This window comes from Melanostigma gelatinosum (genome assembly GCF_949748355.1).
Source record: "Melanostigma gelatinosum genome assembly, chromosome: 16".
Taxonomy (NCBI): Eukaryota; Metazoa; Chordata; class Actinopteri; order Perciformes; family Zoarcidae; genus Melanostigma; species Melanostigma gelatinosum.
The window spans coordinates 24,615,626-24,685,891 of record NC_136649.1 but is presented as its reverse complement, the minus strand read 5'-3'; the positions used below and the strand labels follow the sequence as shown (position 1 = coordinate 24,685,891).

At 45.5% G+C, this 70,266-nt stretch overlaps 6 protein-coding genes across 11 annotated transcripts in view; 1 reads left to right on the top strand and 5 right to left on the bottom strand.

Moving 5' to 3' along the window:
- timm9 (translocase of inner mitochondrial membrane 9 homolog) overlaps window positions 1–544 on the top strand; it is a 2,655-nt gene extending 2,111 nt beyond the window's left edge. The window contains exon 4 of the mRNA XM_079286059.1: window positions 203–544. Within this exon, the coding sequence (XP_079142185.1) occupies window positions 203–337 (135 nt within the window). The 3' untranslated portion in view covers window positions 338–544. The remainder of the gene's footprint in view (window positions 1–202) is intronic.
- A 6,334-nt stretch (window positions 545–6,878) lies between these two features.
- arid4a (AT-rich interactive domain 4A) lies at window positions 6,879–30,200 on the bottom strand. 3 transcript variants are annotated; one of them, XM_079286455.1, is made up of 25 exons: window positions 30,134–30,200; window positions 29,212–29,258; window positions 25,411–25,521; window positions 25,051–25,116; window positions 24,874–24,964; window positions 24,349–24,428; window positions 24,062–24,159; window positions 22,061–22,190; window positions 20,214–20,293; window positions 20,054–20,130; window positions 19,751–19,932; window positions 19,580–19,655; window positions 19,333–19,427; window positions 19,138–19,235; window positions 18,754–18,988; window positions 18,354–18,589; window positions 17,608–17,766; window positions 17,360–17,435; window positions 15,900–16,104; window positions 15,765–15,827; window positions 14,063–15,682; window positions 11,658–11,762; window positions 11,301–11,432; window positions 8,145–8,291; window positions 6,879–8,063 (listed from the first exon to the last, which is right to left on the bottom strand). In XM_079286455.1, the coding sequence occupies exons 2-25, from the start codon at window positions 29,215–29,217 to the stop codon at window positions 7,960–7,962; spliced, it is 4,272 nt and encodes a 1,423-aa protein (XP_079142581.1). In that variant the 5' UTR covers window positions 29,218–29,258; window positions 30,134–30,200; the 3' UTR covers window positions 6,879–7,959. The 3 variants fall into 3 exon arrangements, with proteins under 3 accessions (XP_079142581.1, XP_079142580.1, XP_079142582.1); XM_079286454.1 differs by having other exon boundaries at window positions 15,765–16,104; XM_079286456.1 differs by lacking the exon at window positions 15,765–15,827.
- A 4,122-nt stretch (window positions 30,201–34,322) lies between these two features.
- LOC306790521 (proteasome subunit alpha type-3-like) lies at window positions 34,323–41,037 on the bottom strand (the record flags this gene model as incomplete). The annotated part of the gene is made up of 8 exons (XM_079286844.1): window positions 34,323–34,460; window positions 38,612–38,676; window positions 38,952–38,977; window positions 39,091–39,137; window positions 39,235–39,300; window positions 39,528–39,651; window positions 39,769–39,851; window positions 40,843–41,037. 8 exons carry the CDS (start codon window positions 41,035–41,037, stop codon window positions 34,416–34,418), a joined length of 651 nt encoding a protein of 216 aa, XP_079142970.1. The 3' UTR covers window positions 34,323–34,415.
- A 1,101-nt stretch (window positions 41,038–42,138) lies between these two features.
- LOC306790604 (proteasome subunit alpha type-3) lies at window positions 42,139–48,012 on the bottom strand. Of its 3 annotated transcripts, none has more exons than XM_079286992.1 (11): window positions 47,879–48,012; window positions 46,258–46,340; window positions 46,027–46,150; window positions 45,717–45,818; window positions 45,562–45,635; window positions 45,408–45,480; window positions 44,859–44,924; window positions 44,715–44,761; window positions 44,459–44,526; window positions 44,126–44,190; window positions 42,139–42,274 (listed from the first exon to the last, which is right to left on the bottom strand). In XM_079286992.1, exons 2-11 carry the CDS (start codon window positions 46,278–46,280, stop codon window positions 42,230–42,232), a joined length of 687 nt encoding a protein of 228 aa, XP_079143118.1. In that variant the 5' UTR covers window positions 46,281–46,340; window positions 47,879–48,012; the 3' UTR covers window positions 42,139–42,229. The 3 variants fall into 3 exon arrangements, with proteins under 3 accessions (XP_079143118.1, XP_079143117.1, XP_079143119.1); XM_079286991.1 differs by lacking the exon at window positions 47,879–48,012 and adding an exon at window positions 47,072–47,177; XM_079286993.1 differs by lacking the exons at window positions 44,459–44,526; window positions 47,879–48,012 and adding an exon at window positions 47,072–47,177.
- Window positions 48,013–50,801: 2,789 nt separating this feature from the next.
- Window positions 50,802–67,459, bottom strand: snx6 (sorting nexin 6). 2 transcript variants are annotated; one of them, XM_079286668.1, is made up of 14 exons: window positions 67,145–67,459; window positions 66,409–66,452; window positions 65,357–65,461; window positions 65,139–65,249; window positions 62,017–62,138; window positions 55,958–56,081; window positions 55,634–55,729; window positions 55,438–55,543; window positions 55,273–55,348; window positions 55,132–55,171; window positions 54,964–55,050; window positions 52,153–52,312; window positions 51,720–51,805; window positions 50,802–51,591 (listed from the first exon to the last, which is right to left on the bottom strand). In XM_079286668.1, the coding sequence occupies exons 1-14, from the start codon at window positions 67,170–67,172 to the stop codon at window positions 51,538–51,540; spliced, it is 1,239 nt and encodes a 412-aa protein (XP_079142794.1). In that variant the 5' UTR covers window positions 67,173–67,459; the 3' UTR covers window positions 50,802–51,537. The 2 variants fall into 2 exon arrangements, with proteins under 2 accessions (XP_079142794.1, XP_079142795.1); XM_079286669.1 differs by lacking the exon at window positions 67,145–67,459 and adding an exon at window positions 66,595–66,786 and having other exon boundaries at window positions 66,409–66,459.
- A 1,297-nt stretch (window positions 67,460–68,756) lies between these two features.
- Window positions 68,757–70,266, bottom strand: part of cfl2 (cofilin 2 (muscle)) — an 8,679-nt gene continuing 7,169 nt past the window's right edge. The window contains exons 3-4 of the mRNA XM_079287223.1: window positions 69,840–69,916; window positions 68,757–69,594 (exon numbers count right to left, since the gene is read on the bottom strand). Coding sequence (XP_079143349.1) covers window positions 69,482–69,594; window positions 69,840–69,916 — 190 coding nt within the window. The 3' untranslated portion in view covers window positions 68,757–69,481. The remainder of the gene's footprint in view (window positions 69,595–69,839; window positions 69,917–70,266) is intronic.

Here is a 70,266-nt window from a genome sequence, read left to right as displayed (position 1 = left end):
CTCCCTCCTCACTCCTCAGAGCTACATTAGAGCTTTGGGACGGCCGTCAATATGGCGGCGCAGAACAACTTCCGGTTCAAGCGAGGAGCGAGGAAATGACAATTAAGAGACTTGAGAAGTACCCAGCGTTGTTTTTACGGAGCTCTGTGATTGGCTGTGTGTCGATGCTTTGAATGAACTTTATTGACGTGTGTGTTTACAGACCAGCTGCTCTGAGTCGTGTCTCCAGAAGTACCTGAAGATGACTCAGCGGATCTCCATGAGGTTCCAGGAGTACCACATCCAGCAGAACGAGGCTCTGGCTGCTAAAGCCGGACTCATGGGACCGCCTCACTGACCCGGTCTGGACCAGGTCCGTGTGTTGGAGGGATGACGTTCCACCTCTTTAAAGCTGGAGTGAAGCTGTGCCTCCTACAAGGATCCCAATGCATCATGGGAGATGTGGAACACATACAGACTTTAATATTTAATGTTGAATCATATTTTTATTCAACATCACATTTTTCTTTTTTCTGGAAATAAAACTGATTTGTTCATAAAAAAATGTTTCAGGAGTTTTGAACTTGAACATTTCACATCGTAATGAAACCTGGTCCACTGAAGTACCCCCAGCCAGCCCCCCAAGAACACCAGGGTCTGATTAACTCAGCACTGAAGCTTGTTCAGTGTACCCCGGGGGACTGTCGCGACTCAAAAGTGGCGTAACTTCACAAAATAAAAACATGAATTATAAAAATTCCCTTTGTAAGATTTAAATATGATAAACTGGCTGAAATTGGGGAAGCTGTCAGTCATAAAAGGAGAGAGAGCGCAAGCGAGAGAGAGACAGCGAGAGCGAGGGAGAGAGAGCAAGAGAGAGAGCGAGAGACAGCGAGGGAGAGAGCGAGAGACAGCGAGGGAGAGAGAGCGCGAGAGAGCGAGCGAGCGAGAGAGAGACAGCAAGGGAGAGAGAGAGAGAGAGAGCGAGAGCGAGCGAGACAGCAAGAAAGAGAGAGCGAGAGACAGCAAGAAAGAGAGAGCGAGAGACAGCAAGAAAGAGAGAGAGCGAAAGAGAGAGAGAGACAGCAAGAGAGAGCGAGGGAGAGCGAGAGAGAGAGAGAGCGAGCGAGAGAGCGAGAGAGAGAGCGAGGGAGAGAGCGAGAGAGAGAGAGAGCGAGCGAGAGAGAGCGAGGGAGAGAGAGAGAGAGCGCGAGAGATAGAGCGAGAGAGAGACAGCAAGAGAGCGAGGAGAGAGCGAGAGAGAGACAGCAAGAGAGCGAGGGAGAGAGCGAGAGAGAGAGCGCGAGAGAGAGAGAGCGCGACAGAGAGAGAGCGAGAGAGAGACAGAGAGAGACAGAGCGAGAGAGAGAGCGAGAGAGAGAGCGAAGAGCGCGACAGAGAGAGAGCGAGAGAGAGACAGAGAGAGACAGAGCGAGAGACAGAGCGAGAGCGAGCGAGAGAGAGACAGAGCGAGAGAGAGAGCGAGAGAGAGAGAGAGCGAGAGAGAGAGAGAGAGCGAGAGAGAGAGCGAGAGAGAGAGAGAGCGAGAGAGAGAGAGAGAGAGAGAGAGAGAGAGAGAGAGAGAGCGAGAGAGAGAGAGAGAGAGAGAGAGGAGAGAGAGAGAGAGAGAGAGAGCGAGAGAGAGAGAGAGAGAGAGAGAGAGAGAGCGAGAGAGAGAGAGAGCGAGAGAGCGAGAGAGAGAGAGAGAGAGAGCGAGAGAGAGAGCGAGAGAGAGAGAGAGAGAGAGAGAGAGAGAGAGAGAGAGAGAGAGAGAGAGAGCGAGAGAGAGAGAGAGAGCGAGAGAGAGAGAGAGAGCGAGAGAGAGAGAGAGAGAGAGAGGAACGGAGAGGTGCGTTGGGGAGAGACCGGGAGAAGAAATCGAACGGGAGTCAGTGATGAGACGAAGGGTTTGCACAGACAAATGGGGAGCACATCGGCCCATCGCGGAGTCGAGGTGAAAGAAGAGGAAATATGATGAGAATGATGTGTGTCTGGGCTTCACTTGGATTGCCAACGCAGATTCCCCAAAGCCACAGCGCGTGATGTGCAGTGAGGTTCTGGCTAACAGTCTGAAGCTCTCTGACTTACGTCGCCACCTGAACACCAAGCAGCCAGTGCAAGTCAGAAGCCCCTTACATTCCAAAACAACTGCAGTCTCATTCATGTGTTGGATCTATAGAACACGCACTGCGGGCTTCATGTCTGGTCACAGAACAGCGAGAAGGGGATATAGACACCGCACACCATCACTGCAGACGTGAGCTCACCAGCTGCCACAGAGATGGTGGAATGTATGATTGGAGAGAGAGAAGCAAACAAGTTGGACGTGATCCCGCGTCCAACAACACTGTCTCCGCATCGATGCTTTAAAGGCCTAAAACGTTTGGGAACCGCTGCTCTAGAGGGTCCTATAGAGGGTCCTGGTCCTAGAGGGTCCTATAGAGCAGTGATTCTCAGCTGGTGGGTCGCGGACCCGTTTCCAGTGGGTCGCGGGCCTTTCCCTGACAAAAAAAAAAAAAAAAGTTGTGATTTTATTTTGAAGGGCATTTTTTATGCAGCGGAATTATTCCAGCATTTACGGCACTTGTTCAGTGCAGGAAAAACACCGACCAGTGCGTTGTGATTCACATCACATGATGAAGCTCAGCCAATCAAATATGAGTATTCTGACAAGTTTCCTGACTCAGTGAGATGTTCACACACCGTGACACACGGGGAGAGACCCTCTAGGACCAGGACCCTCTATAGGACCCTCTATACTAGAGCAGCGGTTCCCAAACTTTTTAGGCCGCGCACCCCCTTCTACATCCCGACCGGGTTCGCGCACCCCCACCCCCCCTTAATAATAAAAAAAAAAAAAGAAGCAACAGAGCCTTTTAAGCCTTCATAGCCGCATAAGAATCGGACCAATGAGAGAACAGTTTGCTCGCGCGTGGCATTTGTTTACAAGATTTAGTCCGCTGTTAAATGTTGCAGTGTGAACACAAACCGAACAAAGGAGCAACTGCAACAAAGCAAACGAACTGAAGGTGTGAAAACGCCCTGAAACACTGCAACAAAGTTTCAATAACTTTCAGTGACACAAGGAGTCACTTTTAAAGAGCAATACGGATGCGAGCACACACGCACAGGCTCAGAGGCAGATTATCACATTTCATTTACAATTAATGAGCGACTAATGCAGCCAGGATGTCTTCGGACAAAGCATCGATGCGGCGCGACACAGTGTTGTTGGACACCGGGATCATGTCCAACTTTTTTGCTTCTTTCTCCCCAATCATACATTCCACCATCTCTCTGGCAGCTGGCGAGCTCACGTCTTCAGTGATTGTGTGCGGTAGCCCCTTTCTCGCTATTCTGTAACCAGATATGAAGCCCGTAGTGCGTCATTTATAGACCAACACATGAATGAGACTGCAGTTGTTTTGGGCTGTTTCGTAACTCCTCCAATTTGGATATAAAGAATGTAAGGGGCTTTTGACTTGCACTGGCATGCTTGGTGTTCAGGTGGCGACGTAAATAAGAGCTTCAGACTGTTAGCCAGAACCTCACTGCACACCACGCACTGTGGCTTTGGGGAATCTGCGTTGCCAATCCAAGTGAAGCCCAGACACACATACTTTTCATCATATTTCCTCTTGTTTTCCCAGTCTGATGCTCACTCTCGTTTCCTCTTTTTTCACCTTGACTCCGCGATGGGCCGATGTGCTCCCGATGTGTCTGTGCTATCCCTTCCTCCTTTCCGGTCTCCTCCGTCTCATCTTCCTCTGACTCTGGCTCGATTTCTTCTCCCGGTCTCTCCCAACGCACCTCTCCGTTCCCCTCGCCTCCGATTCCTCTCTCTCTCTCTCTGTCCCTCTCCTCTTTTACGACCAATAGCTTCAGATGTCCCACCTGACAGTTTTTAAATTAAAATTACATTTTTTTTTTATATTTAATATTATTACACCATCAGACCGCCATTACACTTTTCCTCTCGTGCACCCCCTAGAGGCAGCTCGCGCACCCCCAGGATGCCTGGGGTCCATCACTCCTGATGCTGATTTCTGGAACCAAATCTGCAATAACTTCTACTTCATGACTAAAAATTCCAATTTACAACGAATACAGTATAAAATACTTCACAGAATTCATTACACCGGGCAAAACATGGGATTCACGTCAGATATCTGTCCACATTGCACTCAGAGCAGCCCGGATAGCTTTGTTCACGCCACCTGGCACTGCACACCAGTTCATCACTTCTGAAGGAAACAAGTGAGTCACTGTCTGTCCTCCTGCTGCCTCGTCCCATTGTCCCCTTCACTGTGCTGACTAGGAGACATCTCACCAATACATCGGAGTAAAACAAACCGCTGATTACCAACTATCGCCAAGAACACTATCCTCATGACCTGGAAATCAAGGAATAACACACACACTGGAGAAACTTCATGATCGAGTATATTTCAATGGACAATGGAACTTCGTCATCATATCCAACAGAACACCATTCCACCTGCTCATCCCTCACTATGTTTCTGCAAACGTGACTCCACCCATTCTATTAATATTGAAATATGTATTGTATATATACACACCGGTATATATATAGTTTGTGTATTTATTACTATTGTTGATTTCTGCTTTGTTGTTTTTCTTGCCTGACAACCAATTGAAACCCACATACATGAACATCCATATGCACACATACTTACCTGGGTTTTTTCCTTCCATCTCAAAAGGCTCAAGCACACACACACACACAGTTTGCTGCCTTTTATCCCACTGTTCTAGTCTTCCTGTTATGTATTGTCTCTTGTCTTTCAATAACAAATAAATACAATTTAAATAGAAGCGCTACGTCCTGCAGAGGGTCCCTGGTCTTCTAGGGTCAAGAGGACTAACTGTCCTCTGTGATGTTGCTGCTAGATTTAAATCAAAACAATCAAGTTCTGGTTCAGAAGAAATGTTTGAACTGGTTCCTGACTCTAGAACTGGATCAGGTTTAGGATGTGGAACAGGATCGGGTTTAGGATGTGGAACAGGATCGGGTTTAGGATGTGGAACAGGATCGGGTTTAGGATGTGGAACAGGATCGGGTTTAGGATGTGGAACAGGATCGGGTTTAGGATGTGGAACAGGATCGGGTTTAGGATGTGGAACAGGATCGTGTTTAGGATGTGGAACAGGATCGGGTTTAGGATGAGGAACAGGATCAGGTTTAGGATGTGGAACAGGATCAGGTTTAGGATGTGGAACAGGATCAGGTTTAGGATGAGGAACAGGATCAGGTTTAGGATGTGGAACAGGATCAGGATGTGGAACAGGATCAGGTTCAGGATGTGGAACAGGATCGGGTTTAGGATGTGGAACAGGATCGGGTTTAGGATGAGGAACAGGATGAGGAACAGGATCAGGTTCAGGATGAGGAACAGGATCAGGTTTAGGATGTGGAACAGGATCAGGTTTAGGATGAGGAACAGGATCGGGTTTAGGATGTGGACCAGGATCGGGTTTAGGATGTGGAACAGGATCGGGTTTAGGATGAGGAACAGGATCGGGTTTAGGATGAGGAACAGGATCAGGTTCAGGATGAGGAACAGGATCAGGTTTAGGATGTGGAACAGGATCAGGTTTAGGATGAGGAACAGGATCAGGTTTAGGATGTGGAACAGGATCAGGATGTGGAACAGGATCAGGTTCAGGATGAGGAACAGGATCGGGTTTAGGATGTGGAACAGGATCGGGTTCAGGATGAGGAACAGGATCAGGTTCAGGATGAGGAACAGGATCAGGTTCAGGATGAGGAACAGGATCAGGTTTAGGATGAGGAACAGGATCGGGTTTAGGATGTGGAACAGGATCAGGTTTAGGATGTGGAACAGGATCAGATTTAGGATGTGGAACAGGATCAGGTTTAGGATGTGGAACAGGATCAGGTTTAGGATGAGGAACAGGATCGGGTTTAGGATGTGGAACAGGATCGGGTTTAGGATGTGGAACAGGATCAGGTTTAGGATGTGGAACAGGATCAGGTTTAGGATGTGGAACAGGATCAGGTTTAGGATGTGGAACAGGATCAGGTTTAGGATGTGGAACAGGATCGGGTTTAGGATGTGGAACAGGATCGGGTTTAGGATGTGGAACAGGATCAGGTTCAGGATGAGGAACAGGATCAGGTTCAGGATGAGGAACAGGATCAGGTTCAGGATGAGGATCAGGTTCAGGATGAGGAACAGGATCAGGTTCAGGATGAGGAACAGGATCAGGTTTAGGATGTGGAACAGGATCGGGTTTAGGATGAGGAACAGGATCAGGTTTAGGATGAGGAACAGGATCGGGTTTAGGATGTGGAACAGGATCAGGTTTAGGATGTGGAACAGGATCAGGTTTAGGATGTGGAACAGGATCAGGTTTAGGATGTGGAACAGGATCGGGTTTAGGATGTGGAACAGGATCGGGTTTAGGATGTGGAACAGGATCGGGTTTAGGATGTGGAACAGGATCGGGTTTAGGATGTGGAACAGGATCAGGTTTAGGATGTGGAACAGGATCGGGTTTAGGATGTGGAACAGGATCAGGTTTAGGATGTGGAACAGGATCAGGTTTAGGATGTGGAACAGGATCAGGTTTAGGATGTGGAACAGGATCAGGTTTAGGATGTGGAACAGGATCAGGTTTAGGATGTGGAACAGGATCAGGTTTAGGATGTGGAACAGGATCAGGTTTAGGATGTGGAACAGGATCAGGTTTAGGATGTGGAACAGGATCAGGTTTAGGATGTGGAACAGGATCAGGTTTAGGATGTGGAACAGGATCGGGTTTAGGATGTGGAACAGGATCAGGTTTAGGATGTGGAACAGGATCAGGTTTAGGATTTGGAACAGGATCGGGTTTAGGATGAGGACTCGAGGAAACATATTTAAAAACTTTATTAGAAACAAAGAGCTGTTTATTGACACAGTTCATGACGTGTTTTAGTTTATTTACATAAAAAAGTTCATTAACGACGATACAAACAGTCAGCTCTTAAAAATATTAGAAACATTCTTTACACGATGAAAAAGTGAGTCTTTGAACGCACCGCGGCTTCATTCTCTACTCAGCTGCTATTTACAGAACAGAGGGGGGTCCATGAAGCAGCCGTGTGTCTGAGGCACCACAGAAGAAGGAGGAGTCAAGGAGGAGGAAGAAGGAGGAAGAGGAGTGAGGTCAGTACTGAACAAGAAGATCAAATGAGACAGAGGAAGAAACATTCTGACTTTAACATAAATATTTTTGTGGTGAAAAATTTAACTCTTAACTCTTAAAATATTAAATGTAATATTTAAGTTTAAATGAGTTTCAGATAAACTAAATTAAAATATTCAGATTAAATCTTTAGATCTTTATGAGGTCAAATCATATTTCACCACTTTTTTATTTTGTAAAATGTTTTGTTCTCATTTCAGATTAAATCATAAATTAAATTTACTACAAAATAACATACGGAGGCCAAAAGTTTAAAATAAAATGTTTTAATTATAACGACTGAATCAAAACGTTGATTTATTTTTGTCTTCCATATTAATCAATAACTGAATAAATAAAAATCATTTAAATTATTTTAAGCAAAAAAGTTCATCTCTCTTGTTTTACCAAAATAAAAGCTCTGATTTTATATGAAACAGGAAGTCAAGAAACTTTAGGTAAAAAAAAAAGTTCATAAAAGAGAAAAAACTAATTTGCATTATGACCTCTGACTCCCCTGAGTCACCTTATTTTGAAATTAGGAGACACTGAGGACGCAGCAAGGAAGGAAGGAAGGAAGGAGTTGTGTGGTGGCTGAACAGACGGCTGAAGTTTCTCCTCAAAACAGGAAGTCAGTCTCACGTGAAGGGGCGGGGCCAGGTGGTAGCCCCTCCCCCCTCTGACAGTTTATTTCCCATCATGCCCTCAGAGCTGGCTCAGTGGGCGTAGTCTGTGACTGCGAAGGGGCGGGGCTTAGTGGGCGTGTCATCACCTGCACTCCACGGCGACGGTGTTCTGATTGGGCGAGGCCGAGGACGGACTCATACCTGTGTCTGAGGAGCCCGAGGACGTGGACGCCGTCGTGTTGGACACTGAGAGACAGAACTACACATTAGGGACAGGACACAGGGTTCTGATGGACTACACCTCCCAGCATGCCCTGCAACTCCTACCTTCTCTCTCCTTCTTCTTTAGTCTCTTCCTCCGGCGGTCGATGGACGCCACCTCAGACTTCAGGCTCATGTAGTACTTCCTGATCTCCTGAAGCTTCTCCTGCAGGAAGGAGATCCGGTCCGTGCTCGACATGCTGTCCAGCTCGTCTGGGGGGGGGGGGGGGGGGAAAGAGTATTATATATACACAGTGGAGTACAGTAACGAAGTAGAAATACTTTGTTACTGTACTCAAGTCGTTTTTTTTGATATCTGTACTTTACTACCGTACTTTCTGGACTATAGAGCGCACCTGTATATCGGCCGCACCTGCTGATTGTTAAAAGAAAAAAGAATTTGTCCATCGATAAGCCGCAGGTGTCCCCGTTGAACGGCAAGATGCTTTTAACAGTACTAAAGTTGTCTTCTTCTCTGAACATCATGTAACAGATCCGACTAGCTAGCTTCTAAGCTAATTTTAACAGTACCGCCAATGGGGAAATGCTAACCCGATTAGCATTAGCGAATATAATATATCTTCGTACATCTTTTCATGCTTCATGCAGACATACTTACAGACTAAGGTCTCTCAAGGCTACCAAACGGAAGAAGTAAAATGCAGCAGCGTGTCTTCTCATTAGAATCTAAAAGCAACGAGGCAATAACTGTTGCTGTTGTAACTCATAGCTCTGAATAGCATTTACGGCTAACTGGCTTGGCCGCTTAATAGGGCTGATCATAGCTGATCAATAGCGTTGGTCACGGCGCTCGCTAATCGCTCCAATAACAGCTGATTCCTCCACAGAAATGCAGACTTTTGCTGCTAGCTGTTGTGCTAGCAGCAACGCTTGAAATTAATTATCCATGTTGAAATGAATCGCTGGTCGCCCTGCCTGTTTGTTTTTTCCCGGGTACGGGTCACGTGATAGTGAGTGTGACGAATCAGGGACAGAGACGTCATGGCTGGTAATGACCAATCCAGTAGCGAACACGGGTGTGGGCTCATGTTTTCTAACACACATCCGTATCAGACTTTGGCGGCGCAAAGCTACGGAAAAAAATCCATAAATTAGCCGCATCGTTGTAAAAGCCGCAGTCTCAAAGTGTGTGAAAAAAAGTAGCAGCTTATATGCCGGAAAGTACGGTATTTATAATTCTGTTAAGTTGTACTCCGATACATTTCCACTGAAACCTTCGTTACTCGCTACAAAATCAAATCTTCAGAAACAAAATGAATCGTGAGAGCAGCGTCGGGGACTGTGGTGGAACACAGACTGCAAGCAGGTTTGGTGAATCAGTGGTCCTAGCAGCAAGTTAAATCATTGGTTAATCACGTTAATGCACAATTGCAAACAAGTGCTCTCAAAGCCGCGGTGTTTTGATTCCCAGGATGCTACATGCTATAAGCTAGCGGGCGACTACCTGAGTAGCATTCCACTCTACGATGACTGATTTCATGATGGAAGCAGAACTGGAAGCACCTGCTGCTCCCGCAACAAACGACGGTGGTGACGAAGACCAACACCCGTGGATCGCTAGCGAGTTAGTGAGCTGAGGAAGTGTTGACAGTTGTGCTGCACTAGTTGGCTAATGTGAGCTATAGCTAGCCACCACACCATAGGATTGACAGGAGCCGCGAGAGCGCAGCGTTAGCATTAGCATTAGCGTTAGCATTAGTGTTAGCGTTAGCATTAGGGAAATCCTTCGCAGCTGTGTGCAAGCTGTGTGTGACGCTGAACACACCTCTACCTGCCTCAGCGGCCTGTGAAAGGATATTTAGCATCGCAGGACGAGTCTTCAGCCCAAGAAGAGCGAGACGGAATTCTCGCAATTTTGAAAACCAACTTCTTCTGAAGATGAACAGGACATGTTTCAGTTTCCAGTAATGACTGTGTTGCTGCTTTAGTATTGATCATGTTTTGATATTTGAGTCATGTTGTGGATGATCAGATGGAGTTATGATGGGAGCAGTCGCCCAATTGCAGATTCAGCTTGAGCAAAACCTTTGTGTTCAAATCAGCCCACAGGAGTTTACAAGGCAGGCGTCCTTTCTCTAAACACTGACCTGATGCATCAAGTGGATATGTTTTGCTGAACATAATATGATGCATTGGTCCTCTACATCCTCTAGTCTAATGAGCAGACTTATAAACTTACTGTTACAACTCCTTCATAGTGTCATATTGCTTTTTGGAGAATTATGATGATAAGTTCATAGTAGATGCAAAAGTATACTTATGTACAATATGTTATGTTGAACATTGTTGCTCCTGAATGGATCACAGCCGACCCAATTATGTTCAACACAGCTCCATGTCCTTGGTCATGATGCCACAGCACTTAAAAGAATAAACTTCATCATTCTCAAAATTCTGACCCTTTGCTTTTTTATTAACAGCATTTACTTGTACTTTTACTTTCAATGAACAGGTTATGATGTTCATTTAATGTTCAGGTTATGATGTACATTTAATATCAGAAAATTACTTTTGATACTTACTAAGTACAATAAATATCAGATACTTTAAGACTTTTACTCAAGTAGTATTCTAATAGGTGACTTTTGGGTACTTTATACACCACTGCCCTTTACACAGCAGCAGTTATAACACAGTTATAATGATTCTGATCATAGATATTCAGGTGTTCACAACTTCATCTTCATGTGTAAGAAATGATATTTAAATATACTTCTTGAAAACTTTAAACCCATCTCGTCATGTTTTTATGTTTGTTAGAGTCTCAGTAGTGACACTAAATGATGCTTATTATACATATTACAAACAACACACTTTAAAAGCTCTAAAACAATAATTTAAATGAATCATTTATTTTTTGCTTTTCTTGGTATTTTGATCAGACACAAAATAACGCTGATTACCGTAATATGTGTGGTATTTGTTATAAATGTACGTTGGTACATAGAGGGTGATAAGCAGCTGTACAAGGAGGGACTTAGGACCCAGGGGAATGCAGGTGAAGGAAACAGGAAGAGACGCCACACAAATAGCTGTTCACCAAAAAAGTCCGCTTAGTAATAAAAAATAAACTGCGTTAACGCGCGATCAAATTATTGTCTGCGTTAATTAATGAATGCGCTAACTTGCCCAGCACTAAAATATATATTATGTGTATATGTAGGTGAGTAAAGTATGTCGAAGAAGAAGAAGAAGAAGTACCGAGCTGGAAGGTCCACTTGTACGTCCTCTGAGGAGAGAAGCTGTGCTTGTCTTTACTGAGAGACAAAGGAGACGAGAGACAAACAGACTTCTGAGACTTCAGAGACAGGTCCTCACTGTCACTGCTGTTACCTGGGAGACGGTGGAGAGGAGACAAGGAGACAGTTGTTGAGATAAAACTAGAAAAGTTGACTGTAGCAGATTAGCTGATGATGACAATGAGAGGAAGTAAGTGGTCCTTTAGATCTGACGGAGCTTTCAGCTGCATCTGCTCTTCTTAAATTGTTGCTAGGCAACACCTGAATGTGTGCTAATACAGGTCACCTGTTCAGATCACGTGACATCATCACAGCTCACCTGCTCCGTTCTTCTCCACCTTCCCAGGTGTGCCGAGTCGTTTCTGGTTGCGTCTCTGCTTCTTGGCCGTTGGGCTGGAGTTACAGTCCATCACCCTCTTCTGACCTGAGGGGGGTGGGGGGGGGGGGGGTCACACAGGTGACAACGAACCAATCAGAAGGCAGGACAGAGGAGTCTCTTAGGAAGCTCAATGCCTCCTCACACCTTTAGCATAGGGAACACACAACCATTCTTTCCCAAAGGAGAGGAGAGCAGCGGCCACATTTAGTTGTTCATAATAATAATTAAAGCTGCGAGCGATGAACGCTTCCTCGCATCCTCCAGCACGTCGGGGGTGCCGGCGGGACTCCGGCCTGCGTGGCCGAGAGCATCTTCGACTGTTGGACAACGCGGCCAAGAGTGACGGTTTTTTCCTGCGTGGACCGCGTGACGCAGGAAATGATGCTTTGCAAATAGTGCACCGCTTCCTGTATCCGCTGCCTGGCGCTACAGAACACGCACGAACATGCATCATGTTGCTCTGTGTCAAGTGTAAACCACATCGTGTAAAAGTCATGTAAATCAGATGCCGTTTGTCTGAAAATGCAGATTTTCTTTGGCCAGCAGGGGGCGCTGTGAGTATTAGTGGACATCAGCTCGTAGACATCCTCAGGCCGTGAGTGTTATCAAGCATGTGAAGTTTGGGACAAGTCCAGCTGAGTTACATCAGCTTTGTTGATGGGGAATCACGTAAAGTAGCCGCCCGCTACGGCTAAACCATTCCGTCAAACGTAAAGCTTTTGATGACTTTCTTGACATGGTCCTGACAAAACTTAAAGTGGATCAGACAAAGTCCCGAGGAGGAGTTCGTTAAAGTATAGAGACTAGAAATAGGCCAAAATCTATGGCGAAATGACACAAAAATGGAAATGGCCGACTTCCGGTAGGGTTTAGAGCATGGTCCCAAGAGACTTAATTTAGGTCTCCATAGGATACATGTGCGTACCAAGTTTCATACATTTAGCCAAAACGTAGCGCTGGGGCTGCTCTTTTGAAATATTGTAGGGGGCGCTACAGAGACAATTCAACGACCAAGCCAAAAACCTTTATAAAAATGTCTTCCCATCACCTATGACACATGAACAAAGTTTCATGAGTTTTTGAGCATCCCAACCCACTGAACCATCAGCCCACTTTTTCATGGCAAATGATGCGTTGCCGAGGCAACAGCATTCAGTGAAAATTCACAATATTCACTAAGCAGCATCATCAATGTGTTCACACCATCCTTCCACCGTCTCAAACTCCTCTCCGGGCCACATCAGCATCACGGTCGCCTCAAAGGGCGGTTGTAACGGTAACTACTCCTGACATATTGGTGAATAACTGTCTCTGCATTTGATTATTGTTTATTCAAGTGTAAAAATATATTTAAGCACATTTCTGTGATTATAACTTAAATCCTTTTAATTGAGGGTCAATAAACCCACATCACTCTATCAAAGATCAAACTATTAAAGAAAATATCAAACAAGTTATTGCAATAACTTTGTTCAAAGCTTAAAATCCTTTCAAGGGTGCGTTTGCACAATCCCACGTGAAGTATTTCATGTGTTTTAAAGCCACGTTTATTAAAGTAGTCTTCAATGTACTCACAATACATTTACATGTCAAGTGTACAGTAACCAGCCGAAGAGCTGCTTCTGTGTTTAAGTATCTCATAACTTCAACTTTCTATCTCATAACTTCAACTTTCTATCTCATAACTTCAACTTTCTATCTCATAACTTCAACTTTCTATCTCATAACTTCGACTTTCTATCTCATAATTCTGACTGTGGGGATATTTTTATTATCAAGTCCAACTTTAAATAATTATAATTTTTTTTAATTTTTTATCTGACTGATTCGCGGGCCACATAAAATGATGTGGCCGGCCGGATTCGGCCCGCGGGCCTCGAGTTTGAGACCCCTGGTCTAGGAGGAGTAAATAAAAGTACAAAATGTGACATTTCCTTCTGCCAGTAGGCGGCGCTATGAGTTATTGAACATGTTGGCGTTGAAGTATGTTCAGGCTTGAAGTAGCATCGTGCGGATTGGATAATGTACCTCGGCGTGACAACAACTTTGTTTTTCATGCAGAATGAGGCAAAATGGCCGCCACGCCACGTCATGGTTCTTCCATGAAAACTCACGATTTTGATAACTTTTCATCACAAAGGTCTTAAGAGCATCCTGAGCCAATCTGAAGTTGATCTCTTAAATTCGGTCGTGGAGTTCGTTAAAGTACGAAGGCTGAAAAATGCAAAAAGCGAGGGGGGGGTCGGGACAAGAGACAACGTCGGGACAAGAGGGGTTCGGACAGTTGAGACAAGAGGTCGGGACATGAGACACCAGAACATACGGACACTGTTCACACATCTCACCTCTTTCCTTGGTCTCCTGTAGAGACAGCAGGGAGGTCGAGGAGGAGGCGCTGCCATCAAACCCGGGGCTGGAGTCTCCCTGCTGTCCTCCCCCGACTGCTCCTCTCTCCTCCTCGCCGGCGCTCCTGGCTGGGTGGTGCTCCTCGGAGCAGGAGGCAGAGCCGGGAGCGGCGGTCGGTAGGAAGGGCCTGAGCTGAGGCTGGGGGAGGTGAAGGGTGTGGGGGGAGGGCAGAGAGGAGTGGAGGAGGTTAGGAAGCGGGGCAGGTTGCTGCTCCCTCATCATTAGGAGGAGGTGCTCCGGGGGGGTGGGCTTCTCCTTCTCGTCCGGGTCGTCCAGGTCCACCTCGTGGCAGACCAGCGCCTCAGGGCCAATCTGCGGCTCCAGCTCCTCAGTGGGGGAGGGGCCCGGGGCAGGGGGAGGCGTCCCAGCATGCACCTCTGACTCTTTTGTGGCTCCGCCCATCAGCAGCTCTCCTGACACCTCCCTCGGGTTGTTCTGTGGGCAGGGCCAGTCCTCTGCCTTCATCGCTCCCTCGCTCCTCCTCTCTGACTCCGCCCTGCGGAGAGGTGGGGAGAGTCCTTTGGGTGAGGCTCCGGAGGCCATCTTGGAAGGGGCGGGGGGCGTTTGGGGGGAGGCAGCCTCCTCTTGCCTCCTTTCAGGGCGGAGCTTCTTGTCTGCTGCTCGCTGCTCTGCTGCTTTCCGTTTCAATGTGGAGCTGCTCCTCTTCTCAGGGATCTCCTCCTCCTCCTCCTCTGTGGCAGAGTCAGTGTCGGAGTCTGCGGTGGGAGACTCAGGGGGGAGGCGCTGGGTGGGGAGGCAGTGGAGAACCACCATGGGCTCGTCCTGTCTCTTCAGGACGCTGCGAGGAGGAGACGCTATGTGGGCGAGGCTGGTGGTGGGAGACGCGCAGAGGAGCATTCTGGGAGGAGTTTCATGACCTGTCGCCCTGAGGAGGGACCTGCGACCTTTGACACTGGGGGAGGGCAGAGGAGTGGACCGGATGTCCTCATCCTTTGCAGGGGCGGGCTGAGAAGAGGACACCTGCTCCTCAGGAGGCGTCCTGTCGGAGGGCGGAGGAGGCGTCCTGTCGGAGGGCGGAGGAGGCGTCCTGTCGGAGGGCGGAGGAGGCGTCCTGTCGCCGGGCGGAGGAGGCGTCCTGTCGCCGGGCGGAGGAGGCGTCCTGTCGCCGGGCGGAGGAGGCGTCCTGTCGCCGGGCGGAGGAGGTGTTTTGGCGAGCACTTCAGGTCCAGGAAACAAGTTGTCCGTGTCTTGGACAGACGTCATCTCCTTGTCCAGGTGTACTAGCAACATGGCGGCTTCTACTGTTGGCTCCTCCCCTTGCCCCGCCTCCTCCTTCTCCAATTGGCTCAATAGATTGTCAGTTTTCTCCTGAGGCATGCTGGGATGCTGCTGTTCAGTGGAGACAGGCAGCTGACCAGCTGTTGCCCCACCGACAGCGTCGTTAATGGCCATTGTGACATCAGCGACCTCACTTGTCTCCTCCTCTTTCACCTCCTCCTCCTGACAGGGCAGGCCTTCACTCCTCCCTCGCCATGGCGACGGCTTTTTGTCAGACGGGTCTTCTGATTCGCTGTCCTCTGATGAGTTCCCAGAATCCTCTGCAGGGAGACAGAGCAGCAGATTGGTTAGTTACTGGTCACTGCAACCGGATCAACGACAGGAAACAGGAAGTGACCTCACCGTTCGAGGCTCTGTCGGAGTCATACAGACCCGACGTCCTCCTGGTTCTCCTGCGAGGAGTGTCTGCAGGGAGGAGGACACGTCCGTCAGAGCGAGACACAGACAGACAGACAGACAGACAGACAGGTCTCTTACTGTCTCCATTGGCCATGTTGGACGACGTCTCCGTCCTGCCCGTCCTCCCGTTGGACCGTCCCTCGGTGCTGGGCGTCTTAGAGACGCTGCGTCCCGCTGAGCCGGTGGGCGTCGTCCTGATCTGAGGACGACCTCGTTTTGCTCCCGGCGGCTTTGACGCCGCCGACGGAGGCTTCTCTTCGTCAGTCTCCGGATCGTCTTTGTTCTGTTGGGGACAGACAACGTCAAACTGACAGCAGCAACAACAACAACAAAAACAGAAAACCCTAAGGGTCGTCGGGCCACCTTAAGGGTCGGTCCACTTCATTTTAAATCATCAGGCAACAAGACACGCAAACGTGTCCCGAGTCTTCGGTTGGTTATAGGATAAAAGAACCGTCGGAGGAATCCTGGTCAGTGGAGGGAATTTAGGTTTAGAAGTGTGCTTTAAGAAATTATAACGAGAAGTAATGATTCATAATTAAGAAATCATAAGTAGAAGTGTCAATAATAAGAATGTCAAAATATGTTAAAAAGTTACAATATGTTTACTCATGGAATGCATTATGTTTACAATATTCTTACTTATAGAGGACATTATATGTTACAGTATTTTACTCATTGAATGTATTGAACCATAGAAGTATCGTCACTGAAGGTATTAAAACACTATCAGTAGTTCTGAGGGTCAGAAAGATGATTTTGAGAGGTTTTACAGGAGGAGGAGGAGTTACGTTTTAGGACACTTTCCGACTGTCAGGGGACATAAAGACTGTTTCAGGGAGCAGAGGTCAGACCACATCCGCTCTTGTTCAGTACCTGGAGGGCCAGACCTGTGAGTGGGATGCGTGTATGTGGTCTCTGTTTCATGAAACATATATTTCTATCGATAGTTTAATTCTGGGGGTGTAACGATCCGCGTAGTCGTATTCAACCGTTCGGTACGCATGACAAACCGAATACGTTTGAATTTAAAACCTTTATTTAAGCAGGTCGTCCCATTGAGATGAAAAATCTCTTTTGCAAGATGTAAGTAACAATACTACATCACATTCAGGAGCAGCTTTTGTTTTTTATGCTGATGTGTTGCTAAGAAGACACCCCAGAAGATGAGTCACTCAGGTATAGTTCCATCATTGTTCAAAGAATAACTTGATGTTAGTTGTAATGAATAAATATATTTAAAATCAAGTACATTTCTCTGCATTTATAGTTTTCTACTGTACCGAACCGTGGCTCCACTGTATCGTACCCAACCGTGACTTTTGTGAACCGTTACACCCAGACTTAATTCGGATTGCAACTCTTTAGCCTCTGTAATTATTAAATACTTTTTGATTGTAAACCGATCCAGCTGACTTTTTGGCACGCAGCAGCAAGAGACGTGCGGTCTTCCACAGTTCAGAGAGGTTCTACTCCCAACATCAGCTGACAGGAAGTGACCTCACAGGGTTTCTCAGCAGCAGGTCACATGACCTCACCTTCTTTCTCCGTTTCTTCTTGGTTCCTTTCTCCAAGGGCCAGATGAGCCGGTCGGCTTTCACCCACTCGTCGTACCTGAGGATCAGACACACCCGAGTGACTCTGTACCTTTAAATTACTGGAACCTGAGAAGGTGCTCAACGAAGGGAAGCTCTTCATCAACATCCTTTTGTGATTGGAGAGAGCGTGTCGGGGCGGGACTTGAGGATTTAACAGGACACTGGTTCAATGAAGCAGGAAGTCTCACCTGACGTTCCAGCCGTAGTAGTGGACCAAGTAGAACTGTTCTCCGTTGTCCAAGTCCGTCTTCTTGATGTGAGCTTCGTAGATCTTCTGAGTCTTCCCTCTGCCGTACTTCACCCGCACCTTCGTTCCCGTCACAGAGTCGCCATCCTCCTCCTCACAGCTGAGACACACACACACACACACACACACACACACTTTAATTAAACAGAACTATTACGTTCTTTAAGTTAAACACATGTAACTTTATACCACTAGAGGTCTCAGTCTAAACAACAACAGACTTCTGACGCTAACGTTAGCTCAGCTTGTTCCTCCGATAACTTAAGATCCAGACTTCTGATGCTAACGTTAGCTCAGCTTGTTCCTCCGATAACTTAAGATCCAGACTTCTGACGCTAACGTTAGCTCAGCTTGTTCCTCCGATAACTTAAGATCCAGACTTCTGACGCTAACGTTAGCTCAGCTTGTTCCTCCGATAACTTAAGATCCAGACTTCTGATGCTAACGTTAGCTCAGCTTGTTCCTCCGATAACTTAAGATCCAGACTTCTGACGCTAACGTTAGCTCAGCTTGTTCCTCCGAAAACTTAAGATCCAGACATCTGACGCTAACGTTAGCTCAGCTTGTTCCTCCGATAACTTAAGATCCAGACTTCTGACGCTAACGTTAGTTCCTGGTTTGAATAATACAGTCCACCAGCAGCACGTCTACTTTGTTTTGTAGAAAGCTGAATTATTTCAATCTCACCCTTCTCTCATCTCTCTCTCCTTCTCCTCCTCCTCCTCCTCGTCGTCATCGTCATCCTCTTCATCATCCTCCTCCTCATCAGAGCCTTTATCCGAGTCGTCAATTCTTCTGTTGCTGCGTCTTCTCACCTCCCTCTGCTCCTCACTGTTATCTTCTGCTCCTCCTCCTCCCTTCTCCAGTCTGGAGGGAGACTCTCTGTCTGTCTTCAGCTGACTCCCCCCACACCTCCTCCTCCCCTACAACACGGACATACAGGAGGGCAGAGAGACAATCTTGTGAGACCAGAGGAAAAATGTCTTAAAGAGAAGTTATATTTTTAGTCGATGGTCTCTAACTGTTCAGTAATAACAAGTGTAACAACAGTTATTAATATGGAAATAAATTAAAGGCGCTGTCTCACCCTCGGGGACGACTGTCTCTCCTTCACCTCCTTCTCGCTCTCACTCTCTGACTCCGCCTCCCCCATCCTGTCTTTGACAGGCTCCACCTCCTCTGGCGGCACAGAGGGCTTGTTAAGCTCCGCCCCTGCCTGCTTCTGATTAGTTGGTGTGGTGGGAAGGCGGGGGTTGTTGTGGTGGATGGTCCTGAAGGTGATGGAGGCGGAGCGGCAGTACTCCTCAAAACCATACAAATACCTGATGACAGAAACCACACCGTCAACCAACACCAGGGCATCATGGGAAAACAGGAGGGAGGGGTGGAGGAGAAAGGGGACAAGCAGGACAAAGCGGGACAAGGCGGGGTAAAGCGGGACAAGCAGGACAAAGCGGGAGTGTCCTCTTACTTCTTGTAGGCCGTCTTGACGTTGTAGGACGCAGCAGAGTTCAGGACGGGGATCCCCAGATCCATGTAGACTTGCTTCCACACGGTCCCAGACTCAATCTGCAACACACAACAATACTGTCACAGCCAGCTGAACAGGAAGTGACATCACAGGACTTCAGCAGGTCACATGACCAAAGACAGAGACAGTCCTTACCTTATGGCAGCCTCCCAGGTGATAGACCAGTCTGAAGAGCTTGAAAAGGTTCAGGTCTTTATAACCCAACACTGGAGGCTTGTTGATGGGGGTCCCTGAAGGACAGACAGAGAGACAGCATGTTAGAACAGTCCTCTGATGATCCTCTCAGCTGTTTAGTGGAGACCACCATGAACCAGAAAGGGTCTTAAACTGGTATGTGATCCATCCCAGTTCTCTGTACTGGTTTAACTTCTGCAGGTCTCACCTCGGTCCTCCATGAACTTATACAGCTGCTGCAGGAAGCTGTCTCTCTCCTCTGGATCAGGCTCCTCCTCCTCGGGCTGGACAGACACAGAGACAGACAGATCAACATCTGGTCTACAGACATGTCAACATCTGGTCTACAGACAGACAGGTCTACATGTGGCCCTCTCACCTCCTCCTTTAAGCGTTTCTTCTTCTTCTTCTCTTCCTCTTCGTCCTCCTCCTCCTCATCACTCTCCTTCTCTTCGTCATCCTCATCGTCGCTGGAGGACGAGTCCAGGATCTGACTCATGTCCATCTTCCACATATCAGGGACCTCCCTAGTCCTCAGAAAGACCTGGGCCGCTTCAAAACCTGGAGGAGGAAGAGAGGGAAAAAGAGGAGCAGCAGGACGATCAGACAAAACGTTGGAGAAAAAAAAAATTCTGACAGGCGTGTCGGGTCCTGGTGCATTGTGGGAGTTGTAATTCCTCACCTCTCCTGCTGGAGAACTCAGACCTGGTGGAGCCGATGGAGGTGAAGGTGTGGACGTGCCTCCTCGCAACTGTGTAGCTGCAGGAGGACAGGAGACAGGAAGGAGGTGAGACAGCGCTGATGGGTTTGTGACCACAGGTCAAGAAGAAGAAGAAACTCACAACTTGGAGTCGCTGAAGGCTCTGACCAGACACTGGTCCTTCTTCACCACTAGCTCATCGTTACAGCTGGGCGACACCACCTGGAGGACAGACAGGTACACACACTGATTAAACACCTGGAGGACAGACAGGTACACTGTTTAAAAGATTAGACCTCATATTAGTACCGGTAGATGTGTGTATAAACCATTTGGTACAATCAAAAGGATCACAGGACTTAGTGACGACAGGCCCGTCGCCCTGACCTCTGTGGTCATGAAGTCTTTTAAGCGCCTGGTCCTGTCCCACTTAAACACCCTCACTGACCCACTCCTGGACCCCCTGCAGTTCGCCTACAGAGCAAACAGGTCTGTAGGCGATGCAGTCAACACGGCCCTTCACTTCATCCTCCAGCATCTGGACTCCCGAGGAACCTACGCCAGGATCCTGTTTGTGGACTTCAGCTCTGCCTTCAACACCATCATCCCGTCTCTGCTGCACGACAAGCTCTCCCAGCTGCAGGTGCCCGACAACACCTGCAAGGGGATCACAGACTTCCTGTCTGACAGGAAGCAGCACGTGAAGCTGGGAAATCACGTCTCATCCTCCAGGACCATCAGCACCGGTTCCCCCAAAGGCTGCGTTCTTCCCCCTCTTCTCTTCTCCCTGTACACCAACAGCTGCACCTCCAGTCACCAGTCCGTCAAGCTCCTGAAGTTCGCAGATGACACCACCCTCATTGGTCTCATCACCCCGTGCGACTCCCTCTGAGTTTTGAGTCCATCCTCTGCTCCTCCATCACGGTCTGGTACGCTGCAGCCACAGCCAAGGACAAGGACAGACTGCAGCGCATCATTCGCTCTGCTGAGAGGTGATCGGCTGCAATCTGCCGTCCCTCCAGAACGTGTTCACTTTAAGAACCCTGAAGCGAACACGAAGGCTTGTAGCTGACCCCTCTCACCCGGCACATGAACTGTTTGTGTCCCTTCCATCTGGCAGGAGGCTGAGGTCCATCAGGACCAAGACCTCCATCAGGACCAAGACCTCCATCAGAACCAAGGCCTCCATCAGGATCAAGGCCTCCATCAGGACCATGGCCTCCATCAGGACCATGGCCTCCATCAGGACCAAGACCTCCATCAGGACCAAGGCCTCCATCAGGACCAAGGCCTCCATCAGGATCAAGGCCTCCATCAGGATCAAGGCCTCCATCAGGACCAAGACCTCCATCAGGATCAAGGCCTCCATCAGGACCAAGACCTCCATCAGGACCAAGGCCTCCATCAGGACCAAGGCCTCCATCAGGACCAAGGCCTCCATCAGGACCAAGGCCTCCATCAGGACCAAGGCCTCCATCAGGACCAAGGCCTCCATCAGGATCAAGACCTCCATCAGGACCAAGACCTCACATCAACAGTTTCTTCAGTCTTCAGTGGGGTCATCAGGACCAGCCCCTGCACATCCCCTCATATTTAAATACACTTGTTTACAGTCCTGGTATCTCTTTGTTTGTGCACTTTATTTGAATACGTTTCTACTTCTGCACCGTGTTGATTGTTGAATGTTATGCACGACCCGTATGTGCAACAGACCTCGGCGATAAACGGTTCCGGTTGCGATACCAACGCTGCCGTATTTACGTCTCGATGACGTGATGTTGCATGTTGACAGAGCTAACCCTGAGCCTCCAGTGACCAGCTTCTCCTCTGTAAACGTTTAGTGACAGAGTGGTCTCCATGGTAACGGGGCTCTGACAGACTGCTGCAGAGGGGGCGGGCTTAGCATCGGGTCAGTTCAGGAAGTATTTTAGTGAACAACCAATCACATCACCTGACACTCTATACCTGTGTGTGTGTGTGTGTAGTTACCAGAGCCAGGTACCAGCTGCTCGTTTCTTCTTCATTCTCAACGCTGCAGATTTTTCCCAGAAGCTCATCGTTCAGTCTCCTCCTGTCGTCCTCATCCTCACTGGAGGAAGACTCATTGTCCTCATCAGCCCTGAGACACACAGACAGACAGACAGAGAGAGAGACAGAGAGAGAGAGAGAGAGAGAGAGAGCGCGAGAGAGAGCGAGAGCGAGAGCGAGACAGAGAGAGACACACAGAGAGAGAGAGAGAGAGAGAGAGAGAGAGAGAGAGAGAGAGAGAGAGAGAGAGAGAGCGCGAGAGAGAGCGAGAGAGAGAGAGAGAGACAGAGACGGAGACAGAGACAGAGAGAGAGTCATTATTCCAGTCTCCAGTGAACAAAGTGGTTTGATCTTTTGACATTTGTAATGAATGTGAAACTAAAGCCGTGTCCCAGTCTAGTGGATGCGTCCTCCTCTGGATTGATGACATGATATTTGAAGGTGAATGAAGAGGTTAAAGTTTGAACTTGTGTTCTTATCGTGAGTCCTCTCCTCATTAGTAATGTGATGATGTAATGCTCTATGTATCTGGACTGTTGAGGACAGAGGACTTGTGCCGTGTTCACACCAAACGCGGCGCGAATAGTTAATCGCGTCATTCGCTCCGCAGGTCTCGCCGGGGACCATTTGTGTACAGTCGCGCGAATCGCGCCTTCAAAGCCGTTCAACTGTCCGCCATTAACCATGGACACAATAACCTCTATTTCTGCTTAGTACGTGTTGTGGAAATCACAGATATCCCGGGAAACTAAACGCCGTCATGTCTGGTTCATGACATTGTTCAGAGGAGCTCCGTGGATTGTATCGAGCTGTATTCACTGTCTAGCAAGCCACCGGTCGCTGTTTACTACAGCTGTATGAACACTAAATAAACTGATTGGCTGTGATTCAACGGCAATAAACCGACAAAAAGGGACTCTGAAATAACTACGTAATGATGGTGATTTGTAGGCTACTTGTCTTCTCAATGGAGCTCTGATGGGTCGGTGCTAGGCTATGCTAACATCGTAGCAGCTCCACCAGCACTCAATAACGTCACGTAGACGTAAATACGGCGTCTGTTCATTGTTTGTACCGTATGGTTTACACACACACATGCATACACATAGTTTGGTCCGGTCTCTGTTGATATGAGGTATCGTAGAGCTCTGGGTGAACACAGACGGCTACAGGATTTATTTCCTGATTCAACAACGGCAGGAAGCCAGTGATGACAGGGGGAGCAACTCAACGCTGATAGGCTATCGCGCCACGAGAATGTTTCGCAGAAGTTGAAAAATGTCAACGTCCATCGCGCCGCGCAGTCTCATGGCGTCTGTGCAGAGACTTTGTATGTCATCTACTCGCGCAAATAATTTGCGCTGCGTTTGGTGTGAACGCAGCATGAGAGGGTTCGTCTCATCATGTAGTATTATTATATTTATTATAGTGCTGGGCAACGATTAAGATATTTAATCGCGATTAATCGCATTGTTGTGGCAAAGTTCAATAATGAATTATAAAGTAGTGTATTGTGCACTTTTATTTTAAAGTACTGCTATATGAACTAAAGGGCAATAACATTTGGTTCACGAGATGCAGCATGTTTCATACTTAATGTGAATATAATTCATACTTTGTTGGCATCTTATTCTGAAAACCGGATGTTGGTCTTAAGAAACCGGATGTTGTCTCACGTTAATGTTTCCTCTAACTTTCAAAGTCCTTCGCTCCCGATCTGTGCGTTTGAATGTGTTCACGGTGAATGTCAGCGTAGAGCTGCACTAACATGTCTGACGACAGGATGTTTGCTGCCTTTCATCCCACTGTTCTTGTCCTCTTGTTGTTATGTATCTGTATTGCCTCTTGTCTTTCAATATAAAAAAAACAAAATTTGTGATAATACATTTTTTTTAAATGCGTTAATGAATGAATGCATTAACTTGCCCAGCACTAATTTATTAATAAGGACAGAGGACTCACACAGCCTGAGACGAGCGTCGTCCTCCTCGGTTGGACTTCTTTCCGATGACCGGAGTTCCAAAATGTTCTGGGTTGGTGAGCGGCAGCTGGTCCAAGGTCTGAGGACACGAGACAAGGAGATGAGGACTGTCTGACTGTCTGACTGACTGACTGACTGACTGACTGACTGACTGACTGACTGACTGACTGACTGACTGACTGACTGACTGACTGACTGACTGACTGACTGACTGACTGACTGACTGTCTGACTGTCTGACTGTCTGACTGTCTGACTGTCTGTCTTACCTCACTCTCTGCAAAGTGTCTCTCTCCCTTCAGACACAGAGACGTCCTACGAAGAGTCTTCTCATCTCCATCATCGAACACTGAAACACAAAGTTCATTAGAGACACTTTGTCCTCCATCCTGCCTCCGAGGGACAGACCCTGTTTCACATGAATATTAAATGAACTCACATTATAGATTCAGATGATTTGAAGTATAACAAGGTTAAATATAGTTTGCAACATCAAAGTGTCTAAATAAAGTTCTTCATGTCTCCTATTGTTAGCAGCTGAGCTAGTGCTGGTAACTACTAGCTGTTAGCATTGTGCTAATGCACTATTGAAGTGTTTCATGGATGATCCGTTGGCATATTTAGCCTCGTTAGTCTGGAGTTACATTGACAGCAGATTGGTCAGACAGCCAAGAGAAGTTGTGACATCACAGGACATCAGCTCATTGAGCGAAACCATTTCTCAGCATCATCACTCCTCCTGACAGCCAATCACTGACCTGCGATCAGTGATGTCATCAGCACATGAGACTCACCCACGGTGTAGAGGCTGGCGTCTGTCAGCTTACTGATGACGGCCTCGCTGGACAAACCTTCATTAGTCTTCACCTCCACCGTGGAGCCCACCTGAAGGACACAAGGAGACACACTTAGGTCTCGCAACACGTCTTCACAGGACACACACACACACACACACCTATCACCCGTCTCACCCTCAGCGCTCCTTTGACCTGGTCGTCCTGCACCACCTGGGACGTACTCTCACCTTTCAGATTCACCTGAGGACACAGAGACATGAAGACATGTGGGTATGATCCAGGGACAGTTTGTCCTCTGCTAACCACAGGACAACAACAACGCTCCTTTAGCCCCGCCCTACTGTGCTGTGATTGGCTGTTTATCTGGCGACAGCAACGTGCCATGGGATGGAGCTCACAGAGCGGAAGGCTAGTTAGCTAGTTCGCCTGCTAATTCCACTTTAATGCTACACTGGTTCCAGAAACCTGGTCGGGTTCACAAGAGGATGTGTTTCCCTGAGGGTGGACCTGGTCCCTGGTCCCTGAGAGTCTTACCTTGACCTTCACCATGCGTTTCACCATCTTGATCTTGGCCTCACAGAAGGCTCCTCTGTATTTGGCGCTGACATCCATCCCCACGGTGAGGTAGGGGGGCTCGTCTGCTGCCTGGAACACATCAGTGACATCACACACGCACACGAATCAGTGACATCACACGCTCACACGAATCAGTGACATCACACACGCACACGAATCAGTGACATCACACGCTCACACGAATCAGTGACATCACACGCTCACACGAATCAGTGACATCACACGCTCACACGAATCAGTGACATCACACGCTCACACGAATCAGTGACATCACACACGCACACGAATCAGTGACATCACACACGCACACGAATCAGTGACATCACACGCTCACACGAATCAGTGACATCACACGCTCACACGAATCAGTGACATCACACACGCACACGAATCAGTGACATCACACGCTCACACGAATCAGTGACATCACACGCTCACAGCAGTTTAACGAAACCAAACCCGGTCTGATAGTTTAGTTCAGCGGTCGGCAACCTTTTCTATCCAAAGAGACATTTTGTCCTATTGTCCACCAAATAAAATGTGTCTGGAGCCGCAAAAGCTATTTGATATCACAGCTTATAAAGTTTTATATATAGTTATATTATATATACAAAAACTATCGTTTGTTGTATTTATGAAATAATAGAACAAGAACAAAGACAATTCTTGACATTTTATTGCTATTTTCAGTGACAGTATCACCTCAAACTCCAAGATAAGAGGTGGTCCCTTTGAGTGTCCACTGTGTACGTTTACACCGAGCGTCTCACTCAGAGGGCAAAGGGCAAAACTGCCCCCAAGAAATATAATGTTGCCCCTGATATCACTAGAGTCCAATAATGTCCTCTAATAACAATGATCATTTAATGAACTTGTTAAAAACATCGTAGTCTATATGACCCGGTCCAGTTGCCATAGAATGGTTTAGATTTTCGCCTTGACTGATGTTGCGTGTGCGTGAAGAACCGAACGTTCTAAACAAATGAATAAATGAGCGCTTCTTCATCAGACCTGTGACTGAGAGACTCAACTCAGCAGACTCTCACATGTGAGTGCACCTCTACGCTGATATTCACCGTAAACTCAGATCGGGAGCGAGCGAAGGACTTTGAAAGTTAGCGGAAACATTAACGTGAGACAACATCCGGTTTCTTCAGCCCAACATCCGGTTTTCAGAATAAGATGCCAACAAAGTATGAATTATATTCACATTAAGTATGAAACATGCTGCAGCTCGTGAGTTAAAGGGAAAATACACCTGAATTGTGCGTAAAGTGTCTTTGATTTGAGGGTTGCCAATGAATAATACCTGACTGACAGTCAATTAAGATATTTTACGAAGCAAAACCTCTGAACTGAATTTGGACCTTCAAATCGCACATTTTTTTAATATTTGAAGTGCTATAAAAATATATTTCTCAATCATTGCACACAATGACTGATGTCTATGTAATCAAGGAATCGTTGACTTAATAATTGTTAATAGTGGTTTAAAAAAATGTAATAACCACAAATAAATAAGAATAAATTGAACACGATTGATGTTTGTTCAAAAAATCTAAGAAAACACTTTGAATCCTCACTACTACGTTCACACCGAGCGTCTCACTACTACGTTTACACCGAGCGTCTCACTACTACGTTCACACCGAGCGTCTCACTACTACGTTTACACCGAGCGTCTCACTACTACGTTTACACAGAGCGTCTCACTACTACGTTTACACAGAGCGTCTCACTACTACGTTCACACCGAGCGTCTCACTACTACGTTTACACCGAGCGTCTCACTACTACGTTTACACCGAGCGTCTCACTACTACGTTCACACCGAGCGTCTCACTACTACGTTCACACCGAGCGTCTCACTACTACGTTCACACCGAGCGTCTCACTACTACGTTTACACCGAGCGTCTCACTACTACGTTTACACCGAGCGTCTCACTACTACGTTTACACCGAGCGTCTCACTACTACGTTCACACCGAGCGTCTCACTACTACGTTCACACCGAGCGTCTCACTACTACGTTTACACCGAGCGTCTCACTACTACGTTTACACAGAGCGTCTCACTACTACGTTTACACCGAGCGTCTCACTACTACGTTCACACCGAGCGTCTCACTACTACGTTTACACAGAGCGTCTCACTACTACGTTCACACCGAGCGTCTCACTACTACGTTCACACCGAGCGTCTCACTACTACGTTCACACCGAGCGTCTCACTACTACGTTCACACCGAGCATCTCACTACTACGTTCACACCGAGCGTCTCACTACTACGTTCACACCGAGCGTCTCACTACTACGTTCACACCGAGCTTCACACTACTACGTTCACACCGAGCATCTCACTACTACGTTTACACCGAGCATCTCACTACTACGTTTACACAGAGCGTCTCACTACTACGTTTACAGAGCGTCACACTACTACGTTTACACAGAGCGTCTCACTACTACGTTTACACAGAGCGTCTCACTACTACGTTTACACAGAGCGTCTCACTACTACGTTTACACAGAGCGTCTCACTACTACGTTTACAGAGCGTCACACTACTACGTCCACACCGAGCGTCTCACTACTACGTTTACACCGAGCGTCTCACTACTACGTTCACACCGAGCGTCTCACTACTACGTTTACACCGAGCATCTCACTACTACGTTTACACAGAGCGTCTCACTACTACGTTTACACAGAGCGTCTCACTACTACGTTTACAGAGCGTCTCACTACTACGTTTACACAGAGCGTCTCACTACTACGTTTACACAGAGCGTCTCACTACTACGTTTACACAGAGCGTCTCACTACTACGTTTACACCGAGCATCTCACTACTACGTTTACACAGAGCGTCTCACTACTACGTTTACACAGAGCGTCTCACTACTACGTTTACAGAGCGTCACACTACTACGTTTACACAGAGCGTCTCACTACTACGTTTACACAGAGCGTCTCACTACTACGTTTACACAGAGCGTCTCACTACTACGTTTACACAGAGCGTCTCACTACTACGTTTACACAGAGCGTCACACTACTACGTCCACACCGAGCATCTCACTACTACGTTCACACCGAGCTTCACACTACTACGTTCACACCGAGCGTCTCACTACTACGTTTACACCGAGCGTCCACACTACTACGTTCACACCGAGCGTCCACACTACTACGGTCTGATAGTTTAGTTAAGTCTAGTTCAAACAACTCGACTTTAGCTTTGATTTCCCGCTCGTCTACTTTTTGGACCTCAGATTTGTTGTAAATCTTTGATAGCTCTGCTTTAAAGACGTCTCAGATATTTAGGAGACATTGAAACATAAACACTGAGGTGAGTCTCATGAACATGAGACCTCTCTGAAGGTCTGAGCTGGACCTAGAGTCAAGCTGCTGTACTCTGAAGGACGAACAGGTCTTACAGGGTCCACGTCCAGACCTGGACCCAAACAAAGATGGCAACCAGATAAATGACAGGTTTCATCTACAGCTGCCATCTTTGTTTGGGTCCCGGAGTGGAGACGCAGATCATAGAGTTTTATTCACTTAGTTCTTTACTTCATCTTTAACAAGCTGTTAACTCATCTTTTCTTGATGAATTAACAGACTGTTAACAGTATTATTGGTGGACTGAGAAGAGTCTTTGAAACTGGACAGAAACCAGCCCAGTACCAAGCAGAGCCCAGTCTGCTGGTCTACAGGTTGCTAGGGTTCTACAGGTTAAAGCTCCTCAGACTCACCTTCATCTTCTTATCTGAGGGGGTCCAGCTCGGAGGATTGTGGTTCACTGAAAGACACAAACAGGACGAGGACTTTAAAGCTGGCTGCACCGCAGAGGACAGACAAGGTGTCACAACATAATGCTAAGCTAACAACTAGCTCTAACTTCGGACTGAACCAGGTTCCGCCGGTTTGTAAGTTATAAATATCTGCTGGTCTCAGTGGGGACCCGGATGTACGGAGAGGAGCGTCTCTTCCCGCTCCACTGAGTCACGTCGCCATCACAGCTCGTCCATGTCAGCTCGATGCTAACTGTGTGTGTATGTGTGGAGGTAAAGGTAGCTTCGGCTAACTTTACCTCCACACTGATCCAGATCACAGAGTTGTATTCACTTAGTCTTTCACACATAGCTAGCTGTGTGTGTGTGTGTGTGGAGGTAAAGTTAGCCGAAGCTAACTCTACCTCCACACACACACACACACACAGCTAGCTACCAGCTGCACAGAGTCCCGGTACAAAACAGTCCCGAACTAACGGCCGTGTGTGAGCGGAAGGACTGGAGCTACGGGAAGCTAACGTTAGAAGCTAATGTTAGTTAGCTGCCTAGGTGAAGCTAACATGCTAGTCCGTGGATCGTAAGGAGGTTTAAACGTCCGATAGGCCGAACGGACACATTTAACGTTAGCTCTTCGTTCGCTTCCGGAGGGATAACAACTTCTCTACCGAACCGAACACGGTGACATTTTTTTGTGTGATTTATTTATTTAATTATTATGTGGTCGCTTCACATTTCTTCACTGCAAGAAAAACACACAAGCTGCTGCTGCCATTCAGCTCACAGCTCGGTACTAAAGGAGCTCCGGTGCGACGTCTGTCTCCGGTACACCGGGTGTTTGCTCCGGGCGCAGGTCTCGTCGGGTCCAGAAGGGTTTAATACTCACATTCTCTTCTTCTTCGCCTCTCGCTATAACGTTACACGAACAACAAGCTGTTGAGTTCCGAGCTCGCTCTTGTTTTCCCGGCATGCAATTGGCTGCGGTGACAGCGGTGTTCGGTAAACTGATAAAGTATTCCGATTGGGCGAGCGATTCCTCGATTCTGATTGGATATAAAAACCCTCTGCTGGCGGCTGCCATTAGTCCACACGAACGAGGCGCCACGAGGGAGATGACGTCATCCGCTGGATAACTGTCCTATCACGGCAGCTGGAGGCCGTGATTGGCTGAGCGTGTTTCCTTCCCCAGAAACGCCGCGTCGCTATTGGCTGAGCGGGAGTCCCTGTCTTGTACGGACACAGTAGGAAGCCCCGCCCCGTGCTGAGGATCTACACACCAAACTACGTTCACAAATCTACGGAGTGAAGGAAACCTTGTTTATCGCCGCGATTATGAACGTGGTAGAAATACACGTCATGTATTCTGGCTGTAATTATGATTTGTAATACATCGGCTGATAAAGCATCCATTAATGTACACAACTCAACAATAACTCACTTGCCTTGCTAAATGTAGATCCGGGTTTTTCTCGTACAACTGTCGTGGCCTGCGTGTGGGCAGAGCGTTGGGGATAAAGCTCGCCGCATGGTTGTTGACAACCTTTTGGAGAATTGTGACATGCTATGTTTACAAGAGACATTCTTACCGAAGCAAGACTTGGAAAAACTCAACTCTTTTAATGATAACTTTCATGGTGCTGGGGAGTCTACAACTGACTTTGGCATGGGAATAGTCAGAGGAAGGATTCCAGGGGGTGTGGCTATTCTCTGGAATAAGAAGCTTGACTCTTTGATAAATGTGGTCAGGCTTGGTGTTGACTGGTGTGTTGCAATACAGTTTACTCATGATGATAAGGAATTCACTATCCTAAATGTTTATACACCCTATGAGTGCAATCACAATGAGGATGAATATCTAAATAGGCTTGCCTTCATCAATTCCTTCATTCAAGACAATACTTCTTCTAGTATTTATGTTATTGGGGATATGAATGCAGATATCTCAGACACAAGCTCAGTATTTGCCAATCACATGGCTCAGTTTTGTAAAGACAATTATTTTATCTTATCAAGCGAAGTGCTTTTGCCTACAGATAGCTATACATACATGAGTGAGGCCTGCACACTACATCATGGCTGGACCATTGTATTGGTACAGCTGATGCTCATGCTTCATTGGGATGTATGGGCATTCTTTATGGAGCAGCAACAACTCATCATATACCTTTTGCTATGTCGATAAATGTTGAACATCTGCCGGCGCTATCTAGAAATGGAAATAGTGTCAACACAGAAACACTTGACTGTCAACTCTCACTGAAGAGGACGTCTTAGTGTATTCTGCTCGTACAGACCAGTCCTTCAGTCATATTCATCCAGCTAGAGATGCAGCTGTGTGGACTGACGTTAACTGTAAGGATGTGGTGCACAGGAGAGATCTCTGCTTCATGTACAATGATATAGTAAGTGCTCTGTATAAAGACAGCAAGCCCTACTACAAGCATCATACTAAGACCCATAACATCAAACCTGGCTGGAACGAGTCTGTAGCTGAGTATCGTGCTGAAGCCTGTGAAGCCTTCAAATCATGGGCTCTAGCTGGTAGACCCAGACAAGGACCAGAGCTTGAGTACAAGAAGCTCACCAATGCAAGATATAAGTATGCCATTCACTTCATCTGCAAGAATGATCAAGCCATGAGGGCTGACTCCATGGCCAAGAAGCTGCTAAGCAACAACCTCGTTGATTTTTGGAAAGAAGTGAGAGCTCTTAACTGTGAAACATCTTTACCATGCACTATAGATGGAATCTCAGGAACAGACAACATTGCTGAGTCATGGTGACAGCATTATAGCACCTTATTGAACTGCATCAAAAGTGATTTGTACAGCGTGGACAGTTCTGAGAGTAATGAGTGAATGGCACTTACATCATATGAGGTGCACCAAGCTATCAACAAACTGTCTGAAGGCAAAGCAAGTGGTTCAGACCATATTACTGCTGAACACCTTAAAGATGCTAGTCCGAGGTTAGCTCCTCTCCTCGCTGTTTGTTTTACTGGCTTGATGATTCACGGCTTGTTACCAGACTCAATGCTGTCTGTTCTCTCTGTGCCAGTCATTAAAAACAAAGCTGGTAAAGTATGTAGCCTAGAGAATTACAGGCCCATTGCTTTGGCCAGCGTCCTGTCAAAAGTCCTAGAAAGAATCCTGCTGGACAGAATACAGGACTTCATCACCTCCACAGATCACCAGTTGGGCTTCAAAGCCAAACATGGCACTGACTTGTGTTTATATGCCTTAAAGGACATTGTAAACAAATACAGAGGTCAAAACTTATCACTTCTTATGTGTTTTATTGATGCCTCCAAAGCTTTTGATCGTGTTAATCATAGTAAGTTATTTTTTAAACTGAGCCAAAGAGGTGTCCCCACATACATAGTGAGAATTCTGGCTTACTGGTATGAGCACCAGAGTATGAGAGTAAAATGGGGTAAAAGTGTGTCAGCCCCATTTGGGGTTAGCAATGGTGTCAGACAACTTCTGTTTAATCTGTATATTGATGATCTGTCATGCAATTGAAAGCCTGTAATCCTGGTGCATGATGGGTAATACTCTGGTTAATCACATCATGTCTGCAGATGATCTGGTGATCTTTAGTCCTTCTAGCGCTGGTCTTCAGCAGCTCCTCACTATATGTACTGTGTACGGTGTGGAACATGACATCAAACACAACGCCAGTAAGAGTGCTGTCCTGATCTGTAGAACTAAAGAGGACAAATGTCTAAACTTCCCTGACTTCAAACTGTCTGACAATAATCTTGGTGTCTGTAGTGAAGTCAAATATCTTGGTCATTTTTTAACAGAACACATGTCTGATGATAACGACATTTCCAGGCAATGTGGTATGATGTCTGCACAACAAAGAGTCTCACGTTAGTCTGGTGTGTGTACAGATGGAGTGAAGATGTCTCTGTTCAGAGCATATTGTACTCCACTCTACTGCACACTTGTGGTCAAACTACAGAACAAAGAGTTCACAGAGACTTCAAGTAGCGTACAATGACGCCATGAGAATACTGTTAAAGAGACAAAGATGGAGTAGTGCCAGTGAAATGTTTGTGGCTGCACGAGTCAACACTTTCCAAACTGTTTTAAGAAATCTCATGTACAAATTCATCTGTGGACTGAATGACTCTGTAAATGGGATCATACTTGTTTTAACCAACATAAGGTTTAGCACCACACGCTACCCGTCCAGCTGTGGAGACATTGGTACAGCTGTCTCTTTGTAAGGCATTGCTAGGCCTCCGTACTTTTGTTTGTGTGTCTTTTTATGTATCTGTCTGTATGGACCCAGAGTCTGAAATAAAGTCTATCTATCTATCTAATAACACCGGTTGGCCTGCTTGTTCCGATGCAAACGCTGCGTGGCGGGAGGAACCGGAATGAGCGGTCAGATAGTGTACAAAAGTTGTATTTATAAACTCACTTCTGTGACATGACAGGTACGCCGAAGGTAAGCGGTGATTGTGAGGCTTCCTGAATAGTGCCGCTTTTTGTTCCGTCACGTCCATAACTCTCTTAAAAACCTTCAATCGACACTTTCTTTAATGGAGTGTGACGTCACAGATCAGCACCGCTCGTATGTGGGTTTAACACACAAACATCCAGAGCGGAACTGAAGCGGAAAGCGCGTGTCTGGAGAACAATTACCGAGCACACGGCGCTGTTGTGACGCGGTGGGCGGGCTCATCGGCGCACAGAAGAGTGTGAAGGCGGAGCCTCAAACATCACGATCCTCTGAGGAGTGGAGGTTATTTTATACGCAAGACTCATTCATTAATAATGATACTAATGTGTAGAAAACTCTTGTGTTTTTATAACTTCAGTGATTCTGACATTTCTGCATTAATACCGTTTAATGTTACCTCATAAATACAGCAATTAATCATATTCTATGACATCATGCGTTTGTAGTGTCACTGTGAGAACCTCGTATCTCTACAAAGATACAGGTACATGTTGTACTTTTTACTCTAAATACAACATGCACCTGAGATGTAGTACAGCAGTAAGTACAATATATACAGAGATGTACGACAGTAAATGTAGTGACTGACGACAGAAACAAAGTGCGTTGATTTCTTTATTTTCAAAGTTGAAATTCATCAAAACAAAAACACACAACTTCATGAACTATAAAACATAAACAATATGATGAAGAGTTCACATGTTGTCTTCATCAGAGTCATCCTCTTCCTCCAGAGAGTCCTGAGACACAACAACGTTGTCAACAACAAACAACAACTGACTGAGGCTGGGAGGGAGTACAAGTGTGTAGCAGCGGTACGGCGAGTGTAGCAGCGGTACGGCGAGTGTAGCAGCGGTACGGCGAGTGTAGCAGCGGTACGGCGAGTGTAGCAGCGGTACGGCGAGTGTAGCAGCGGGAGGGCGAGTGTAGCAGCGGGAGGACGAGTGTAGCAGCGGGAGGACGAGTGTAGCAGCGGGAGGACGAGTGTAGCAGCGGGAGGACGAGTGTAGCAGCGGGAGGACGAGTGTAGCAGCGGGAGGACGAGTGTAGCAGCGGGAGGACGAGTGTAGCAGCAGGAGGACGAGTGTAGCAGCAGGAGGACGAGTGTAGCAGCAGGAGGACGAGTGTAGCAGCAGGAGGACGAGTGTAGCAGCAGGAGGACGAGTGTAGCAGCAGGAGGACGAGTGTAGCAGCAGGAGGACGAGTGTAGCAGCAGGAGGACGAGTGTAGCAGCGGTACGGCGAGTGTAGCAGCGGGAGGACGAGTGTAGCAGCGGGAGGACGAGTGTAGCAGCGGGAGGACGAGTGTAGCAGCGGGAGGACGAGTGTAGCAGCGGGAGGACGAGTGTAGCAGCAGGAGGACGAGTGTAGCAGCAGGAGGACGAGTGTAGCAGCAGGAGGACGAGTGTAGCAGCAGGAGGACGAGTGTAGCAGCAGGAGGACGAGTGTAGCAGCAGGAGGACGAGTGTAGCAGCAGGAGGACGAGTGTAGCAGCAGGAGGACGAGTGTAGCAGCAGGAGGACGAGTGTAGCAGCAGGAGGACGAGTGTAGCAGCAGGAGGACGAGTGTAGCAGCAGGAGGACGAGTGTAGCAGCAGGAGGACGAGTGTAGCAGCAGGAGGACGAGTGTAGCAGCAGGAGGACGAGTGTAGCAGCGGGAGGACGAGTGTAGCAGCGGTACGGCGAGTGTAGCAGCGGTACGGCGAGTGTAGCAGCGGTACGGCGAGTGTAGCAGCAGGAGGACGAGTGTAGCAGCAGGAGGACGAGTGTAGCAGCAGGAGGACGAGTGTAGCAGCAGGAGGACGAGTGTAGCAGCAGGAGGACGAGTGTAGCAGCAGGAGGACGAGTGTAGCAGCAGGAGGACGAGTGTAGCAGTAGTAGGGCTGGGCGGTATACTGGTTCAACCGGTATACCGGTTTTAATTTCCCGTATGATATGAATTTTTCATATTCCGTCATACTGGTGCACAGCCGAAACAACTTCTGTCGCTCTTCAACAGGCAGCAAAATATATTGTTCGCCGCTGAGGGCGCTACGGTCGGAGCTAGTTGTCTTAGCTGTATTGAGAGGGAACCCTAGTCATGGTCATAACAATTAATAACCCACAACTACCACTCTTTAACAAGAAAACACCACGACACAACAGTTTGTGACAAACTATTTGTAGCACTAATAATTGTACATTTATAAAATTTCACCGCCGAACTGCATGCTGGGTACAGCTAGCTAACAACAGTCTGTTAACAGCTGCGAGAGGCTCTGTCACTCCAGTGGACTCCAGACTGGAAGACACGCCACACAAACAGCTGTTCACCACTCGCTGGCCGGCTGGTTCTTTTCTGCGTTAATTAATTAATGCTTTAACGCGGGAAAAAAATACCCTGATATTCCGTGAAACCGCCAGAATCTTACAAAATGAGATGCATTTTTGGTCATACTGCCCAGCCCTAAGTAGTAGTCGTAGGAGAGGAGCGTAGTAGTCGTAGGAGAGGAGCGTAGTAGTAGTAATAATAGGAGAGGAGCGTAGTGGTAGTAGTGGGAGAGGAGTGTAGTAGTGGGAGAGGAGCGTAGTAGTAACAATAGGAGAGGAGCGTAGTCGTAACAATAGGAGAGGAGCGTAGTCGTAGTAGTAATAGGAGAGGAGCGTAGTCGTAGTAGTAGTTATAATAATAATAATAATAGGAGAGTGTAGTAGTAGTAGGAGGAGTGTAGTAGTAGTAGGAGAGGAGCGTAGTAGTAGGAGAGGAGCGTAGTAGTAGGAGAGGAGCGTAGTAGTAGTAGTGGGAGCGGAGCGTAGTAACGGGAGAGGAGCGTAGTAACGGGAGAGGAGCGTAGTAACGGGAGAGGAGCGTAGTAACGGGAGAGGAGCGTAGTAACGGGAGAGGAGGTAGTAACGGGAGAGGCGGTAGTAACGGGAGAGGCGGTAGTAACGGGAGAGGCGGTAGTAACGGGAGAGGAGCGTAGTAACGGGAGAGGAGCGTAGTAGTAACGGGAGAGGAGCGTAGTAGTAACGGGAGAGGAGCGTAGTAGTAACGGGAGAGGAGCGTAGTAGTAACGGGAGAGGAGCGTAGTAGTAACGGGAGAGGAGCGTAGTAGTAACGGGAGAGGAGCGTAGTAGTAACGGGAGAGGAGCGTAGTAGTAACGGGAGAGGAGCGTAGTAGTAACGGGAGAGGAGCGTAGTAGTAACGGGAGAGGAGCGTAGTAGTAACAGGAGAGCAGCGTAGTAGTAACAGGAGAGCAGCGTAGTAGTAACAATAGGAGAGGAGCGCAGTAGTAACAATAGGAGAGGAGCGTAGTAGTAACAATAGGAGAGGAGCGTAGTAGTAATAGGAGAGGAGAGCAGCGTAGTAGTAACAATAGAAGAGGAGCGTAGTAGTAATAGGAGAGGAGCGTAGTGTAGTAGTAATAGGAAAGGAGCGTAGTAGTAGTAATAATAATAATAATAATAATAGGAGTGTAATAATAATAATAATAATAATAATAATAGGAGAGGAGCGTAGTAGTCGTAATAATAGGAGGAGCGTAGTATTAGTAGTAGTAATAATAATAATAATAATAATAATAATAGGAGAGGAGCGTAGTAGTCGTAATAATAGGAGAGGAGCGTAGAGTAGTAATAATAATAATAATAGGAGTGTAATAATAATAATAGGAGAGTGTAGTAGTAGTAGGAGCATAGTAGTAGTAGTGGGAGAAGAGCGTAGTAGTAGTGGGAGAGGAGCGTAGTAGTAACAGGAGAGCAGCGTAGTAGTAACAAGAGAGGAGCATAGTAGTAATAGGAGAGGAGCGTAGTAGTAATAATAATAATAGTAACAGGAGCGCAGCGTAGTAGTAACAAGAGAGGAGTATAGTAGTAATAGGAGAGGAGCGTAGTAGTAATAATAATAATAGTAACAGGAGCGCAGCGTAGTAGTAATAGGAGGAGCGTAGTAGTAGTCGTAGGAGGAGAGGAGTAGTCGTAGTAGGAGGAGAGGAGTAGTCGTAGTAGGAGGAGAGGAGTAGTCGTAGTAGGAGGAGAGGAGGAGTGTAGTAGTAATAGGAGAGGAGTGTAGTAGTAGTAGTGTAGTAGTAGTAGTGGGAGAGGAGTGTAGTAATAGGAGAGGAGTGTAGTAATAGGAGAGGAGTGTAGTAGTAGTAGTAGTGGGCGAGGAGTGTAGTAATAGTGGGCGAGGAGTGTAGTAATAGTGGGCGAGGAGTGTAGTAATAGTGGGAGAGGAGTGTAGTAATAGTGGGAGAGGAGTGTAGTAGTAGGAGAGGAGTGTAGTAGTAGGAGAGGAGTGTAGTAGTAGGAGAGGAGTGTAGTAGTCGTAGGAGAGGAGTGTAGTAGTCGTAGGAGAGGAGTGTCGTAGTCGTAGGAGGAGTGTAGTCTCACATTTGCGTACTTCTCAGCTTCCTGTCTCACATCTTCAGGAATCAGTTGATGTCGTCCGTTCGTCACTGACGGCAAAAAAAAGATTTACTGTCAATCAATCAGACAGACGTGCGAGCTGTGTGAGAGAGAGTTCAGCTCAGGGATTGGTCAGACAGCCAAGAGGAAGTGACATCACAGGAGTTCAGCCCAATTAGCGAAACTCTGACTCTCATCATTCCGTCCCTGCTGACATCTCTCTCATATGTGTGTGTGTATATATATATAAAGATGTATATATGTGTGTATGCGTGCGTGCGTGCGCACACACACGCACGCACGCTGAAGCATCTCTCCTGTGGTGCTGCAATGTAGTCCTCATGTGGTGACATTGAATTATTTTGGTAGTGTGGTTGTTTGGAGCGTAGTAGTAGTAATAGGAGAGGAGCGTAGTAATAGTGGGAGAGGAGCGTAGTAATAGTGGGAGAGGAGCGTAGTAATAGTGGGCGAGGAGCGTAGTAGTCGTAGGAGGAGTGTGGTCTCACCTTTGCGTACTTCTCAGCTTCCTGTCTCACATCTTCAGGAATCAGTTGATGTCGTCCGTTCGTCACTGAGGGCAAAAAAAAGATTTACTGTCAATCAATCAGACAGACGTGCGAGCTCTCTCTGTGTGTGTGTGTGTGTGTGTGTGTGTGAGAGAGAGTGCAGCTCAGGGATTGGTCAGACAGCCAAGAGGAAGTGACATCACAGGAGTTCAGCCCAATTAGCGAAACTCTGACTCTCATCATTCCGTCCCTGCTGACATCCGGTTTCAGTGATCAGTACTGATTGTTTCTGTGAAACAGGAAGTGGCTCCAGCTGAGCCCCGATTGGTCGACAGCTCACCTTCTCCCACCCAGCTGAGCTCCAGTACATGTACTCCAAACATTCAATCCATCATCACAAACGGGAAACAACTTCTACTTCACTTCCTGGAACCACTTAGTTTATATTCGAGCTTTAAACTTTAAGTACTAATACTCACATTTTGGTGACCTCTTTGACGAGCTCCCTGCAGGTCATCTCCTTCATCTGAGACAGAAGATCAACATCTTATTAAACTCTGATCAATCAGCATCATTGATCAGTTCAGGGGTCATCAGATTTCAAACCTTTAATTAAAACTCACCCCCAGTTTTTCGATCTCTGTCTTTGCAGCTTGTTTTGCTTTCCCGATGGCACAACCCCAGTAACCCTGTGGAGACAAACACAGTCCTGTTACTGGACCAGCAGGGGGCCACGTGTGTGAGCGAGAAGCAGGAGAGTGAGTGGTGCAGGTGTGTGTGAGAGAGACAGGGAGTTCAGCTCAGGGATTGGTCAGACAGCCAAGAGGAAGTGACATCACAGGAGTTCAGCCCAAATAGCGAAACTCTGACTCTCATCATTCCGTCCCTGCTGACATCTGTGCGTGTGTGTGGTTACCATGCCGACGTGTCTGTCGATGTTGAAGATACGTTTGTTAGATCCTTGTTCGTAGAGTTTTGACAGAACAAGTTTCTCCACCCCGAACACAACTCCATCTTTACAGCGGATCGCTATGGCCGTGCTACACAGACACACACACACACACACACACACACACACACACACACACACACACACACACAGTTAGATGTGTTCAGGTGGCTCCTTCATAATAAACAGCTGTGATCAGATTCACTACCTGCTGTTCTCTACGGCCTTCATAGCGTACTCCACCTGGAACACACGACCATCTGGAGAGAAGGTGGAGGCAGAGAGGTCGTACTGCAGGACACAGACAGACGGGAGGAGAGACAGACGGGATGAGAGACAGAGACACACAGACGGGAGAGACAGAAGAGATGAGAAACAGACGGGAGAGAGGAGAGATAGAGACAGACAGACGGGCGGGAGGAGAGATAGACAGACGGGAGGAGAGACAGACAGGTACCATATTTAGCAGGTTGTAAGAAATGATAAACTAATATTAATGAGTCATAACGTCGAGACGCTGTTAACGTCCCGGTGGTTCATGTTTACGGTGATTTAAAGAGATTCAAGTGTTAGTTTGGTCAGATTAAGCCGATATAACCACTAGAACGTGTTCTTCAGGAGGAGAACCTCAGCTGACTCAGATATTTAAATATGATGATTTCTGAACTGAGTCTGGCACGAAACTACCGATGATAACTGTTAGCATAGCATAGACTCTACTCACACGTCATTATCACTCACTTATAGTCCTACAATGTCGCACTATGATGATACTACTGAGATACAATTATTTTAGTTAAGATAGTTTTTTTAAAAAGTTACATTTTAACTTCAAACACTGTACTTTCAATTTTACGTTAGCTTCTGCTAGCAGGCCTCGTTGTGACTCAGCAGGCTAACACGCTGGCTAGCTTCAGCAGGCTAACACGCTGGGTAGCTTCAGCAGGCTAACACGCTGGCTAGCTTCAGCAGGCTAACACGCTGGCTAGCTTCAGCAGGCTAACACGCTGGCTAGCTTCAGCAGGCTAATGCGCTACTGACGCCAGCTAACTTCAGGGAACAATGACTGGTTTCCAGAATAAAAGGCGGATTATTCTCAGTGAACCGGATCAAAATGTGGTCGCTTCACATTTCTTCACTGCAAGAAAAACACACAAGCTGCTGCTGCCATTCAGCTCACAGCTCGGTACTAAAGGAGCTCCGGTGCGACGTCTGTCTCCGGTACACCGGGTGTTTGCTCCGGGCCCAGATCTCGTCGGGTCCAGAAGGGTTTAATACTCACATTCTCTTCTTCTTCGCCTCTCGCTATAACGTTACACGAACAACACGTTGTTGCGTCCAGAGCTCGCTCTTGTTTTCCCGGCATGCAATTGGCTGCGGTGACAGCGGTGTTCGGTAAACTGATAAAGTATTCCGATTGGTCGAGCGATTCCTCGATTCTGATTGGATATAAAAACCCTCTGCTGGCGGCTGCCATTAGTCCACACGAACGAGGCGCCACGCGGGAGATGACGTCATCCGCTGGATAACTGTCCTATCACGGCAGCTGGAGGCCGTGATTGGCTGAGCGTGTTTCCTTCCCCAGAAACGACGCGTCGCTATTGGCTGAGCGGGAGTCCCTGTCTTGTACGGACACAGTAGGAAGCCCCGCCCCGTTACGTGCTGAGGATCTACACACCAAACTACGTTCACAAATCTACGGAGTGAAGGAAACCTTGTTTATCGCCGCGATTATGAACGTGGTAGAAATACGCGTCATGTATTCTGGCTGCAATTATGATTTGTAATACATCGGCTCATAAAGCATCCATTAATGTACACAACTCAACAATAACACCGGTTCGCCTGCTTGTTCCGATGCAAACGCTGCGTGGCGGGAGGAACCGGAATGAGCGGTCAGATAGTGTACAAAAGTTGTATTTATAAACTCACTTCTGTGACATGACAGGTACGCCGAAGGTAAGCGGTGATTGTGAGGCTTCCTGAATAGTGCCGCTTTTTGTTCCGTCACGTCCATAACTCTCTTAAAAACCTTCAATCGACACTTTCTTTAATGGAGTGTGACGTCACAGATCAGCACCGCTCGTATGTGGGTTTAACACACAAACATCCAGAGCGGAACTGAAGCGGAAAGCGCGTGTCTGGAGAACAATTACCGAGCACACGGCGCTGTTGTGACGCGGTGGGCGGGCTCATCGGCGCACAGAAGAGTGTGAAGGCGGAGCCTCAAACATCACGATCCTCTGAGGAGTGGAGGTTATTTTATACGCAAGACTCATTCATTAATAATGATACTAATGTGTAGAAAACTCTTGTGTTTTTATAACTTTAGTGATTCTGACATTTCTGCATTAATACCGTTTAATGTTACCTCATAAATACAGCAATTAATCATATTCTATGACATCATGCGTTTGTAGTGTCACTGTGAGAACCTCGTATCTCTACAAAGATACAGGTACATGTTGTACTTTTTACTCTAAATACAACATGCACCTGAGATGTAGTACAGCAGTAAGTACAATATATACAGAGATGTACGACAGTAAATGTAGTGACTGACGACAGAAACAAAGTTCGTTGATTTCTTTATTTTCAAAGTTGAAATTCATCAAAACAAAAACACACAACTTCATGAACTATAAAACATAAACAATATGATGAAGAGTTCACATGTTGTCTTCATCAGAGTCATCCTCTTCCTCCAGAGAGTCCTGAGACACAACAACGTTGTCAACAACAAACAACAACTGACTGAGGCTGGGAGGGAGTACAAGTGTGTAGCAGCGGTACGGTGAGTGTAGCAGCGGTACGGCGAGTGTAGCAGCGGTACGGCGAGTGTAGCAGCGGGAGGGCGAGTGTAGCAGCGGGAGGACGAGTGTAGCAGCGGGAGGACGAGTGTAGCAGCGGGAGGACGAGTGTAGCAGCGGGAGGACGAGTGTAGCAGCGGGAGGACGAGTGTAGCAGCGGGAGGACGAGTGTAGCAGCGGGAGGACGAGTGTAGCAGCGGGAGGACGAGTGTAGCAGCGGGAGGACGAGTGTAGCAGCGGGAGGACGAGTGTAGCAGCGGGAGGACGAGTGTAGCAGCGGGAGGACGAGTGTAGCAGCGGGAGGACGAGTGTAGCAGCGGGAGGACGAGTGTAGCAGCGGGAGGACGAGTGTAGCAGCGGTACGGCGAGTGTAGCAGCGGGAGGACGAGTGTAGCAGCGGGAGGACGAGTGTAGCAGCAGGAGGACGAGTGTAGCAGCAGGAGGACGAGTGTAGCAGCAGGAGGACGAGTGTAGCAGCAGGAGGACGAGTGTAGCAGCAGGAGGACGAGTGTAGCAGCAGGAGGACGAGTGTAGCAGCAGGAGGACGAGTGTAGCAGCAGGAGGACGAGTGTAGCAGCAGGAGGACGAGTGTAGCAGCAGGAGGACGAGTGTAGCAGCAGGAGGACGAGTGTAGCAGCAGGAGGACGAGTGTAGCAGTAGTAGGGCAGGGCGGTATACTGGTTCAACCGGTATACCGGTTTTAATTTCCCGTATGATATGAATTTTTCATATTCCGTCATACTGGTGCACAGCCGAAACAACTTCTGTCGCTCTTCAACAGGCAGCAAAATATATTGTTCGCCGCTGAGGGCGCTACGGTCGGAGCTAGTTGTCTTAGCTGTATTGAGAGGGAACCCTAGTCATGGTCATAACAATTAATAACCCACAACTACCACTCTTTAACAAGAAAACACCACGACACAACAGTTTGTGACAAACTATTTGTAGCACTAATAATTGTACATTTATAAAATTTCACCGCCGAACTGCATGCTGGGTACAGCTAGCTAACAACAGTCTGCTAACAGCTGCGAGAGGCTCTGTCACTCCAGTGACGTTACATTAAAGAACAGAACAGAGCGATGCAGGATGAACAAAGACTGAACAACAAAAGGTATTTTGGGCAGACACATATGCAACGCTGATTACCGTAATATGTGTGGTATTTGTTATAAATGTACGTTGGTACACAGAGTGATAAGAAGCTGTACTTGGAGGGGCTTAGGACCCAGGGGAATGTAGGCGAAGGAAACAGGAAGTGACGGACTGGAAGACACGCCACACAAACAGCTGTTCACCACTCGCTGGCCGGCTGGTTCTTTTCTGCGTTAATTAATTAATGCTTTAACGCGGGGTAAAAATACCCTGATATTCCGTGAAACCGCCAGAATCTTACAAAATGAGATGCATTTTTGGTCATACTGCCCAGCCCCAAGTAGTAGTCGTAGGAGAGGAGCGTAGTAGTAGTAGTAGTAGTAGTAGTAGTAGTAGGAGGAGCATAGTAGTAGTAGTAGGAGGAGCGTAGTAGTAGTAATAGGAGAGGAGCGTAGTAGGAGAGGAGCGTAGTAGTAGTAGGAGAGGTATAGTAGTCGTAGTAGGAGAGTAGTCGTAGGAGAGGAGTGTAGTAGTAGCAACAGGAGAGGAGTGTAGCAGGAGGAGAGGAGTGTAGTAGCAACAGGAGAGGAGTGTAGTAGTAGCAACAGGAGAGGAGTGTAGTAGTAGCAACAGGAGAGGAGTGTAGTAGAGTAGTCTCACCTTTGCGTACTTCTCAGCTTCCTGTCTCACATCTTCAGGAATCAGTTGATGTCGTCCGTTCGTCACTGAGGGCAAAAAAAATGATTTACTGTCAATCAATCAGACAGACGTGCCAGCGAGCTGTGTGAGAGAGAGAGAGAGAGAGAGAGAGAGTGCAGCTCAGGGATTGGTCAGACAGCCAAGAGGAAGTGACATCACAGGAGTTCAGCCCAATTAGCGAAACTCTGACTCATCATTCCGTCCCTACTGACATCCGGTTTCAGTGATCAGTACTGATTGTTTCTGTGAAACAGGAAGTGGCTCCAGCTGAGCCCCGATTGGTCGACAGCTCACCTTCTCCCACCCAGCTGAGCTCCAACTCGAATGCTTTGTCCTTCACCTCGTCATGAACGATGTAGATTCTAGAGCAGAGACACAGGTTTACAGAGATACCTGAAGTCACCATTGGAGTACATCTACAGTACAAGTACTGCAGTACATGTACTCCAAACATTCAATCCATTATCACAAACGGGAAACAACTTCTACTTCACTTCCTGGAACCACTTAGTTTATATTAGAGCTTTAAACTTTAAGTACTAATACTCACATTTTGGCGACCTCTTTGACGAGCTCCCTGCAGGTCATCTCCTTCATCTGAGACAGAAGATCAACATCTTATTAAACTCTGCTCAATCAGCATCATTGATCAGTTCAGGGGTCATCAGATTTCAAACCTTTAATTAAAACTCACCCCCAGTTTTTCGATCTCTGTCTTTGCAGCTTGTTTTGCTTTCCCGATGGCACAACCCCAGTAACCCTGTGGTGACAAGCACAGTCCTGTTACTGGACCAGCAGGGGGCCACGTGTGTGAGCGAGAAGCAGGAGAGTGAGTGGTGCAGGTGTGTGTGAGAGAGACAGGGAGTTCAGCTCAGGGATTGGTCAGACAGCCAAGAGGAAGTGACATCACAGGAGTTCAGCCCAAATAGCGAAACTCTGACTCTCATCATTCCGTCCCTGCTGACATCTGTGCGTGTGTGTGTGCGTTAGATAGATAGATAGTAGTAGTATACTAGTAGTAGTGTATATATATATATATATACATATATATATATATATACATATACATATATATATACACATATATATACACATATACGTATATACACACACATATACACATATACGTATATACACACACGTATACATAATTAGGCTGAAGCATCTCTCCTGTGGTGCTGCAATGTAGTCCTCATGTGGTGACATTGAATTATTTTGGTTGTGTGTGTGTGGACTGACTCACATGTGAGATCCCTGATGGGTCGACCATGTAGAGTTGAGGACCGTCGTCTTTGTCATACGAGCCCAGAATGAAACTGTGGAGAGACGACATCATCATCACTTCCTGTCAGCAGCTCCTCTTTCTCACCGTTTCTTACGGCGGTCCCTGAACTCACCTGCAGCCGAACGGCCTCACGGCGCTGTAGAGTGTGTAGGCGTGGACGTACATGGCCACTCGGTCCGACAGGTGCTGCAACGACAGGAAGCACCGTAAGCACGCCGTTAGCTTAGCATCGCTGGCTGCACACGGTCCTCACAAGTATAGACTGACCTTCAGAGGGATGTCGTGTCCATAGCTAGACCTGAAGCTGGACGCTTCATCTCTCGCTACTTCAGACAGAGAACGAGCATCAGCCAACAGACCTGCTACCGCCTGGGGGGGGGGGGGGGGGGGGGGGGGCAGACAGGTGAGAGAGAGACGGAGAGGTGTGTGTGTGTGCAGGTGTGTGCGTGAGAGAGTTCAGCTCAGGGATTGGTCAGACAGCCAAGAGGAAGTGACATCACAGGAGTTCAGCCCAATTAGCGAAACTCTGACTCTCATCATTCCGTCCCTGCTGACATCTGTGCGTGTGTGTGGTTACCATGCCGACGTGTCTGTCGATGTTGAAGATACGTTTGTTAGATCCTTGTTCGTAGAGTTTTGACAGAACAAGTTTCTCCACCCCGAACACAACTCCATCTTTACAGCGGATAGCTATGGCCGTGCTACACACACACACACCCACACACACACACACACACACACACACACACAGAGTTAGATGTGTTCAGGTGGCTCCTTCATAATAAACAGCTGTGATCAGATTCACTACCTGCTGTTCTCTACGGCCTTCATAGCGTACTCCACCTGGAACACACGACCATCTGGAGAGAAGGTGGAGGCAGAGAGGTCGTACTGCAGGACACAGACAGACGGGAGGAGAGACACAGACGAGAGAGACAGACAGACGGGAGAGACACAGACGGGATGAGAGACAGACAGACGGGAGAGAGACAATGACAGACAGAAGGGAGCGAGACAGACAGACGGGAGGAGAGACAGACAGGTACCATATTTAGCAGGTTGTAAGAAATGATAAACTAATATTAATGAGTCATAACGTAGAGACGCTGTTAACGTCCCGGTGGTTCATGTTTACGGTGATTTAAAGAGATTCAAGTGTTAGTTTGGTCAGATTAAGCCGATAGAACCACTAGAACGTGTTCTTCAGGAGGAGAACCTCAGCTGACTCAGATATTTAAATATGATGTTTCTGAACTGAGTCTGGCACGAAACTACCGATGCTAACTGTTAGCATAGCATCGACTCTGCTCACACGTCATTATCACTCACTTATAGTCCTACAATGTCGCACTATGATGATACTACTGAGATACAATTATTTTAGTTGCGATAGTTTAAAAAAAAAGTTACATTTTAACTTCAAACACTGTACTTTCAATTTCACTTTAGCTTCTGCTAGCAGGCCTCGTTGTGACTCAGCAGGCTAACACGCTAGCTAGCTTCAGCAGGCTAACACGCCAGCTAGCTAGCTTCAGGTAACAATGACTGGTTTCCAGAATAAAAGGGGGATTATTCTAAGTGAACCGGATCAAAATCGGTATTCGGAGCGCAGAACCACTCACCCCGGTACCGATGGAGCTCATTTTAACTCAAGAGTCTGGATCCTGTGAACAGCTTTCAGTCCGCTGCTCCTGAGATTCATCACACTGTGACGTCTCACTCACCGACTTCCGGCTAATAACAGCCTCCATAATAAAAGCACCGAGTGAAAACGATGTTTCAGCACGCCACAACCTTTTTACCTGAGCAGTGGAGCTGGTGCAACATGTTCTCTGTAGGGCTGCGCCACATCAATCAATGTCAGCGAACACCCAGAATGATTTCATGCAAACATGAAGGTATCAAACACGTATTACTGCTTTACAGTGAAATATTTAACCTTTATTCCAACATGCAGAAAAGCAGAAAATAACACTTTGATAAACACGTCAGGACATCTTATTATAGGCTCAGTATAATATAATATGTATATCATATAATAACATATATATCATATAATATATATATATATCATATAATAATGTATATATCACATCATATATATATCACATAATAATATATATATTTCATATAATAATATATATATATCATATAATAATATATATATATCTCATACAATCATATATATCATGTAATAATATATATATATCATATAATAATATATATATCATATAATAATATATATATCATATAATAATATTCACTATAACATAAAACACACACACACATATATAATAATGTATTAATAACTATATATCATGTCTCAGCATGTCTTCATGTCTCTCACTCCCTAACTGTCCGTGCTGGATCCGTCCCCGTTGTTTTAAAGCTGAATAAGTGATTAGCATGACGTCATGCAGCTAGCTAACCTGTCAGGTGTTCAGCTGGTGGAGAAGCTTCATGTACTGCTTCCCTTTCCCGCGAGTCTGCTGTCTGGTTGTGAGGTCAGGCTGATCTGATATCAGCTCTTTGGCTGAAGGTTCTCCTCAAAGTTCTCAAACGGGTCTTGGGGGAGGATCGCGAAGATCACTTCCGGTTTGAACTTCCGGTTCAAGAGAAACATTAACATTAAGGGTTAAAGATGGAACAAAAAATAAACATGAAATCAGAAGATATTTATTTATTTATTCATCAAATATTTGATTTTGTCATCAAAGATGTTTTGACAAAACAAGTAAATAGATGATATAAAGTTACCTCTCATCTTGTGAGGAAAGAGCCTGAAGACGTTCACATCAGGGAGTATAATTATAAAGTACGAAATAAATACACACAATTATACATCATATTTCTTGTCGTTTTCATGGTAATGTGATATGTTGCTGCAAAGTGCTGTCCCGTTCCTATTTACACCATCTCAAGCCCTCACAGCCTCTCACACTCACCCACTCACCAGGTGACGTCAGTGAGTCCTTGAGGGTTCAGGGTTTGAGGCCTTGGTTGGGACACTGGGATTTGCCCTAAGAGACTTGGGATGTACCCTTAATTGTCATTTCCTCGCTTGAACCGGAAGTTGTTCTGCGCCGCCATGTTGACGGCCGTCCCAAAGCTCTTATTTCTGCTCTGAGGAGTGAGGAGTGAGGAGGGAGGAGGGAGGAGGGAGGAGTGAGGAGTGAGGAGGGAGGAGGGAGGAGGGACCTCGGAGGAGCCATGAGCGAGGACCCACGAGACCAGACTTCCAGGAAGTGTTTTAACGGCCGACACGCCCCCTCATGGTTCATCAGTCATGTGATTGGACGCTGCAGCCGATCGGACTGACTGACTGAGTTTAACACCAGAGTGAAGACGGATCACAGAATAAACTCTAGTTTACATTTGATGAGGTTTCTGATTCAACATCTGGTTTAAATAAATGTTCATTGTAGTCTGAACAACAAAAGGACCACAAACAACTTTCTACATTTATTAGAAAGATTTGTGTTTTCATGATCTGATGATTAAGTACAGTGGTGATCACTGTGTGTCTTTATTAGTTATTATATTATTAGTTACTGTTATTAAGTACAGTGGTGATCACTGTGTGTCTTTATTAGTTATTATATTATTAGTTACTGTTATTAAGTACAGTGATGATCACTGTGCGTCTTTGTCTGTGTGATGTAGGTCAGTAGTTCTCAACTGGTCTGGCTGTGGGACCCACCATCACCCCTTAATGACAAGCCGGGACCCACGACCCAAATAATTTATATATATATATATATATATATATATATATATATATATATATATATATATATATAGATAGATAGATATAAATTTGGGTATATCTATATTCAAGAAGTCTAGTCGTAGTAACATCTCTGTGTAGTCAACTGTCAAATCAAATAAAGAAAGTACACATCAATTATATTTTAACAATTATTATTCTCATTTTTCAAATTTAACTGGATGGATTATAAATACATAGAAATACATGAATACATGTTCTTCTCATTTCAAGTAAAATAACGTCTGGATTAAAAAATAAATTATGTAACGAAATTCATTTTAGAAAAACGAATTTCACTGAATTGTCCTGCAGCTTTAAATTCAGTTCATTCAGCTTGAAGTGAAGAAGACACAATGTTATATTTTTCTCATCTTCTAAAAAGAGAAAGTAGTGTTTGAAGAATTCACCTCTATGAGTCTGTCCAGTCAGAGTCTAGTGACTCTGGTCTCTCTGGACATTTCTCTCTTTTGGAGATCGTCCTATGATTTGACTTTCACATCTCACACTCAACAGTCCTGCTCTGTCTCTGTGTCCTCGTCTCTCCCCGTGTGTCACAGTGTGTGAACATCTCACTGAGTCAGGAAACTTGTCAGAATACTCATATTTGTTTGGCTGAGCTTCATCACGTGATGTGATTCACAACGCATTGGTCGGTGTTTTTCCTGCACCGCTGAACAAGTGCTGTAAATGCTGGAATAATTCCGCTGCATGAAAAATGCCCTTCACAATAAAATCACAACTTTTTTTTTGTCAGTCAAAGGCCCGCGACCCACTGAAAACTGGTCCGTGACCCACTTTTGGGTCGCGACCCACCAGTCGAGAATCACTGATGTAGAGGAACATCCTAGCCCCGCCCCCTCCTAGCCTCCCGTACAATCAGACGGCGCCACCTCCTCCCAGTAAAGCGCTGACACAGATGGTTGTAAGAAAAGTGTCCATAAAGTTTATTGAGTCTCTGGTGGATTACAGACCTCATGAAACTTTAAACAATGAAAACGTTGTGAATCATAAATCATCTTTTTATTACTCTTTTTCTCTTCTCCATCTTGAATCAGAAATGGAAGCTTTGGTCACGTAAGAGTGAAAAAACATTCGTATACTGTGACTTTAAAACATAAAACATTCTGGACAATGAATCAAACGGAGCCGCTGGTCTCTATGGCAACAAACAGCTGATCAAAGAAAAACGAGCTACATTAGTGAAGATGAGGATGACTATGAAGACTAGCGTTCATTAGTTCACTAATACAAACATATACAAGGCTTCTTTATGTTGCGACATTACACTTTAATAAGAACCGACAGCTGTACTCTCAACGCGTCACACAGCAGCAGAACAGGAAGTTCACCTACACAATAAAACCACCACACACCGCCAAAATCTGACGACAGACAAAAGGAGAGGACACAGTGAACCGTCCCATGAAAACATCTCCACACGTCTCGTTTTCCTGAAGTGAAGAAGAGTCGCGTTAGAAACGTCTTCACTTTTCAGCCTCACATTCTAAACATCGACAGGAAACTAGTTCATGTTTACTGGAGCTCATTGACTGCACAGAAAAGAGAAAATAGTTTCCACAGAATTATGAAATCAGTCGTTTATTAAGGGGTCATAACTGTTATATTATGTGATAATTATGAAAACATTTTAAATAGAAACAGGTTGAAAGACTTCTGACTCAGCAGAAGACAAAAACAGTTCATAAGATGTTGAGACCATCAGGGACCAACTGGGACCAGGTCCTGCTGAAGTAGCAGACTTTCAGGTGGATCTGATGGATACTTGATCTGCTGGTATTGATCATCTCGGGACCAATTTAACATGTTTTCTTCTATCATATAAGTTCTCCTTCAAATAAAAGTTATTTATTTTGAAGTTCTTGATGTTTGAACTTTGAGAAATTTTGTTCATTGAAAGAAACTGATAATCGGATACTGTACTGGGACCAGTATCACCACAGTAGAACTGGTAGACTGGGAAGGATTTGTTTAATTTGGATAAAAACATGAATTTGTTGTCTTTTCTGTGAATGTCACTCAGGAGAGAAAGAGGCTGATCACACTAGTCCTGCTGGACCAGTAGAACCGGTACAGGTGCTTCAGGTCGGATAATGCTGCTGGAGAGGACTGGGAAGAGAAGAGAAGATGAAGAGGACGGTGTCTGGTTAGTGATGACGACGACACACTTCATGTCTATTCTCTCTCCGGTCCACAGTTCTCAATGTCATTCGTCCACCCAGGCTCCGCCCACAGTGGGTTGATGTGGGCGGGGTTGTATAAAAGGGGCGTGTCCGGTCGATGTTGGGCAGCGTCGAACAGTTAAGTGTTACCTTTCAGGACACCCAGACAACTCTGCAGCAGCTGGAGGTTCCCCTGCAGGTGAGAGGGGCGGGGTCAGAGACGCAGGTGTAGAGAGACACAAGTGCACAGTTGGACAGAGGGACATGTGTACAGAGGGACAGGTATACGGGGTGACTGTGGCAGATGTCGTCATTTGTTACCTTGGCGTGTTTGAGCTCCAGCTCTGCCAGCTCCACCAGGTTCTTCCTGAAAGCTGCCACTCGTCTCGTCTTGAAGTCTATGAGCTCTGCAATCAGAACAGAATCCAGATCAGTAAAAGTACCACGGATCCGAAGTAAAGGTACAAAGGATCCGGAGTAAAGGTACAAAGGATCCGAAGTAAAGGTACAAAGGATCCGGAGTAAAAGTACAAAGGATCCGAAGTAAAAGTACAAAGGATCCGAAGTATCCGAAGTAAAAGTACAGAGGATCCGAAGTAAAGGTACCAAGGTTCTGGAGTAAGAGTATCACGGATCTGAAGATAAATCAGTATATTGTGTGAGGACCGTTTCCCCTCCTACTCTCTGTGTGTTTAGTTGGAGCTGTGAAAGTGAAGGCAGTCTCTCACAGGTAGAACATGCAGACTAGACTGACCTTGCTTGGCAGACTCAGAGATCTTCTCAAACTTGTGGCAGCAGAGCTGCTGGCTGGTCTCGGCCTGCAGGACGTCTCTGTTTTTGGCTCGAGCTTTATCCAGAGCCTTGTTAGCATTTTCATAGTCCACCAGAGATCGGCTCCTCCGGTACAGCAAGTCCTGCAGCCACATCGCCGCAATATTCAGTGGCTGAACGAACTTTTAACATTTGATTCAGAAAAGGTGTTTTACTGAGCGAGGTGACATTGTTACTTTATTAGAATGAACACACACTGTAGGTTATTTTGACTCACATACAAACACTCACTACAGCACCAAATCCACGGCTGACAATAGTCCCCTCCTGTTTATTTCATAAAAACTATTTTACTATCTTAAAAAACTGATCGCACATCAAGATGGCGCCTCGTACTGCGCTCTCTCGTACTTTTTCTGTTTTTGTCTGTCTCGTTTCCGGCTCTCCCTCTCTGATCACATTCAGCAGAGAGGAACTCTTAAACATCCGTCTATTCACTGGTCAAACTTTTTCGCCGCATTTCATCCAACCAGAAAGTTTTTCAGAGCTTTTAGTTGGAGGAGCAGCGGCTCTACTCGGAATCTATCGGAGACGCCGACGAGGGAAGCGAGCAGGAGCGCTCGTTAATCTGCATCAGCGGGGATTCAGAACTGCGCTCCCGTCAATTCATCTGGCGAACGTCCGCTCTCTGGCCAACAAGATGGATGAGCTGCTGCTCCTCAACAAACTAAAAAAGGACTTTAGCAGATCCACCGCCCGGTGCTTCACTGAAAGCTGGCTCGGTGAGCACATCCCGGACAGCGCACTACATCTGCCGCATTTCTCTGCATTTATAGTTTTCTACTGTACCGAAACGTGGCTCCACTGTATCGTACCGAACCGTGAATTTTGTGAACCGTTACACCCCTAATAAACATTTAACAGCTATATATATATATAGATAGATAAGATAGATAGATAAGATAGATAGAGCTGTTAAATGTTTATACCTACATCTGTTGTACTTTTTTGCTGCCCTTTTATTCTTTATATATTATTCTTGTTTATTGTAAAATAGTGTGTTGTATGTACACAGAGCGGAGTGGAAACCGGAGTCAAATTCCATGTATGTGTACGCATACAGAGCCAATAAAGCTGATTGTGATTCTAACTGCAAGGCTAACTCTGAGGCTAACTGTCGGGCTAACTGTAAGGCTAACTGTCGGGCTAACTGTCGGGCTAACTGTCGGGCTAACTGTAAGGCTAACTGTAAGGCTAACTGTAAGGCTAACTGTCGGGCTAACTATAAGGCTAACTGTAAGGCTAACTGTCACGCTAACTATAAGGCTAACTGTCGGGCTAACTGTAAGGCTAACTGTCGGGCTAACTGTCGGGCTAACTGTCGGGCTAACTGTCGGGCTAACTGTAAGGCTAACTGTAAGGCTAACTGTAAGGCTAACTGTAAGGCTAACTGTCGGGCTAACTGTAAGGCTAACTGTAAGGCTAACTGTAAGGCTAACTGTAAGGCTAACTGTAAGGCTAACTGTAAGGCTAACTGTAAGGCTAACTGTAAGGCTAACTGTCGGGCTAACTGTCGGGCTAACTGTAATGCCGTGTTCACAGCGGTCGCGTTAGTTTTTTGACGCGCGTCGAGATTACATACAAAGTCTCTGCACAGACGCGATGAGACTGGCGCGCCGCGATTTTGCGATGGCGCGTTGGACGCGTTATTGCAGTGCGGTGGACGCGTTGGATGCGTTGGACGCCGCAAAATCGCCAACGCGCGAGTTGAAATTTTTCAACTTCAGCGACATAATGGCGTGACGCTGTGGCGCGATAGCCTATCAGCGTTGAGTTGCTCCCCTGTCATCACTGGCTTCCTGCCGTTGTTGAATCAGGAAATAAATCCCGTAGCCGTCTGTGTTCACCAGAGCTCTACGATACCTCATATCAACAGAGACCGGACCAAACTATGTGTATGCATGTGTGTGTGTAAACCATACGGTACAAACAATGAACAGACGCCGTATTTACGTCTACGTGACGTTATTGAGTGCTGGTGGAGCTGCTACGATGTTAGCATAGCCTAGCACCGACCCATCAGAGCTCCATTGAGAAGACCAGTAACCTACAAATCGGCATCATTACGTAGTTATTTCGGAGTCCCTTTTTGTCGGTTTATTGCCGTTGAATCACAGCCAATCAGTTTATTTAGTGTTCCTACAGCTGTAGTAAACAGCGACCGGTGGCTTGCTAGACAGTGAATACAGCTCGATACAATCCACGGAGCTCCTCTGAACATGTTATGAACCAGACATGACGGCGTTTGGCATTCCGATGTTTGAGGGACTTCCACAACACGTACAAAACACGTACAAACACGTCCTTATTCCTTTCACGGTTGACAGCGGAAAGAAATGGCGGCCAGGTGAACGGCTTCCAGTCGATAAACCACGCCCCCTCTCCGGCGCTACGAGATTTTGCGGCGTTTGGTGTGAACACGACCGGCGGCGCGTTGGACGCGATTGTGCAGTGCGTCAAAACATCAACGCGACCGGTGTGAACGCAGCATAAGGCTAACTGTAAGGCTAACTGTAAGGCTAACTGTAAGGCTAACTGTAAGGCTAACTGTAAGGCTAACTGTAAGGCTAACTGTCGGGGCTAACTGTCGGGGCTAACTGTCGGGCTAACTGTAAGGCTAACTGTAAGGCTAACTGTAAGGCTGTGGACCTAACTGTAAGGCACAGATCTACCCAGCATGCACTGTGCGTTGATGGATTCTGTTCAGACCCATAAGGATCGGACGAGGTCTGACCTTTGCAGCCTGTGACTCTCTCAGGTAATATTTCAGCAGGTCGGCCAGCTTCAGGTCTTCATCCGCTGCAACTCGAGCTTCAATCTTCTGTAAAACAACGACAGAAACCTTCACAAGTCTGATGTGAACAAAACAACACACTGCTACAGACAACATCAAGAAACATACTCTTGTTTTCTCAAACAGCTCCGACACTTTCAGGAAGAACCTGGAACAGATGAAACGGGAAACCGATCAACTGGAGGAAGTGGAAATTAAATAATGAAACCAAAATAAACCGGCACACTGTCAGCAGATGTCTGTTCGTACTTGCAGAGGTCTGTGGAGTCCTGCGTTCCTAATGTGTAGAGAGACGAGGCGATTCTGTTGATGTCATCTGCAGCATCTGAACACAAATACCTGACTTTTAGTCCCATGATGCACCTGGACAGTGTCTCCCATTAGCCTCAGTTATTAAATCAGCTTGATTCTTACTTTTGTGCGAGCGGATCATTCTGTCAGATTTGGCCGAAGCGTCTTTTACTCTGTTGTGATATTCCAACAGAAACGTCTTCTCGTGCTCAAAGAAGTCGTCCACGTCCTGAAAAACATTAAATATCCATGAAACCTGACGGACGCGAGACCTTTGAACTCAGGTAGAAGCTCTGAGCTCTGAACTCTGAACCGTCACCTTGACTCCGGCCACAAGGACGCCGTCCGCCGACTTCACCACGTTCTTGAAGAAATCCTCCAGCTTCTCTTTCTTGTTCTTCCCTCGTACACTCAGCTGTCAGAGAGGAGGTCACAGGTCACACAAGCAGCAGATACAAAACATATGTCTTCCTTTAAGAATTGATCATTTCTCCTGTGGAGTACCACAAGGCTCCTACTTAAGACTCTTTTATTGTTTTTTATGTCATCTTTGACATCTTAGATTAATATGTTATCTTATAAACAGGAGCAGAGTGAGACCTCTCGGCTCAGAGGTGTGTAGTTTTACTGTCAGGCGACTCACGTCCTGGTTGTACTCCAGGAAGACGTGGAAGTTGAGGTCTTTCCTGAGGACAGGATGAGCCGCCACACGACACAGGAAGACCTCGTGCATGGCGACGGTCTTCTTAAAGATGGCCAGGTACTCTCTGAAAACAGAGCAGTAAGCGGTCAGCTTTACTACCGGCTCAGCGGCGCTCCAGACGATCAGTGTAGAGAAAGATCAGTCGGTAGGTCAGTATGTAGATCGGTAGCAGGGACGTGCGGTCAGGGGAGACAGGTGAAGCTCATCATATAAAACAAATGATGAAATAAATATTGATATTCTCTATTGATCAGTGCTATAAATGTCATTTCTGTATGAATCTCTGAATCTGCGCATGCCGTGTTCAAACAGAGGAGACACGTGAGCTGTGCAATCCCTCACTAACTGGCTTTTGCTTTCTCATAGTTTGTCACCACTGTAATATTTGTAGACATTGTTATTTCCATAGAACACGTCATGTATTTCACGTCTGTGTAGAACATACAGTCTTGCTGATCAGACATTAACGCAGTGAAGAAGCACAGAGGGGATGTAAACAGTACCTCTACCTCGATGACGTATGCTTGTTCTGCCGTTGCTCTTCTTCTACACTTCTCTTCTTCTTCTTATATTTTGCTTTGACCGCAAAAATGGAAGATTCTATATCTCAGCTTAAAAATGTCTCAAAAAACAGGGAAATATGACGAACTCAACGTCTGACAGGTAAAGTAACCCATGTGTTTGTTGTTCTCTTTATACATCCGTGGTTGTCACACAGATTATCACGGGATCTCCAGATTTCCGCGGGTGGCGCCCACGAGCGCTCCGCTTCTGAAACGCTCCCGGAGGAATCAAATACGTAGCGTACCTGTGTGTGTAGCGCAGAGGTCGCCAGCACGGCGCCACGTGAGTCGCCCGCAAGGCATGTTCTAAAAATAGCACGAGTCCCCATGGAGCTCCGGCTAACATTGTAGTTGCTGTTTTTTTTTAAATCAAAAACGCATTAGTGTAGATTTTAAAATGACAACATGTCTTCTCATAAGAGAGTCGGGTACCCGGAGGCGCACGGCGGACAGCCAGGACGAGGCGCCGCACCGCTCTGGGTTTTCAGGTTCTGAATGGCGGCGCTTCCCGTTGGCGCGGGACGCGCGCCGCGAGCGCACCCAGTCGTCAGGTCCGGAAAACAACGCAGGGGTGAAACAGATTAACAGAAATAAAAGCTGCATGTTTAAATATGTATGTGTAGCTAGTAGGGGTGTAACGGTTCACAAAACTCACGGTTGGGTTCGGTACGATACAGTGGAGCCACGGTTCGGTACGTTTCGGTTCAGTAGAAAACTATAAATGCAGAGAAATGTACTTTATTCATTAAAACTGCGCTACACTGTAGCGTCTCACAGCGCAGAAGTGCCGACTGGAGTAGAACGCGTTTCTTTGGTGGTGGGCGGGTCAGAGAGCACGCTGTCTGTTACGTCATGTGGGTTGCCAGTTTGACAACAGTGGCTCCACCGAAAACATAATATTTCCCACAATTTAAGCTTCTGCATTTTCCAAATGCACTAGTATTATTATACTATTACTATTATTGTATTATAGTAGTATTATTATACTATTATTATTATTATTATTATACTATTACGATTATTATATTATACTAGTATTATTATACTATTACTATTATTATATTATACTGGTATTATTATTATACTAGTATTATTATACTATTACTATTATTGTATTATAGTAGTATTATTATACTATTACTATTATTATACTATTATTATTATTATTATTATACTATTACGATTATTATATTATACTAGTATTATTATACTATTACTATTATTATATTATACTGGTATTATTATTATACTAGTATTATTATACTATTACTATTATTGTATTATTATTATTATTATACTATTACGATTATTATATTATACTAGTATTATTATACTATTACTATTATTATATTATACTAGTATTATTATACTATTACTATTATTATATTATACTAGTATTATTATACTATTACTATTATTATATTATACTGGTATTATTATTATACTAGTATTATTATACTATTACGATTATTATATTATACTAGTATTATTATACTATTACTATTATTATATTATACTAGTATTATTATACTATTACTATTATTATATTATACTGGTATTATTATTATACTAGTCTTATTATACTATTACTATCATTGTATTATAGTAGTATTATTATACTATTACTATTATTATACTATTATTATTATTATTATTATACTATTATGATTATTATATTATACTAGTATTATTATACTATTACTATTATTATATTATACTGGTATTATTATTATACTAGTATTATTATACTATTACTATTATTGTATTATTATTATTATTATTATACTATTACGATTATTATATTATACTAGTATTATTATACTATTACTATTATTATATTATACTAGTATTATTATACTATTACTATTATTATATTATACTGGTATTATTATTATACTAGTATTATTATACTATTACTATTATTGTGTTATACTAGTATTATTATACTATTACTATTATTATATTATACTAGTATTATTATACTATTACTATTATTATATTATACTAGTATTATTATACTATTACTATTATTATACTATTATTATTATTATAGTATTACGATTATTATATTATACTAGTATTATTATACTATTACTATTATTATATTATACTAGTATTATTATACTATTACTATTATTATATTATACTAGTATTATTATACTATTACTATTATTATACTATTATTATTATTATACTATTACGATTATTATATTATACTAGTATTATTATACTATTACTATTATTATATTATTATTATACTAGTATTATTATACTATTACTATTATTGTGTTATACTAGTATTATTATACTATTATTATATTATACTAGTATTATTATACTATTACTATTATTATATTATACTAGTATTATTATACTATTACTATTATTATATTATACTGGTATTATTATTATACTAGTATTATTATACTATTACTATTATTATATTATACTAGTATTATTATACTATTACTATTATTATATTATACTGGTATTATTATTATACTAGTATTATTATACTATTACTATTATTATACTAGTATTATTATACTATTATTATATTATACTAGTATTATTATACTATTACTATTATTATACTATTATTATTATTATACTATTACGATTATTATATTATACTAGTATTATTATACTATTACTATTATTATATTATACTGGTATTATTATTATACTAGTATTATTATACTATTACTATTATTGTGTTATACTAGTATTATTATACTATTATTATATTATACTAGTATTATTATACTATTACTATTATTATATTATACTGGTAGTATTATTATACTATCACTATTATTGTGTTATACTAGTATTATAACTTTTAATTTCTTTAAACTTGTCTTGTTCTGTGTTTTTCTGTCTAACTATGTGTTCCTTGTGTTGCTGCCTGTCTTGCCAGCTCTCCCTTGCAAAAGAGATTTTTAATCTCAATGGACTACCTGGTTAAATAAAGGTTTAAAAAATAAATAAATAAAATTCTTCTTTTTATGCAAACGTGTTGTTCGGTTCGTCATGCGTACCGAACCGCGAGCCTCGTACCGAACGGTTCAATACGAATACGCGTATTGTTACACCCCTAGTAGCTATACCATCATTATTCATCATTCTTAAGAATTATTGTGAGGAATAATTGACATGTCATCAAACAGTCTCTTCACATATATTATTATTGTTAAGATGATCTGTGCAACTCTGTTATTCAGGAAGTTTGTATCAAATAAGTAGCCCTTCATACTACTCGGTATCCTTGAAGTAGCTCTCAGTCTGAAAAAAGTTGGTGACCCCTGGTGTAAAGCATGCTGATATGAAATATGAAAAACAACGTGTCACTAGTAGTCAATGTGCAAGCTACCAATTGAAAGGTGATTTAATCTACTCTATTGGGTTCATATATTTGTAAATCTGACTCTGAAAGAGGCAGTGCCTCACCAGCCACGAACCTCACCGCACTAAATCAGTAGATGGGTAGTTAAATCGGTCGGTAGGTCGGCAGATCAGTGGGTAGATGGGTAGTTAAATCGGTCGGTAGGTCGGTAGATCAGTGGGTAGATGGGTAGTTAAATCGGCAGATCAGTGGGTAGATGGGTAGTTAAATCGGCAGATCAGTGGGTAGATGGGTAGTTAAATCGGTCGGTAGGTCGGCAGATCAGTGGGTAGATGGGTAGTTAAATCGGTAGATCAGTGGGTAGATGGGTAGTTAAATCGGTAGATCAGTGGGTAGATGGGTAGTTAAATCAGTAGATCAGTGGGTAGATGGGTAGTTAAATCAGTAGATCAGTGGGTAGATAAATCGGTAGATCAGTGGGTAGATGGGTAGTTAAATCAGTAGATCAGTGGGTAGATGGGTAGTTAAATCAGTAGATCAGTGGGTAGATGGGTAGTTAAATCGGCAGATCAGTGGGTAGATGGGTAGTTAAATCGGTAGATCAGTGGGTAGATGGGTAGTTAAATCGGTAGATCAGTGGGTAGATGGGTAGTTAAATCAGTAGATCAGTGGGTAGATGGGTAGTTAAATCAGTAGATCAGTGGGTAGATGGGTAGTTAAATCGGTCGGTAGGTCGGCAGATCAGTGGGTAGATGGGTAGTTAAATCGGTCGGTAGATCAGTGGGTAGATGGGTAGTTAAATCGGTCGGTAGGTCGGCAGATCAGTGGGTAGATGGGTAGTTAAATCGGTAGATCAGTGGGTAGATGGGTAGTTAAATCGGCAGATCAGTGGGTAGATGGGTAGTTAAATCGGTAGATCAGTGGGTAGATGGGTAGTTAAATCAGTAGATCAGTGGGTAGATGGGTAGTTAAATCGGTCGGTAGGTCGGCAGATCAGTGGGTAGATGGGTAGTTAAATCGGCAGATCAGTGGGTAGATGGGTAGTTAAATCGGTAGATCAGTGGGTAGATGGGTAGTTAAATCAGTAGATCAGTGGGTAGATGGGTAGTTAAATCGGTCGGTAGGTCGGCAGATCAGTGGGTAGATGGGTAGTTAAATCGGTCGGTAGGTCAGTAGATCAGTGGGTAGATGGGTAGTTAAATCTGCAGATCAGTGGGTAGATGGGTAGTTAAATCGGCAGATCAGTGGGTAGATGGGTAGTTAAATCGGTCGGTAGGTCGGCAGATCAGTGGGTAGATGGGTAGTTAAATCGGTAGATCAGTGGGTAGATGGGTAGTTAAATCAGTAGATCAGTGGGTAGATGGGTAGTTAAATCGGTCGGTAGGTCGGCAGATCAGTGGGTAGATGGGTAGTTAAATCGGTCGGTAGGTCGGCAGATCAGTGGGTAGATGGGTAGTTAAATCGGTCGGTAGATCAGTGGGTAGATGGGTAGTTAAATCGGTCGGTAGGTCGGCAGATCAGTGGGTAGATGGGTAGTTAAATCGGTCGGTAGATCAGTGGGTAGATGGGTAGTTAAATCGGTCGGTAGGTCGGCAGATCAGTGGGTAGATGGGTAGTTAAATCGGTAGATCAGTGGGTAGATGGGTAGTTAAATCGGCAGATCAGTGGGTAGATGGGTAGTTAAATCGGTAGATCAGTGGGTAGATGGGTAGTTAAATCGGTAGATCAGTGGGTAGATGGGTAGTTAAATCGGTCGGTAGGTCGGTAGATCAGTGGGTAGATGGGTAGTTAAATCGGTAGATCAGTGGGTAGATGGGTAGTTAAATCGGCAGATCAGTGGGTAGATGGGTAGTTAAATCGGTAGATCAGTGGGTAGATGGGTAGTTAAATCGGTAGATCAGTGGGTAGATGGGTAGTTAAATCGGTAGATCAGTGGGTAGATGGGTAGTTAAATCGGCAGATCAGTGGGTAGATGGGTAGTTAAATCGGTAGATCAGTGGGTAGATGGGTAGTTAAATCGGTAGATCAGTGGGTAGATGGGTAGTTAAATCGGTAGATCAGTGGGTAGATGGGTGGTATCAGTGACTCACGCCTCCAGCTCCTGCTTCATCTTGGTGAACTCCTCCTTGGTCATGGATCCTTCTCCCTCCCCCAACTTCTGCAGCTTCTCTCTGGATGCATCAAAGTCTGGTCTGGGGGGGGCTGGGGGGATCTACACAACAACAATAATGGAATCATTAGGGCCCGATCACCGACGTAGTCAGAGTGGAGAACCTATTGTTATTCTAATGTTTATTATGAGGGCCCAAGCACCGACGACGTCAGGCGGCGAGGTCCCGATTGAAACTGGAGCAATTATTTGTTCAACACTGACATTGAACGACCTTTGTTTTATGTGGCGCCCATGTCACGCACATTTCGTGCCGTTCGCCATGAAAGAGGAAGTTGTTGTAACTCCAAGGTATTTTATTTTATTTCCATGCCAACATTTTCACAAAGTCATAGCGCCACCTACTGGCAAAAGGAAATGACAAGTTCTATACTTTGATGTACTCCGACTAGGACGTTGCCCAGATTGTCTCAAATTTGGTAAGGTAATATATGGTAATATATCTGTTGTCGTTAAACACTGTTGCCGTGGCAACGCATCATTCACCATGTGGCTCAGGATGCTCAGCAAGCCTTGGGACTTTGCACAGGTGTCATAGGTGATGGAAATAAATATTTCATATGGCTTTTTGGCTTGACCCTTTCAAATTGCCTCGACAGCGCCCCCTACAAATATTCAAAAACGCAGCCCCAGCTCTACGTTTGACCTACATGTATGATATTTGGTCGGCACATGTATCACATGAAGACTTAAAAAAAGTGTCTTGGGACCATGCTCTAAAATTAACTGGAAGTTGGCCATTTTGATTTTTCCCATGATTTCTAGTCGCTATACTTTAACGAGCTCCTCCTAGGGATTTTGTCAGATCCACTTCAAATTTGGTCAGAATAATCGAAAGACCTTCGTTATTAAACGTTACTCGAAGCTTTACGTTTGATGGGATGGCGTAGCCGTGGCATGGCGGCCATTGTAAGGGATTCGCCATTAAACAAGCTGATGCAACTCCACTGGACTCGCTCAAATCTGTCCCAAACTTGCCATATTTGATATAGAGCAAAAGAATGCGTGTTCTAGCACCACATAGTGGATACAGGAACTGGTGGAATATTTGACCTACAAAATTTCCAGCGTCACACAGTCCAAGCATTAAAAATACGTCGAACTTCTGGGTGCGTTGTGTGATGGTCACAGATATTTATGGCCACTTCTGCCGGCGTCACGCCAGAACCCCCGAGACACGAGGAAGGTGCGAGGGCCCGTCCATCGCTGCTTGCAGCTTTAATTACGGTTATTGTTCTTCTGTTTATTATTATTAGGGCCTGAGCACCGATAACTTCGGGCCGCGAGGTCCCCATTGAAACTGTAGGAATTATTATTGTTCGTTTTCTCTTGAATGAAACACCTTTTTGGGAGCTTTATCATGTCCCCAACCTCCCCATATTTGGCGAGCATATCAGGACTGCGGGAGAATTTGATATTTTATGGGTCGCATGCTCGAGCATGACAAAATTGCTCGCTAGCGCCCCATAGAAGTTGGAAAGGCAAGCTCCGACGGCCTGTATGTCCAAATGACTTAAAGGTTTACGGACATGACCTACTGAATGAGTTCTACAAAAAATCCTCTTGGGACCCTAAGCTCCGCCTACTAACATTTTCCACAATTTTGAATTGTGTAAAAAAATAAATAAAACAATTAAAATAATTCACTTCTCCTAGACCAGGGGTCTCTAACTGGCGGACCACGGTCCGGATCCGGACCCAGGACCTAAAATCGATATTTTGGAATCACACATATATTAGACAGCGGGTTTGTACTTTAACCGGTAGGGTTGCACGGTCTATCGATACTAAAAAGGTACCGCGGTACCTGTATGTTAAAACGACACTGCATATTTTTTGTGTCGATACTTCATTAAAATAGCGCGATCAGAGCGCAGTCGCTGCTCCGCCCCCTGCAGGCATGCAAGGGGGCGGGGCCGCAAGGGGGCGGGGCTGCCCAGCACTCACAGCAACAGGCAGCGCTCACTCACAGAGAGCGATCACAGGGGAGACATGCACGAGCTTTTACCGACCGTCATCGGCTTGTTGGAAAACAAGATGCCAGAAGTATCGTCTGGAAGTACTTTGGCGATATTGCAGACAGTGAAGGAAAGCCCACTGACCGACAGAGACCGTCTGTGAAACGTGCTTCACAGCCACACAGACAAAGTGAGGCAACACGTCTAACACGGCAAAGCACCTTTCAGACAGACACCCCCAACCAAAGAACGACGGGTCAGCAAATGTGATTGTAAACATGAACACCCCCAAGCTCAATTAATCAATTTAAAGCTGCAGGACAATTCAGTGAAATTCATTTTTCTAAAATGAATTACTTCATTTTAAGATGCACATTCTTCAAAAGCTTTCTGTTATGTCAGTTATTCTTTAATCCATTATTTTACTAGAAATGAGAAGAACATTTATTTATGTATTATTTATAATCCATCCAGTTAAATTTGAAAACTGAGAATTATATATATATATATATATATATATATATATATATATATATATATATATATATATAGTGACGTCATATAAAATGACGTCACGGGCCGGGGGCCGGATTTGGCCCGCGGGCCGGGAGTTTGAGACCCCTGAGGTAAACCATGTAAACCATGCAAGTCCAAATCCAATCAGCAGGGAGTTGAACCCATCCCAGTAAACTGACAGTCTGTTATGTTGCAAACACTGAAGCACATTCACACACATTCATTTTCTTAATGATCTTTAACAGCTTACATTTATGATTGTATCGGAGTTACACTCTAAACATTTGAGGCTTCAGACCTGGCAACAGGATCTTGCTACGCTGCTGGTCTACGCAGGAAACGTCTCACTCGTGCACGCAGGAACCAGAGTCCTGCTAGGACCCTCCATGTGCGTGCAGATTGCGAGGGCAGTTACGTTTCCAGTTATGCAACTGAAACCGTTTCTAATGTTCAGAATCCAGACGGATCCACAGATCAATACTCCCAGTGAACAGTGTGTGTGTGTGTGTGTGTGTGTGTGTGTGTGTGTGTGTGTGTGTGTGTGTGTGTGTGTGGGGGGGGTTCTTACGATGTATCCTGCGTACTCTTCGTTCTCCACGAACGAGTCGTGAAGCCAGATGAACTCTTCGTGCTGTCGGACCACCGAGAACTCGTTCTGCTTGAAGTTAGGGAGCGTGCTCTGTGTGAACAGGAAGTAAACAAACTGTCCTCACTAAGACGGAGTAAGACAGACAGAGAGAGGACCTAAATGTCCTCACTAGGATGGAGGAGGACAGACTGCCTCACCTTGGTGTGGACGGTGAACTTGACCTTGTCCCTCTCACTCAGAGCGTCAGAGATGTCCACCTGCAGCGTGGCGTCCGTCTGCAAATCTACGTTCACCGCCCGCGGCTGCAGAGGGAGGATAGAGACCACATATCCCATAATGCACCACACCTACTGACGGGCTGGTTAACATAGTTATTGATTAAGGACACAGAGTCGAAGAGAGAAAACGAGAACACAAACTGGTCGCATCTTATTTTGAATAATTATAATCCTTATTATACGTCCAGGACTGGTTTCATGTCTCACTGGGACACAGACCAGGACTGGTTCATGTCTCACCGGGACACAGACCAGGACTGGTTTCATGTCTCACTGGGACACAGACCAGGACTGGTTCATGTCTCACCGGGACACAGACCAGGACTGGGTTCATGTCTCACCGGGACACAGACCAGGACTGGGTTCATGTCTCACCGGGACACAGACCAGGACTGGGTTCATGTCTCACTGGGACACAGACCAGGACTGGGTTCATGTCTCACTGGGACACAGACCAGGACTGGGTTCATGTCACACCGGGACACAGACCAGGACTGGTTTCATGTCTCACCGGGACACAGACCAGGACTGGGTTCATGTCTCACCGGGACACAGACCAGGACTGGATTCATGTCTCACCGGGACACAGACCAGGACTGGGTTCATGTCTCACCGGGACACAGACCAGGACTGGTTCATGTCTCACCGGGACACAGACCAGGACTGGTTCATGTCTCACCGGGACACAGACCAGGACTGTCTCAGTGGTCATGAGACTCAAACTGAACTGAAGGTAATCATCCAATCAGTATCTGAGAGAGAGTCACGTGACATCCGGATGGCTAACTAGTACAGCAGAGCCTGTTAGCTCAGTTAGCCCGTGAAGCTAACGGTTGAACCGACAGAGAGCCCGGAGCCCGTTAGCATGAGGCTAACGTTAGCTTGTCTAATACACTGGAGCTAAGGCTAATTAGCTTATCTAGCTTGGCCCTGACGGACAGACAGGTGCGGACAGAAAATGTTGCACTCACTCCCCGGTCCTCCTCGGAGAGGAAGTCGGGTCCGTCGTCCAGCCCTTCCTGCTGCGGAGAGAGAGCCACACAGAGCAGTTAGTCCACCACAACAACAACAACAACAACACCGACACCGGAGCAGCCCGTTAACGAGCCGGTTAAAGAGAGAGAGAGGAGAGAAAAGACATGAAGACGTGAACCCACCATCATGGCTGCGAACGGGTGGAGACAGGAAGTGGCGTGACGTCACCACGGAGAGACGCACGTCACGAATCAAATTCAAAACAAGGAGAGCTTTATTATAACCTTTTATTTAACTTTAATTATATTCAGTTTTGTTTATTTTATTTACTTCATTTAATTATATTGTTTTGTTTTATTTGTTATAATTTACTTTATTTCATTGTACTCTATTTTATTTTACTTTATTTTGTGTTTTATTTATTTTTTCTTATGATGATGTCATTGTGTGTGGTCTCCCTTCTGCTGGTCTGTAGTGGATCTCGGTCTCTGTAGTGGATCTTGGTCTCTGTAGTTTTTAATCTTCCATATATTTCTGCTGGGAGTCTTGAAACAGTACAGATTTGACTAGTAGGGGTGTAACGGTTCATAAAAGTCACGGTTGGGTTCGGTACGATACAGTGGAGCCACGGTTCGGTACGGTAGAAACTATAAATGCAGAGAAATGTACTTGATTTTAAAATATATTTATTCATTACAACTAACATCATGAAGTTATTCTTTGACTTTGAACAATGATGAACTATACCTGAGTGACTCATCTTCTGGGGTGTCTTCTTAGCAACACATCAGCATAAAAAACAACAACTGCTCCTTAATGTTATGCAGTATTGTTACTTACATCTTGCAAAAGAGATTTTTAATCTCAATGGGACGACCTGCTTAAATAAAGGTTTTTAAAAAAAAAGCGTATTGTTCGGTTCGTCATGCGTACCGAACCGTGAGCCTCGTACCGAACGGTTCAATACGAATACGCGTACCGTTACACACCTACTCATTAGTGACGGACTTTTGAGAACTAAGTGTAGAACTGACAGAAAGTGGATCCAGATCGGTGTTCGAGGGTTGACCCCCCTGTAGTGGATCTGGGTCTCTGCGAGCGTCTCCTTGTGAGGACGTGATGACTCAGAGACATGAATAGCAGCAGGGGGATCAGATTCCGGAGCTGAGTCACTGTTTCTTTAATAGCTGCAGGAACCAAGAACCTGGTTCTGGTCTCACTGGGTCCTCTGATGTTCTATCAGAGAGATGTTCAGGAACACAGAAACTCACCTGGATGATGTCATTGTACAGGTAACCTTCTGTTCATTATGATATCATGGTACAGGTAAACATTCTGTTTATTATGATTTCATTGTACAGGTAAACATTATGTTTATTATGATGTCATCATACAGGTACACCTGTTCATTATGATATCATCGTACAGGTAAACATTCTGTTCATTATGTCATCGTACAGGTAACCTGTTTATTATGATAGCATCGTACATTCAAGCTGCCGGTCAGTCTATGATAATGAGGAGTCCTGTGATTGGCTGTCAGTGAAATGCATCCTGGGAGTCAGACTTCACTGTAAAGAACCAGATATTTATAACTCACCCTCACAGAACATGATGTGATTCCTTAACGTCTGTATAACAAACACCTGGCAGAACGTCCGCAGACGGAATGTCTTGTTGTCTTGATTTGTATTAACAGATGTTTATTTAAAGTTCTAGTGATTCTACTGGGTTTGTTCTTAGATTATAGTGGTTCTAGTGGGGTTCTTCTTATACTATAGTGGTTCTGATGGGGTTCTTCTTAGATTATAGTGGTTCTGATGGGGTTCTTCTTAGATAATAGTGGTTCTAGTGGGGTTCTTCTTAGTTCTAGTGATTCTACTGGGTTTGTTCTTAGATTATAGTGGTTCTAGTGGGGTTCTTCTTATACTATAGTGGTTCTGATGGGGTTCTTCTTAGGTTCTAGTGATTCTACTGGGTTTGTTCTTAGATTATAGTGGTTCTGATGGGGTTCTTCTTAGACTATAGTGGTTCTAGTGGGGTTCTTAGGTTCTAGTGATTCTAATGGGTTTCTACCGAGATTGTAGTTCTCCTACTGAGTTCATACTCAGGAGAACTCACATCTCTTCTACTAAACCTGGTTCTATCAAGGTTCTACTGTGTCACACTGGTTCAATTGATGATCTATTGATGGTTCTCCTGAGGGTTTGCTGATGTCAGAGCACACTTATTAGAACATACTTACTGTAGTGGGGTTATCCTCAGGTTCTCACAGACCGTAGAACATGAGGATCTATGGGTAGCATTGCTCTGTGATTGGTGGAAGCAGAGAAGAGGCGGGAGGTCAGATCTGCCACAGGCTTTTATTGCAAAGTGGCTTCATGTGATCTCAGAAACAACGTGTTCCACTTTAAGGCTCCAGATGTCGTCGTGTTGTTGTTGTTGTCTCTCACTGCTGGGGTCAAATCTGCTTCCTGTAGTGTTTCTTCACAAAATAAAAGTGCACTTTAACTAACTGGCGTTTACATTCAAAGTGAAAGTAAGGCGACGACCAACCGGTGATGAGCGGAGGTAAACGGGCGTCAGCACGGTGTCAACACAAAGTGCTCTTCCTCTTCTCATAGTAACAACGATGTGGTGTCAACATACTGGAGAAGAAACAAACACTTTACAATAATAAATAGTCATGTAAAAAGCCTCATGACCCGTGTGCTGCAGGAGGCGGAGCTTCGCCCCCCCCCCAACACGTGTGGCTGCTTCCTTCACATCAACTTTTTGGCAAAACTCTGAGCGAGAGAGACAACCGTCCTGGTTTGGTTGGGGGTCATTTCTGGGTTTTTATCTGCCAGGTGAACAGAAGTCATGTGGCAACAAAGTGGGAGGGGTTTGCATATCATTATGTTAATGAGATCTCCTTCATGTTGGAAAAAAGCAAAAGGAAGAAAAAGAAAAGAAAGAGGCCTAAAGACGCTAAGTCCTTGAGGACCAGGTACAGAGCGGCGGTGTTGAGGTGCTTCGGTCCGATGGCACGCCGGTTGTTTTGGCTCCGCTCTGCTCGCCGCCGTGACATCACAGCGGTTTACCCTCCAGAGACACCACCACGTTACCACCAAGCTTCTCTGCCAGCGCGGCGCGGTCCTGGATGTCGTCCAGCCCGTTCACCTGCCACTCGTGTTTGATACCTGAGGAGACACACCTGAGATCACAGAGGGATGACGCACACGCCTGAGCTCCACCGCTCACGCCTGAGCTCCACCACCGATCACACCTGAGCTCCACCGATCACACCTGAGCTCCATCACCAATCACACCTGAGCTCCATCACCAATCACACCTGAGCTCCACCGATCACACCTGAGCTTGACCTCCTTGACCTCCATCAAGGAGAAGTGGTTAGGAAAGGACAGCTAGGACACAGGTGACTCACCTGTAAACTTCTTCTTGATGGCGTCTTTAGAGCTGGCATAGATCATCTTGCTCTTCAGAGGAGCGTTCTCTGGAGCCCTGAAACACAGCACAGCCCTCATTCACAACCAGGATCTACTCATGTGGTCTACAGCAGTGATTCTCAACTGGTGGGTCGCGACCCAAAAGTGGGTCGCGGACCCGTTTTCAGTGGGTCGCGGGCCTTTGCCTGACAAAAAAACAAAAACAAAAAGTTGTGATTTTATTTTGAAGGCCATTTTTTATGCAGCGGAATTATTCCAGCATTTACAGCACTTGTTCAGCGGTGCAGGAAAAACACAGACCAATGCGTTGTGAATCACATCACGTGATGAAGCTCAGCCAAACAAATATGAGTATTCTGACAAGTTTCCTGACTCAGTGAGATGTTCACACACCGTGACACACGG

Excerpts from the sequence above, each read along its gene's own strand:
- snx6 (XM_079286668.1), bottom strand. The coding sequence starts at position 67,172 with ATGAGTCACTCAGGTATAGTTCATCATT. Across the intron at positions 65,250-65,356 it reads AGTTCACCGTCCACACCAAG|AGCACGCTCCCTAACTTCAA; the intron begins GTGAGGCAGTCT and ends CTGTTCACACAG. Across the intron at positions 62,139-65,138 it reads AAGAGTACGCAGGATACATC|ATCCCCCCAGCCCCCCCCAG; the intron begins GTAAGAACCCCC and ends GTTGTTGTGTAG.
- arid4a (XM_079286454.1), bottom strand. Across the intron at positions 24,429-24,873 it reads CGCCAGCCTCTACACCGTGG|TGTTCGATGATGGAGATGAG; the intron begins GTGAGTCTCATG and ends TTTGTGTTTCAG. Across the intron at positions 11,433-11,657 it reads GGTGGAGAAGAACGGAGCAG|GTAACAGCAGTGACAGTGAG; the intron begins GTGAGCTGTGAT and ends ACCGTCTCCCAG.
- LOC306790604 (XM_079286991.1), bottom strand. The coding sequence starts at position 47,092 with ATGAGCTCCATCGGTACCGGG. Across the intron at positions 44,762-44,858 it reads CAGAGATCGAAAAACTGGGG|ATGAAGGAGATGACCTGCAG; the intron begins GTGAGTTTTAAT and ends CTTCTGTCTCAG. Across the intron at positions 44,191-44,458 it reads GCTCAGCTGGGTGGGAGAAG|TGACGAACGGACGACATCAA; the intron begins GTGAGCTGTCGA and ends TTTTGCCCTCAG.